The 51,919-nt window shown below is 45.9% G+C and overlaps 1 protein-coding gene across 1 annotated transcript; it reads left to right on the plus strand.

Annotated features, from left to right (window-relative positions):
- The first annotated feature begins 439 nt into the window (after positions 1-439).
- GPD1L (glycerol-3-phosphate dehydrogenase 1 like) lies at positions 440-31,074 on the plus strand. The gene is made up of 8 exons (XM_083468589.1): positions 440-627; positions 5,972-6,149; positions 7,904-8,044; positions 9,313-9,451; positions 10,034-10,146; positions 19,647-19,880; positions 22,941-23,047; positions 26,695-31,074. The coding sequence occupies exons 1-8, from the start codon at positions 578-580 to the stop codon at positions 26,789-26,791; spliced, it is 1,059 nt and encodes a 352-aa protein (XP_083324715.1). The 5' UTR covers positions 440-577; the 3' UTR covers positions 26,792-31,074.
- The last annotated feature ends 20,845 nt before the right edge of the window (positions 31,075-51,919 follow it).

The raw sequence follows: 51,919 nt of genomic DNA on the forward strand, positions 1-51,919 counted from the left end.
ATATGAATAACAGCGTCTGACCCACAAGAGGAGCAGGATCCACTCCCACGTGGAATTTCTCTCCTGTGAGTCAGTGCGCCTTAGGGAATATCCTGTGGCTCCTTGCAGCGCTTTCATTTTCTAGCAAGAGTAATCCTCTGCACAGACAGAAATAAGCGGATTGGATCTGCCAAGGTTGGAAGCCTCAGCGTGCCTACTCAGAAGTAAGCCCCATCGAGTTCAACGGGACTCCTTCCCAGGTAACTGCAAAACGCTTGCCTAAGCTCCTTGGGCTTGCAAAGAATGAGCCGCGCAAAGCAAATCCGGCGCAACGGCGCTGCGTCCTCAGCAAGATTTTTAAAAATGAAATAAAAGCAATACCCGGCGGCACGTGTCTGGCCCAGTCAGTCGGAAGAGGACTATAATTCCCAGCAAGCTCCGGGTGAAGGAGGAGGTCCCTGGCTCTTGCTGGGGGGCGGGATCGTCTCCTGCGCCGATTCTGCATGGGCGGCGGAGGACTGCTGCTGGCCGCGGCCATTGGAGGGTCTCCAGGCGCCGTTCCCTTTGCGCTGCTTCCCTTGCCGCTGCCGCCGCCCCCATGGCTACAGCGTCGCCCTTGAAAGTCAGCATCGTGGGCTCAGGAAACTGGTGAGCGCAGCTGGGGGGCGCGATCCGCCCAGAGGCCATCGGGGCACCGAGAGGAACCTGCGCTTCCTGGTCCTCAGCCCTTGTTGCTTAGGATGCGCGGGTTATAGGGGCGCAGGCAGGGGTGGAGAATCAGGCGTCTCCTACTCCTCTGGATCGCGGTCTGTTTTTCCTAACCAAGAATTCCCTGCAAAATAATATATGCAGCTGTCACGAACCGTCTTCCTTGTTCTACTTCCTTGTTGGGCGGGAATAGGCGACACCCCTGATCACCCTTTTGCAAATCTCCTTTTTTCTGAATGGCAACTATTCCCCCCCCCCCCGAATAGTTAATCGCACGTGCGTCAGGTTTGCGGTTCGTTTTAATACCTCGAGGGCTGGGCCTGATCACCCGCTGATTTCCCCCCTCTTTCTTGTCCTCGCCCTGGCTTAGGATAGTGGAAGAATGATGGCGTTATTCTAAAGGCACCGATGACGGTTCTCTAGTTTGGAAGGGTTTTCTCAAGGCAGGTGGGCAGGACGCACGCCACCAGAGAACAGCCCACAAAACTCCCATGCACTCAGCGAGAACTCGGGTCCATGCGACGCCAAAAGGGTGTCATCCGTAGGATAATAGATTTGTAGAGTTGGAAGGGACACTGAGGGTCACCCAGCCCAATGGCATGCAATGCAGGAATCCTTTGCCCAACGTGGAGCTCAGACCCACGACCCTAAGATTAAAGAGTCCATGCGCAAGAGAGAAATAGCTCTCCAAGGTTTGTGGAAGTACAAATGAATGGGGTTGTGAGGCGGGGAAGGTAGCTCAGAACAGCTTGATGAAGTCTAAGCATGCTGTGGTTGCAGAATGCTGACTGTTTAGGGAACCGACATGAGTCTTGAACCCATGGGTAAAAGGGACCCCTGACTATTAGGTCCAGTCGTGGCCGACTCGATTAATAATAATATCTTTATTGTCATTGCCCCCATCGGGGACAACGAAATTACTTGACTGCTCCATAAAAACACTAATTAAACAATACAGTATAATACAGCAAGGGAGATTAGATGACTTTCAAAGTCCGGGCTTCCCATTCAGGGCCGAGATCGCTCTGGAGAAGAAGCTGTTCTTAAGACGGCTCGTTCTTGTCTTCATCGACCTGTATCTCCGTCCCGACGGCAAGAGCTCGAAGAGACAGTGACCAGGATGCGATGGATCTTTTACTATGTCCAGTGCCTTCCTATGGCACCTTGTGGCATAAATCTGCTCTAAGGTGGAGAGTGGGCAGCCAACAATGCTCTCTGCTGCCTTAACAACCCTGCCCAACCCCATCCTGTCCTGGGTAGTACAGCTTCCATACCACACACATAAGCCATAAGTGAGCACGCTCTCAATGGCACAGTGATAGAAGGCAAGCAGCAGTTTCTGCGGAAGATGGTTTTTCCTTAGTATTCTCAAAAAGTACAGTCTCTGCTGCGCCTTCTTCACAAGCCCCCTTGTGTTGACACTCCAGGACAGATCCAAAGTAAGTACCCTGACTACTCGATTAAGTACCCTCGACCCCTGACTATTAGGTCCAATCGTGGCCGACTCGTTAAGTACGGACCTCCAGAACGAATTAAGTACTTAACCTGAGGTACCACTGTATATGGACAGCCATGGCTGAATCGTATCTTCGGCAAAGCGTTGTTAGCAGCACATCTGAATGCTTCATCACAAGACAGGTTTGGGTCAATAGTTCATTTCCTATATTTCACCAGGGTCAGTTGTACAATTCAATACCATCCCCATAGGGGTGCTTAGTACTACAGTGGTACCTCGGGTTAAGTACTTAATTCGTTCCGGAGGTCCGTACTTAACCTGAAACTGTTCTTAACCTGAAGCACCACTTTAGCTAATGGGGCCTCCTGCTGCCACCGTGCTGCATGAGCACAATTTCTGTTCTCATCCTGAAGCAAAGTTCTTAACCTGAGGTAATATTTCTGGGTTAGCGGAGTCCGTAACCTGAAATGTAAGTAACCTGAGGTACTTTATTTAAAAAGGGGGGGAGGGGTGTTTATGTCCAGGAGGAATAGTGGGATATTTTTAACCTGCTTTTTGTCTTGCACCCACTGAGATATCTTCTGCAATGTCAGCTGACAGAGCCTGTTCAAATTGCTCAATGTTGGCAGCAGATTAGTGCTGACTTTGTTTCCTGAAGGGCATAAGTTTTACAGGAGCCCCATTTCAAACTTGCAGAGACAAAACTTTATTTCGTGGTCACTTGTAGGAGCTGTCAGAAGCATTTTACAGAGAGTTGCAAAACTACACAGCACACACTCTTCAGAACTGGGAATGAGGAAATGGGAGAAGGTGGTTCGCTATTTTGCAATTTTGTGTTCCTATACTGGTTACTTGCTGTCATCCATTGCCATTGTGATACTGCAGTACAGTGGTACCTTGGTTTACGAACAGCCCTGTTTACGAACTATTTGGTTTACGAACTCCACAAAACCAGAAGTAGTGTTCCGGTTTGAGAACTTTACCTCAGTTTACGAACGGAAGCCGAACGGTGGAAGGGCACTGGCGGCGGGAGGCCTCATTAGGGAAAGTGCACCTTAGTTTAAGAACGGTTTTGGTTTAAGAATGGACTTCCGGAACGGATTAAGTTCGTAAACCGAGGTACCACTGTAAATATCTTCAGTTAACACGGCTGCATTTTAACATGGATGCCTTATCTGTTTGGTTTGTTTTGTTTCCTTTGCTGTAAAGGCTCTACATGAATACGTTGTTCCATTTTTTACAGGTAGCATATTGGTCAAAGTTTAGCAATGTTGACCTATTTTATATATTGGCCCGTTGGAACAAAATTTATCATATAGCATTTATGAGGGCAAACTCATGTTCACAATGCATGATGCAATATTCAAAGTTACACGGGGCTTTTCCTCTGTTGGATGTCCACAGTGGCGTAGCGTGGGTTGTCAGCACCCGGGGCAAGGCAAGTAATTTGCGCCCCCTAACCCGTGGATTTGCGCCCCCTAACCCTAACCCCCAGATGCTGCGCCTGGTGCGGCCGGGCCCCCCTGCACCCCCCACGCTACGCCACTGGATGTCCACAAGGAATTTGAAGAGGGAAAGTGTGTTTTTGAGTGAGACTGAGGTCTTAAGCCCTGTTTAATCGTTTGTTTCAATCTTAAATGTGCAAAATATCTGAGGTAGAGCAAATACACTTTGGGACAGACAAGCAAAAAGAGGTTCCCAATTATGGAAATACAAAAAAAAACCCCAAGGTGGTTACAAATGCAGATCCTTGGCATGTAACAGGTTAATGTATTTCCTAAGAGATCAACCATTTGGCGGGGGGGGGGGAGGCCTTGGAAACTCTTTCAGCACACCCTGAACATTAGTTCTTCCAGTTAAGGATTTGACAAGTACGTGCACATAACCCTAATTTTAGGAACTGCTGGTATTTGCCTTGCCTTGCATCTTTCAGTTTAATTTAAATATATTAAGCTACAAATATTAATAGCTGTTTCGGTAATTATTTTACACAGTGCATTCAATCTAAGTCATTGTTTGGCTTAGCATGACATGCCAACATGGTCAGTGGTTCATCCAGAGTCACTAAATGAGCTTTATGACTGAGTGATTTGAACCTAGCGGTAGTTTGAAAGTCTATGACAGGCATCCCCAACCTGCGACCCTCCAGATGTTTTGGGACTACAACTCCCATGATCCCTAGCTAACAGGACCAGTGGTCAGGGATTATGGGAATTGTAGTCCAAAACATCTGGAGGGCCGAAGGTTGGGGGTGCCTGGACTATGATCACTGCAAAACACTGGAAGAATATCTCCTGATGAGAAAGAATTGATTCATTGATTGCTTCCCTAGCAATGGATTTTGTCAGCTACCTACCACATCCAAGAGAGCGCATAATTTTCAAATTAAAATCTAGTGGCTTCGATAGTCTGCATTTAGAGCAGTATAAAGTGTCAATGTTTCATCTGTTTGCACAGGGGTTCCCCGCTCCTTTTAAGGCAGCTGATACTAAGAAGATGGAGGAGGAGGAGGAGCTGTATCCTCAGTGTGTTGTTTTAGTGATCTATAAAAGCCTTCATTATATCGGACCTCTTCTATTTCTAAATTTATTCTAGCTCCATGTGACACTTCCTAGGCAGAAGTCATGAAAGAGAGTTGTGTGTGAAAGAGACGGTTGCACATATAAGACAAAAGAAGTCTCTTAACAGATGCATTTTTTTAATTTATCCGTTGCCTCGTGGCTCAGTGGGGCCTTGCGTCAAAGAAAGCACATGCAGTTTAAATACCAGTCCTTATTATCCTTAACATATAAAAGACATGTGACAAGTACAGAATGACTGGAGCCAAGCTGAGAACATAAAACTGCTCTGCCTTATGATAGAAAGCTTCAGGCATGAGTGTCCGTGACTTTGAGGCAACTTGTCATTGTTCAAAGGGCATAAATTTAAACGCTGCACTGGGGCAGAGTTTTATGCTTCTCAAATTACCTTGCTTATCAGTTGAAGAAGTTTAACCTCCTCACCGAAGGTGCCAAACTAGTGCTTAATGCAAAATGCCTTGCTGTGCAATTTGCCTGTGTAATTGGGCTGCTGTAGGCACAGAGTTTTGCATACACTAACCAGGGGTCAAGAAGGTTTACCTCGGGCTGGATCGCGTGGGAGTGCCCACGATTTTCGGCGTCTGCGCAGATGCAATTTCTGGCTCCGCAGAAGCGAGTCCCTGCGCTGTGCTGCACTGGTTTAGCGCAGCGCATGGGGACTCGCCAAGCAGGCAGCTCGTTTCGGGGGTGGTTCGGGGGCCAGTTAAATGTTATCCCTCGCACAAGTTGCTTTTCAGCTCTCAGTGAAGTGAAATGAGGGGGAATAGAAGTACTGGTAAAAGCAGGGCTTTTTTCCATAGCCAGAACTCAGTTCTGGTACCATTCTTGCTGGGGCTGATAGGGATTGTAGTTTGGTAAAAGGTAAAGGACCCCTGGACGGTTAAGTCCAGGCAAAGGTGACTATGGGGTTGTGGTGCTCGTCTCGCTTTCAGGCCGAGGGAGCCAACGTTTGTCCACAGACAGCTTTCTAGGTCATGTGGCCAGCAGGACTAAACCACTTCTGGAACAACAGGACACCATGACGGAAACCAGAGCGCACAGAAACGCTATTTACCTTCCTGCTGCAGCGGTACCTATTTATCTACTTGCAGTGGCATGCTTTTGAACTGCTAGGTTGGCAGAAGCTGGGATTGAGCAATGGGAGCTCACTTCATCACGGGGATTCAAACCACCAACCTTCTGATCGGCAAGCCCTCTGTCTTAATGTGGCATATTTAATAAGGTGTCATATTTTCTCTATTTATTACAGGGGTTCTGCTGTGGCTAAAATAATAGGCAACAATGTAAAAACGCTGCAAAAGTTCGCTTCTACGGTGAAAATGTGGGTTTTTGAGGAAAACATTGATGGACGGAAATTAACTGATATCATAAATAATGATCACGAGAATGTAAAATATCTCCCTGGACACAAGCTTCCAGACAATGTGGTAAGACATATATATTACTTATCTATGTTTATTTTAAGCATTTTACTATTCTAAAAGTATTGTTTTAAAAGTTTTACTATTTCCCTCACACTGCTGCATTTCCCAGAGTTCTCTGGGAAGAGGGATTGACTGCTCAACCACTCTGGGAATTGTAGTTCTGTGAGGGGAAATAAGGGGTCTCCTAACAAATCGCAGCACCCTTAGCAAACTACAGTTCCCAGGATTCTTTGGGGGAAGCTATGCCTGTTGAAGTGAAATAAGAGAGCTTCAATTGCAGATGTGACTTTAGTGTGGGTCCAACCCCATTGGGCCCAACTAATAAATGTCTTCAGAACCTGGTTTTTGTGTGAGGAGAGGAACGGCGCAGAGTAAAAATAATAGGCTTAAAGTAAAAGAACAAAAGGTCTTATTCACATTTACGTTTTGTTAAATTCCAAAATAATAGCTGTCAGTCATTTGCAAAAATTGGAACCCAGTGTGCCCTCCCAGTGTACAGAAGGAGACCTGCCATTTGTGAAAGGGGCCTGGGTCTGGCAGGTCTTCCATTCATCGCACTGAGAGGAGATTGTTTCTCTGCTGTGCTGCGTCGCAAAACAAGTTATTTTTCTGGAAGTTGCACCAACAATCTGAAGTTGATTTTTATAGAAGCATGAGGGGGCTAACTAGGGGAGGAGAGGACAGAATTTGTTTCCATTCTGTGAGTAAATTCTGTTCACAAACCTCTGATTCCAACCCACAGAGAATAGTAACCATTTACTATCCGCAATAAGTATTAGATTTCCCCAAATCCAATGTAAATGGTATCTTATTTAATTCTGTTTCCAACTTTAGAAGCAATCAGAAACTTTATTTTTGTGTTTTTATATTGTAAACTGCCCTGTGATCTTTGGATGAAGGGCAGTATAGAAATTTGATGTAATTTGCCATTGGTTTGTTTAAAATTTGGAAAACTAATAAATATGATTTGGCAAAAAAAAAAATACAAATTGAATTACCATATTTTTTTGCTCTATAAGACTCACTTTTTCCCTCCTAAAAAGTAAGGGGAAATGTGTGTGCGTCTTATGGAACAAATGCAGGCTGCGCAGCTATCCCAGAAGCCAGAACAGCAAGAGGGATCGCTGTGCAGCGATCCCTCTTGCTGTTCTGGCTTCTGAGATTCAGAATTTTTTTTTTCTTGTTTTCCTCCTCCAAAAACTAGGTGCGTCTTATGGTCTGGTGCGTCTTATAGAGTGAAAAATACAATAATAATAATAATAATAATAATAATAATAATAATAATAATAATACTTTGCTAGTTTACATTGGGTGGGAATGAGTTCCAAATTTGCTTGTGCCTTTATACTTGAAATTTGCTGTTATTATCAATTGGCTCGCCAGGTATTAGCTTCTTACAACAAACAATACAAGCAAGACGAAGACCAGTATACTAGATAGCACTGCAAGGTATTAGCTTCTTGGCAGTATAAAATATTTGCTCTGCAAATAAGCTTTCCGCAATTCCAGCTGGATGCATTTGCCAATGGTCAAAGCCAGCCAACAAAAGAGTCGCTTTTGGAATAGTAGAACCAACCTGTGCTTAGTTTTAATCTGTGCTAGTTTAAAATCTTTAAATTTTACGGCCATAATAATAATAATAATAATAATAAGGCATTTCTACAAACAAAATAAAATTGGCACATTGAGACAAATGTCTTCTTTCTTCACTCTTTCTCATCTTTCCCTTTCTTCCTCCCTTGAATAAATGTCTATAGGTTGCTGTCCCAAATCTGAAGGATGCCGTGCAAGATGCAGACTTGCTGGTTTTTGTCATTCCCCACCAGTTCATTCATAAAATTTGCGATGAGATCACGGGGCGCGTAGCCAAGAAAGCTGTCGGTATAACTCTCATTAAGGTACAACAGATACAGACACAAGCCTTACTTTGGTGTCAATGAATCCTTTGGAATTGTTCAATGGGCTGTTGGACAAAAACAATGCTGAAGAGATGTATAATCCCTAGACTTACGACAATATAGATCCAGCTCATTTGGATCAGTAGTTTTGAGTTCTGAAAAGTGCTGTGCATCATGTAATTATGTAAAGATGGTAACATGGCGAGTCAGTGATGCTGTGGCGTAATGTCACACACCCCTGTGGCAAACATGCTGTGACTGGAGCTCATCATTGTAGGGCTGTGACACCCTCCCTCTTGAATTTTCTTCCATTAGACGTGAAGCAAGTCCTACATTGTTCTGTTTTTGATGTTTGTGGAAACATTTTATTTTCCCCCAAGCATTCTCAGATTACTCCTATTTTATTTCTGAATTTGTTCGTTGTTGATTTTTATGTTTTAACACTGCTCCTTGATTTGTGTTGTGTTGTGTTTTTCATTTCTGCACATTGCTTGGGTCTTCTCTGCAAAGCAGTTTATGAATTCTGATTTTTTAATTAAAAACACACACAACAAAAAACCCACAGCTTTTAAATGGTCATTGCAGTTCTACAGATTCGGCCTAATCTATGGACTTAGCTACACGTTAAAATGAAACGTTTTAAATGTGTTGCAAAGTGCACTATGGCTGCTAAACCACTGAGCCTCTTGGACTTGCCGATCAGAAGGTTGGTGGTTTGAATCCCTGCAACGGGGTGAGCTCCCGTTGCTCTGTCCCAGCTCCTGCCAACCTAGCTGTATGAAAGCACACCCAAAAAGTGCAAGTAGATAAATAGGTACCACTCCGGCAGGAAGGTAAATGGAGTTTCTGTGCGCTGCTCTGGTTTTGGTGTTCCGTTGCGCCAGAAGCGGCTTAGTCATGCTGGCCGCACGACCCGGAAAAACTGTCTGCTGACAAACGCTGGCTCCCTCGGCCAGTAAAACAAGATGAGCACTGCAACCCCAGAGTCGTCCGTGACTGGACTTAACTATCAGGGGTCCTTTACCTTTACCTTTTAGAGTGCAATATGGAAATGTGACACTAGATGGTGAAAGTGAGCTATGCAAAAATTCAGTGTATTTTTCAAACAGTTTTTCAATCAAACATTTTCACAGCGTTTTTTAATATGTGTGTAGATTCCACCCAGATGGCATATAGGCAAATTTTCACCCACTAGTGAGGATAATCATCAGTCTTCTGTCCAATGTTGATAACTAACGATAGTGGTTACCTTTTAATGTTTACTGCAGGGAATAGACGAAGGTCCAGAGGGTCTCAAACTCATATCTGACATCATCCGAGAGAAAATGGGAATAGACATCAGTGTGCTGATGGGAGCAAATATTGCCAATGAAGTAGCAGCGGAGAAGTTCTGTGAAACCACAATAGGTAATTTTTTAAGGATGCTTTATATAGGGTCTTCTCCATGTTGTCATATGGTACCAATCCTCTAAGGACTTTAGATTTTATTTACGACCTTTTTTTATCCCATCCTTCACCCAAGACGCAAACAGTAGAATTTGATTCCTCTATAGTACCCCACAGTCACTAAAATAGGAAATCGCTATTAAATTGCTACAATTCCGCAGGCACTCACACCCGTAAATGGCAAATGGACAGTCTCAAGCTTGCAAATCAGCAATAAAACATTTTGTGTGTGTGTGTGTTCCATTTTACCGCATTTCTGTTTCAACAGCGATATCGTAAAAGATAATTTTTGTAAGGTCGCGAATTTAAGCTGCACTTTAACTTTTTATGGTTGGAATTTGGGGGTGGGGGGGTGTGGCTTATATTTGGGCCAATACAGTATATGCCTGATCAAGGGCTTTAAAGGATATAAAAGTAGACATGAAGAGTTGCCTAGTACCTTGTTTTAAACAGTTCCGTCTTGTTTCTAAAAGCCAGCATACTAGCTAAAATAAAGCTGACCATTCTCCTTCTGCCCTTCACCTCCACACCCCAAAATAACAGGCTGCAAAATTTTGGAGAATGGCTTCCTCTTCAAAGAACTTCTCCAGACTCCGAACTTCCGAATAACTGTGGTGGACGATGCCGATACTGTTGAGCTTTGTGGTGCTCTTAAGGTAATATTTGTGTTTGGGCAGGGATGACATTAAAAGCTAAAAAACAACAACCCTAAAAATAGAGAGCAGAGAGCTATGGGAAGTTGGGTACTAGGCCAACACCTGCTTCTTGCTTCCGCTTGATGCTAGAGTTTGGCTAGAGGGTGATGACAAAACTCCACTCAACTTGCCTTCTCTCAGATGGCTTCCTCATATTTTGTGTCCGAGGGGGAAGTACTGTGATGCCATACTCAAGATCTTCCTTTCTTCCTATGCAACAAGAAACCCCAAACAAACCACAAGGGTAGGGATGGGGAAGCCTGCGGCCTTCCCGAAATTGTTGGACTCCAACTCACATCAACTCCAGCCAGCAGGGCCAGTGGACAGGGATTATGGGAGTTGTAGTCCCAAGAACTGTCTCCTTTGTGCCAGAGCAGAAGAATCTGGCCAAGCTTGGGACAGTGACCCAAACATAGACTTTACTTCTTTGTAAAAGGGTTTGGTGGTAGGGGCACTTCCTAATATGTGAAGATGTTACGTTTTTCATTTGCATTTGGCTCTCTTATCTGCAGGCTGGATTTCAAAAGGTGAGCACCAGAGAAATAGGCATGGGGCAATACTCCGAAGTCCTTAAGTATCAAATGAGTACCACCAACGTTGTCCCATTGGTTGTTGCCAGACTAAATTGTTGTTGTTGTTGTTTAGTCGTTTAGTCGTGTCCAACTCTTCGTGACCCCATGGACCAGAGCACACCAGGCACTCCTGTCTTCCACTGCCTCCCACAGCTTGGTCAAACTCATGCTGATAGCTTCGAGAACACTATCCAACCATCTCATCCTCTGTTGTCTCCTTCTCCTTGTGCCCTCAATCTTTCCCAACATTAGGGTCTTTTCCAGGGAGTCTTCTCTTCTCATGAGGTGACCAAAGTGTTGGAGCCTCAGCTTCAGGATCTGTCCTTCCAGTGAGCACTCAGGGCTGATTTCCTTAAGAATGGAGAGGTTTGTTCTTCTTGCAGTCCATGGGACTCTCAAGTCTCCTCCAGCACCATAACTCGAAAGCATCAATTCTTCGGCGATCAGCCTTCTTTATGGTCCAGCTCTCACTTCCATACATCACTACTGGGAAAACCATAGCTTTACCTATATGGACCTTTGTTGGCAAGGTGATGTCTCTGCTTTTTAAGATGCTGTCTAGGTTTGTCATTGCTTTCCTCCCAAGAAGCAGGCGTCTTTTAATTTCGTGGCTGCTGTCACCATCTGCAGTGATCATGGAACCCAAGAAATAATAATAATAATAATAAATTTTATTTATATCCCGCCCTCCCCAGCCGAAGCCGGGCTCAGGGCGGCTAACAACACTAAAATAGTGCACCATTATAAAACATCATAAGAATTAATTAAAATCAAAATTGATGGCAACCATAAACTAAAGTATTGTAAAGATTGCCAAAGGAGGGAGTCAGGCTGTGACCTAACCAAAGGCCTGGTGGAACAGCTCTGTCTTGCAGGCCCTGCGGAAAGATGTCAAGTCCTGCAGGGCCCTTGTCTCTTGTGACAGAGCGTTCCACCAGGTTGGAGCCGCAGCCGAAAAAGCCCTAGCTCTAGTTGAGGCCAGCCTAACCTCTCTGTGGCCTGGGACCTTCAAGATGTTTTTATTTGAGGACCGTAAGTTCCTCTGTGGGGCATACCAGGAGAGGCGGTCCCGTAGATACGAGGGTCCTAGGCCGTGTAGGGCTTTGAAGGTTAAAACCAGCACCTTAAACCTGATCCTGTACTCCACCGGGAGCCAGTGCAGCTGGTATAGCACCGGATGAATGTGATCCCGCAGCGAAGACCCCGTAAGGAGTCTCGCTGCGGCATTCTGCACCCGCTGGAGTTTCTGGGTCAGTCTCAAGGGCAGCCCCACGTAGAGCGAGTTACAATAATCCAGTCTGGAGGTGACCGTCGCGTGGATCACAGTGGCTAGGTCAGGGTGAGAGAGGTAAGGAGCCAACTGCTTAGCTTGGCGGAGATGAAAAAATGCCGCCTTTGTTATAGCTGCAATCTGCGCCTCCATGGAGAGGGAGGTATCGAAGATTACACCCAAACTCTTAACGGACGGTGCTGGCACTAATTGCACCCCCGCAAGAGATGGGAGTTGCCCCCTCAATCCCATATCGTCCCGTCCCAGCCAGAGGACCTCTGTCTTCGAAGGATTTAACTTCAACCGGCTCCCACATAACCATCCAGCCACAGCTTCCAAGCATCTGATCAGTGTGTCTGGGGCCGAGTCAGGATGGCCATCCATCAACAGATAGAGTTGGGTGTCATCAGCATACTGATGGCAGCCCAGCCCAAAACTCCGGACAAGCTGGGCGAGGGGGCGCATAAAGATGTTAAAAAGCATCGGGGAGAGAATCGCACCCTGAGGCACTCCACACACCAAGGAGTGGCGGGATGACAGTTCCCCCCCAAGCGCCACCCTCTGTCCCCGACCAGAGAGAAACGAGCGCAGCCATTGAAGGACTGTGCCCTGGATCCCCACGTCGGCGAGGCGGTGGTCCAGAAGTTCGTGATCAACCATGTCGAAAGCTGCTGACAGATCTAGAAGAATCAGCAGCCCCGACCCGCCTCGATCCAGCTGTCTACGAAGATCATCTGTTAGGGCGACCAGAGCCGTCTCGGTCCCATGACCAGCGCGGAAGCCGGACTGGAATGGATCCAGAGCAGATGTTTCATCCAGAAACCTACCAAGCTGTTCAGCAACCGCTCTCTCAATCACCTTACCCAGGAATGGAAGATTCGAAACTGGGTGGTAATTGGATAGATCTAAGGGATCTAATGATGTTTTCTTTAAGAGCGGACGCACCACTGCCTCCTTCAGTTCCACTGGGAATGTCCCGGTGCCAAGGGACAAATTGATGATATCCCCCAGGGGGGCCCGCACCTCGTCTGGACACGCTCTAATCAGCCAAGACGGGCACGGGTCGAGAGGACAAGTGGTGGGCTTTCCAGCTCGGAGGAGTCTGTCCACATCGGCTGGGGATATCCGGTCAAAGTGGTCCAATACTGGACCCGAGGACAGTCGAGGGGCCTCCAGTTCCTTTATTGTATCCAAATTGGCAGGGAGGTCATGGCGGAGCGACAGGACCTTCTCCGCAAAAAAGCTCGCAAATGCCTCACAGCTGTGTGTCGAATTGTTATTTAAATTTGGCTGTCCTTCGAGGGATGTTAAAGACCGAATTATACTAAATAATTGTGCCGGGCGAGAGCTAGCGGATGCAATGGAGGCCGAGAAGTAGGACTTCTTAGCGGCCTTCACTGCCATCTCGTAGGTTTTCATAAAAACCCTATAAGATGTTCTTGAGGCTCCGTCACGGGCACCCCGCCATACTCGCTCTAGCCGTCTGAGGTCCCACTTCATTTTCCGGAGCTCCTCAGTAAACCAGGGAGCCCGGTTTCTGCGGGGTCGCAGAGGGCGCTTAGGTGCGATCTCATTGATGGCTGCCAGGAGCTGGGTATTCCAGCCCTCAACAAGCTCAGTCAGTGAGTCGCCAGGGGGAGAAAGGTCCCGCAAGGCTTGACAGAATCTATCAGGGTCCATCAGCCTCCGCGGGCGAGCCGAAATCGGCTCACCACCTAAGCAGGGTGGGGGTGGAACGTCAATCCTGGCTTTCAGAGCGTAGTGATCAGACCATGGCACCTTCATCGAAGGAAACATGATCACATCTATACCGACGCCAAAGATCAGATCCAGCGTGTGGCCTGCTTGATGTGTGGCGCCTGAAACAAACTGGGAGAGCCCTAGTGTCGCCATGGAAGACACCAGGTCCAGAGCCTGTGAGGAGGGAGTGGCATCGGCATGGATGTTGAAGTCCCCCAATACCAATAGGTTAGGGAACTCCAAGGCCCAGCTGGCCACCGCCTCCAGCAGGCCTGACAGGGTGGCTGCTGGTGCGCTAGGTGGCCGGTACACCAGCCAGACAGCCAAGCTCACCTCGGAGCCCCACACTAGGCCAACACATTCAATGCCGGGGATCGATGGCGGTGGTAGAGCCCTGAAAGAACAATCTTCCCGGATTAATAGTGCCACCCCTCCCCCCCGGCCCACAGTCCGTGACTGGTGGAGGACGGAAAAACCCAGGGGCGCCATCTCTCGTAAGGTAACAGTATCCCCTTCGCGCACCCAGGTCTCCGTCACACAAGCCAGGTCGACCCCCTGCGAGATGATGAAATCTCGCAGGGTGGCGGTTTTGTTGCCTATAGACCTGGCATTGCACAACACCAGTGACGGAGGTGAGTAATCCTTGCTCACCCTACCCTCGTCTCTCGGGATGGGGCGCAGATTGGAAGGGGTACGAGCATATCCGTATCTCGATCCCCTTCGCCTATGACATCTGCCCCCACCGCCATACCTCCCTCGCCCCTCCACAGTAGGAATCCCAGGCCTCATACTCGCCTCCATTTACAAAATATAAAAGCAAACAAACAAACAAAGAAACAATTACCCCAAAACAAAACCAATCCCCACCCCACTCAACAACCATCCCAACCCAAAATAAAACAAAACAAAATAAAAATACATGGATAAAAAACCACCGTTTCTGGTGATACAACAAAGTAATAAGTAAATAAGTAAGTAAAATCTCTCACTGCCTCCATTTCTTCCCCTTCTATTTGCTGGACTAAATAAATCTGACTACAAAGATCCAGTAGCAGAAGGATTTCGGCTTGTGCAACAGACCTCCTCCTCCCTGCATATACCTCAGTGTTCTCCCAAAATCTGTTCTAGTGGGTTGGGGGAAAGTACGGAACAAATTTAGTTGGGTGCATCAAGATAGGAGAGGGAGGGGAAGTTATTTTGCACAGCCAAAACTCCTTGCACTCGCATATCTGTTTTGTGGGATGCGGCGCCCCACCCTTTTTAATTGGCTCTTCTTTTTCAATAGGGACGCGTGTGGCGCTGTGGGTTAGACCACAGAGCCTAGGACTTGCCGATCAGAAGGTCGGTGGTTTGAATCCCCGCGACGGGGTGAGTTCCCATTGCTCAGTCCCTGCTCCTGCCAACCTAGCAGTTCAAAAGTATGCCAGTGCAAGTAGATAAATAGATACCGCTCCGCGGGAAGGTAAACGACGTTTCCGTGTGCTGCTCTGGTTCACCAGAAACGGCTTAGTCAGGCTGGCCACATGACCCGGAAGCTGTACGCCGGCTCCTTCGGCCAGTAAAGCGAGATGAGCGCCGCAACCCCAGAGTCGGTCACGACTGGACCTAATGGTCAGGGGTCCCTTTACCTTCTTTTTCTAAAAACAGGGAAGGTTTCCCTAAGGATAGCCTGAGGACTGGATCTGCAGGTGGGATTCATGTGCCAATCATGATATTTTTTAGCTCACAACATTGCTTAAAAGCACATCTAAATGCAGTGACTATAATGATTGCAGCTGGAAGATGATGGAAGAACATCTGCTGCATATCCGCTTTCATTGGATGTATTTTTATCATGTCTGGCAACAAGCTGGTGGAGATACAGATGCAGCTAAAAGGCTCTGCAAATAGATTCCCCCATTTCACAAAATACCAGATGTGTTAGATTGTTATCATTCACACTGGTGCCATAGAGACAAGGCACTAGAAACGAGTGCCCGGCGACAAGAGCTTCCTGCCTGTTTTGTGCACTGGCCATTTTCATTGCTAGGGACCAATCTGGTGAAAAGCATGCATGAGTACTTTTGAAAGCGATACGTTTCCCTTCTTTTTAAGAGAGTGGAGAAGTGCCACACTTCAGATCCACTAGAGATAGATTTAAAACTTTCATAGTAAGATCTGAACATCTGTGCGCGATAGAGGCTTCTTCTTGTACTTGGCCCCAAGAGTAGTAGTTGTTGTTGTTGTTATTGTTGTTGTTGTTGTTTATTAATTACTTATACCCCACCCATCTGGCCAGGCCTCCCCAGCCACTCTGGGTGGCTTCCAACAGGATTTTTAAAAACACAATAAAAGATCAAACATTAAAACTTCCCTAAATAGGACTGCCTTCAGGTGCCTTCTAAAAATCAGATAGTTGTTTATTTACTTGACATCTGGTGGGAGGGCATTCCACAGGGTGGGTGCCACTACCGAGAAGGCCCTCTGCCTGGTTCCCTGTAACTTCGCTCCTCACAATGAGAGAACCACTAGAAGGCCCTCGGAAGCTGGACTTCAGTGTCCAGGCTGAATGATGGTGGTGGAGACGCTCCTTCAGGTATACTGGGCCAAGGCTGTTTAGGGCTTTAAAGTTCAGCACCAACACTTTGAATTGTGCTCGTACTGCGAGCCAATGTAGGTCTTTCAGTGATTTGAAACCCTTCCTTCCGCAATATGCGAGAGCAAATAGGGAATGGCAGTTAGAGGGAGAGAAGGAGAGTGAAGGTCCAAGTAAACTTTATTCTTTCATTCCTTCACAGTGAGTTCCTGTTGCCCCCTCCTGCACACTCTCTTTGGCAGTGATAGTGGGTCACCCCTCCTTTGCAGCCAATAGGATTATTTGGCCTCAGCCAGTGCAAGGGGCCGCAATACAGGAGACCCCAGGCACATTTCCACCTACTGTGCGAAAGGGCTTGGTCCTGCTAAAAGGATATACAGAGAAGAATTGGTGTCTTTGCGTCCCAATTCCCCTTTTGTTGTTGTTGTTGTTTAGTCGTTTAGTCATGTCCGATTCTTTATGACCCCATGGACCAGAGCACGCCAGGCACTTCTGTCTTCCACTGCCACCCACAGTTTGGTCAAACTCATGCTGGTAGCTTCGAGAACACTGTCCAACCATCTTGTCCTCTGTCGTCCCCTTCTCCTTGTGCCCTCCATCTTTCCCAACACCAGGATCTTTTCCAGGGAGTTTTCTCTTCTCATGAGGTGGCCAAAATATTGGAGCCTCAGCTTCACGATCTGTCCTTCCAGTGAGCACTCAGGGCTGATTTCCTTCAGAATGGATAGGTTTGATCTTCTTGCAGTCCATGGGACTCTCAAGAGTCTCCTCCAGCACCATAATTCAAAAGCACCAATTCTTCGGCGATCAGCCTTCTTTATGGTCCAGCTCTCACTTCCATACATCACTACTGGGAAAACCACAGCTTTAACTATGTGGACCTTTGTTGGCAAGGTGATGTCTCTGCTTTTTTTCCAGTAAAGTTCCCCTTTACTGCCAAAAAAATACCTGCTGGAGAGAGACAATTAGGATGCACAATCCCAGTTCCTCCACCCCTTTCAGTCCTTCCAGCAGGAGCATCACTCTTCTTCATTGCCTGCAGCATCAATTTCCAGTGAACTCCTTGACGCAACACTTTGCTCATTCTCTTGTGGCCCAAGGCTATTCTGGTGCTGCTGAGAGCTAGTTCTGGAAGAGATGTAGCTGTGCTGGACGACACACAAATTCTCTAGTGCTCTTCAGCCTCCTGAATACCTGCAAGTTGGTCATCAGGGGGAGCGATGGTACTGAATCTTTTCATATAAGCAACATTTTATTCCAGAGAGATGGAAAGTGCTTTCTTTAAGGTCAAACTCACCACTTGTACCTCCTTCTCCAGGCTATTCTCTCACTCATTCATTCCTACAGTGCGTAGGCTCCCTTTTGAGTTTGCAGATTTGCTGCTGTTCCATACTAACGTGAAATGCTGCCAGATTCTTTTAGGGTAATTGGGTAACAGCAGCAATTATGCGATGTACAGCACTGTAAATATATGTCTGCACTTCCCCTGCTGTTGAAGAGCTTTGTTTCTGGCTGTTCCATGCCCTAGAAACGAGGGAATGCAAGCGACAATCCATTATTCACACCGGCTCTCAGCTAAGCTTGCCAAGGCGCACGTTGGCCATCTATTCTGAATTTATTTCATTTCTGGCAAAGTTCTCTGCGGTTCATTGAATCTGAGCTCAACCTTGTGATCCACTGCCTGTCTCCCTGAGCTATGGGCAGTCTGAACGGGAAAGCCGGTCTCGGACAGCTATAGATATCTCCACGGTATTTACATCATGAGCATATGATGCTACTTTGTGAAGAATCGGACCATTGGTCTTGCAGCAGAATGCCAAGACCTCAGGCAAAGGTACTTGATTGAACTGGAGAGATCAGATTGAACGTGGGCCTTTTTGCATGCGTAGCTGTCATCTCAGTGTCTGCTGGGATAGTTCATTCGGTAGAGCATAAGACTCTCAATCTCTGGGTTGTGGGTTCGATTCCTATGCTGGGTGTCAGATGGCAATGGTGGTTGCTCGCGAGTAACCAGCCAGGACTCCGACCTGTCTTTTACAGGTTTTATTTTGGTGCAAAACTATTTACAGTGCAGAGCTACAAGTTCATGTCTGCCTCAATCGCTAGCAGAATCTGGGAGTGATCGTTTCTGGGTCCTTCCCCAACATAATAGCTTAGTCACCCCCAGCCTTTTCCTTCCTTCTTTGTGTTTTACACCTCTGCGCAGGGTGGGTGACGGAAGGGGCGTGCTTCCCTCCTGGCCGGCTTGGCCAGGAGCGGTGCTGAGGCTCCCAGCAGCATCCTCTGGTCCTTTCCCCTCTTCCCCACTGGAGGTGTGGCTTTCCTCACCACAGGAAGAGGAACTGCTTCGCAAGATTTTCGGAGGTTCCCTGTAACCCAGCTGCCCCTCTGCTTCCCTTCCCTGTTCCAATGGCAGTACCCTGACACTGGGGAACAGATTCTTGCATTGCAGGGGGTTGGACTAGATGACCCTCATGGTCGCTTCCAACTCTATGATCCTACGACGATAACAAGTTGATCTAAGTGGTGCAGTGAAATGCTGTAAGCTGCTACCAAATGGGGATGGAACATTACAGAGCTCTCTGTCTCAAAGAGGAAGCTTTGTAGCCTCTGTATCCTGGAGCCAGGGTGGGGATTTTAAGCACGCTACATCATTTTGGCGATGTGCCTGATCATTTACCATATTTTTTGCTCTATAAGACTCACTTTTTCCCTCCTAAAAAGTAAGGGGAAATGTGTGTGCGTCTTATGGAGCGAAAGCAGGCTGCGCAGCTATCACAGAAGCCAGAACAGCAAGAGGGATTGCTGCTTTCGCTGCGCAGCGATCCCTCTTGCTGTTCTGGCTTCTGAGATTCAGAATATTTTTTTTCTTGTTTTCCTCCTCCAAAAACTAGGTGCGTCTTGTGGTCTGGTGCGTCTTATAGAGCGAAAAATACGGTACATAGCATTTCTAGCATGAGGATTTATTTTCCTGGTCCAGAACTGCGAAGTCATTGAGTTCTCTTGGGCAAGTCAGTGTTTTGCTTGGCGTAAGAGTAGGAGTAGTAGGGATCAATAAGAATTGCACATCTTTTTTTGCATTTAAAATTGCTTTAAAATTTTCCTACTGCTTTCTTGGAGCTTAGGATGGCACACATGGTTCCCCCAGGCACATCCACTCACAACAACCCTGTGAGGTAGATTAGGCTGAGGTCACCCAGTGAGCTCTGTCACTAAGCAAGAGCCCTTCCACCTTCCTTGCCGCTTCAGAGTCTGTTTCTCAAACAGTTGTTTCCCCCTCCCTTTTTATCTTCTCCCCCGTTAGAACATTGTGGCTGTGGGAGCTGGCTTCTGCGATGGTCTCCGCTGCGGCGATAACACCAAAGCAGCTGTCATTAGGCTTGGGCTGATGGAAATGATTGCCTTCGCAAAGTTCTTCTGCAAGGGGCAGGTGTCCACTGCCACTTTCCTGGAGAGCTGTGGCGTGGCAGACCTGATCACCACGTGCTACGGGGGCCGCAATCGGAGAGTGGCCGAAGCGTTTGTTAAAACAGGAAAGGTACGGTCCCTGGGACGCGCTCTTCTTCTCACTTGCTTTCCTGTGACTGACTCTTGAATCTCTTCCGTTGTTTGGAACGATCTTGTGACAGGTGGACACACAGAGTAAAATAATTGTCTGTCATGTGGGTAAAGTACAACACGGGTCTCATGGTGATTTGCTGGGGTCTTGGGATGACAATAATGACAACCACAGCATTCTCTTAAGTAGTGTCCCATTGCAGGATGTATCAGATCGGACCTGACTCCATTACCTAGTGTGATGAGCTTCTTAGATAACTGGTTTTGGAAGGGAACAGGAGGGCCAATATTATTTATTTAAAATTGGGGTGGGGGGACGGAGTCAGGGTTTGAGGCAAGGGAATTTTCCGAAGGTGTCCTCTACGATTCCCTCTCCCCTCCCTTCAGTAAATCTAGCACTGTACTCTACAGCTTAGATAGCTCAATTGGTTAGATTAGAGTTTCCCAAACTTGGGTCTCCGGTTGTTTTGAGACTACAATTTAAAGCCCTTCACGGCCTAGGACCCTCATACCTACGGGACCGCCTCTCCCAGTATGCCCCACGGAGGACCTCAAGGTCCAGGGGGCCACTAGGGGGCGCATTGGAAGATGGCCGACAATACCATCTCTCTGACCCACACGGGGTAATTAAGAGGCTGTTATGGGAGTAGGCAACCTCCCTTGTTGCCCCAAGGAAATGGGGAACACTGCCCTTGCCTGCTGTGCCCATAAATCACCCCCTAATTCGAAAGAAGGGGGTGAGGGCCCTAGGCAGAATGCCCCTGTGTGGACCTCAGCTCTCCTGGACGCTGTCTCTGATCGCGCACTAGCTGCAGCAATTTGGAATAATTAATTACAAAAGAAGCAAATGCACATATTTCAAGTGAAGAAGGGGAGTGAAGTCTGCTAATTTAAGTGACCTCTGCGAAAGAAGACGATGGGTTGGAGAAACAGGAATATTTTACGATGAAGATACATCAAAGGCTGGGTATGTTGACAACGGGACTGAATGGGGGGGGAACCTTTTTTACTTTCCTTCTATGTGATTTACAAGAACCCCTCCTCATTAGAATCGTCGGTTGAACTGACCCAAGCAGGATGATTAAGGTCTGTGTGGAGATAAACTTTAACCAAAAGTATGCTTTATGGAGATCGAGAAGCAATAAGAGCTTTTGGAATGGCGCAGTAATTAATTCGGAGTCGCCATCTTGCCAAAGGATTTATAGCCGGGAGGAAGAACGGACTTGTTTTCAGACTGTATTCCTAGTGAATCTCCTCAGAGGTTTTGAGAAAGGAGGCAGATTGGTGAAGATTAATGACGCTAAGACTGTTTTGATGTATGGAAGTGATGTTATATGGAAAACGTCTGGATATGGCTACTGGATAAAAAAAAAAAATATCCACGCAGGATTACAAAATGTTCTAACCAGCTTGTGGAGACTATCAGAGGTTACAAAGAGAAAGGAAAAATATGTGAAAATAACAACAAGAGATGTGGAAAAACAATAAGAAAGGACTGGATAGTACTGTGAACATCATAAGGTTAGATTTGTGGACATTAAAACAGCAGTAAGAAGCAAGAAGTTGATTGGATCCCCTTTGGAACTTGAAATATGGGTACCCCCAACAAAAATTTTAAATTCGGCTGTGTAATTTGGAATTTATGTAATTTGGTTTGATTTGATGTGATTGGCCGGTTAATAAAAAATTATTCTAAAAAAAAAGAGGAGGACCTCAAGGTCCATAAATAGCAACACCCTAGTGGTCCCGAGCCCTAAGGAAGCTTCAACCAGAGCCAGGGCCTTTTCAACACTGGCTCCGGCCTGGTGAAACGCTCTGCCTCATGAGACCAGGGCCCTGCAGGATCTGATTTCTTTCCGCAGGGCCTGTAAGACAGGGTTGTTCTGCCTGGCCTTTGGCTTGGAGCCAATTTGATTCCCTCCCCCTCTTTCTTTTTCCTTTCTTCTCCTGTGATGAGGCTGCATTTTAACATTTTAATATTTTACTGTTTCAATATTTTAATGTTGTATTTTAATCTTGTTTTTAAGTTGTATTCATTCAACTTATTTTTATTATTGCTTGTTAGCTGCCCTGAGCCCGGCCTTGACTGGGGAGGGTGGGGTATAAATAAAAATTATTATTATTATTATTACAATTCCCATCATCCCTGACCACTGGGTCTTACTAGCTAGGGATGATGGGAGTTGTAGTCCAAAAAACAGCTGCAGACCCAAGGTTGGGAAACACTGGGTTAGATTGGGGTGCCGATAACGCCAAGGTTGCAGGTTTGATCCCCAGATGGGTTAGCTCAGGCTTCCTCAACCTCGGCCCTCCAGATGTTTTGGGACTACAACACCCATCAGCCCTGACCACTGGTCCTGCTAGCTAGGGATTATGGGAGTTGTAGGCCAAAAACATCTGGAGGGCCGAGGTTGAGGAAGCCTGGGGCAGCTGCATATTCCTGCATTGCAGGGGGTTGGACTAGATCAGTGACAGCCAAACTTGGCCCTCCAGCTGTTTTGGGACTACAATTCCTATCATCCCTGACCACTGCTCCTGTTAGCTAGGGATGGTGGGAGTTGTAGTCGCAAAACAGCTGGAGGGCCAAATTTGGCCATCACTGGACTAAATGATCCTGAGAGTCCCAATTCGACAGTTCTGTGATTCTGTAACCTGTGGATTGTTGCAATAGATAGAGCTTTGGATTTGGAGCATATCTCCACTCTTCTGATTTGGGGCATGGACTGATCTGTTTAGGTTCAGTCTACACTGGTTCTCCTATTGGTCCAAAGAGTTGTGAAGTTTTCCCTCTAAATCAGGAATGGGGAACATCCAGCCCTCCAGATTTTTCTGGATTACAGCAGCCACCGTCCATAGTTGAAGACAAAGTGGTGTGATATAACAAGGCAATTTCTGTCTTTTGTGGGTTAGCCTGGATACATGTAAATCTGGGGTAGCCAAGGTGGTACACCGCCCCCACCCCAACAAAAAAAAAGATATCGCTTATCTACATCTTATGAATCATTAAAAGATACACCTTTTTGTTTAAAAAATTGTTCAGTCTATTGAAGAATTGGAGCAAGAGATGTTGAATGGACAAAAGCTTCAAGGGCCGCAGACATCTGCAGAGGTGTATCGCATTCTTCAACAGAAAGGATTAGTGGAGAAGTAAGTGAGATCGTGTTTAAGCCATGTTTTGAAACGTTTTCCTTCTCAAATACGCTGGCACTAGCTTCTGGGAACTTTATTTTTGGTTGTTTTCCCCCTGGCCCCAAATTATTCTTTAACATAATCTCCAGAGCAAATTATACCCCAGTACCCTGATGCAGAAGGGACGCGGGTGGCGCTGTGGGTTAAACCACAGAACCTAGGATTTGCCGATCAGAAGGTCGGCGGTTTGAATCCCCGCGACGGGGTGAGCTCCCATTGCTCAGTCCCTGCTCCTGCCAACCTAACAGTTCGAAAGCACGTCAAAGTGCAAGTAGATAAATAGGTACCGCTTCAGCGGGAAGGTAAACGGTGTTTCCGTGTGATGCTCTGGTTTGCCAGAAGCGGCTTAGTCATGCTGGCCACATGACCCTGGCTCCCTCGGCTAATACGCTACTACGCTGGCTCCCTCGGCTAATAAAGTGAGATGAGCACCACAACCCCAGAGTCGACCACGACTGGACCTAATGGTCAGGGATTCCTTTACCTTTACCTTACCCTGATGCAGATGCAGTCTGGCCACCCCCACAAGCATGGGCTTGAACATTTGATGAGCAGGGTGGGGGGAAATAGTCTGCATGGATCCGCTGGGGGCTTATGTGCCTGTTTGTGTGTGTGCCTTGTCTGTGTCTGAAAGTGTGGGTGAGCACATTCACAGCTAGCATGCGGCCCTCAGATAGTTGGCTGAGGGTGAATGCGGCCCTCGCGCAAAAAGAAAAAAGATTAACCATCCCTATTATAAACGAACAGCTACCTCATGGTGCCTCTCACTAAATTATATTCATTGTTTATATCAGGCATAGGCAAACTCGGCCCTCCAGATGTTTTAGGACTACAACTCCCATCATCCCTAGCTAACAGGATCAGTGGTCAGGGATGGTGGGTGTTGTAGTCCCAAAACATCTGGAGGGCCGAGTTTGCCTATGCCTGGTTTATATGCAAATAAAAGAAGCATTTCTACAGAACCCACTGACATTAATGTATTGACGAAAGATTCATCGCAAAGGTAAAGTTAAAATGTAAGTTGCCTCTTCATGTCTGTCTCGGTGGAAAACATGAGCACTGATTTCATTGTATTCAAGTACTCGTGCATTTAATAGATGGCTGCTCCCAATGCTGGAATAGGCTTTTGAATAATCATGAGAAATTCTAAGGGACTTTTACCAAAAGGCCTTAGAAATCGAGTGGTTCCCCCACTTTTTCATTGCTCTTTTTGTACAATCTAGTCTCCCAAAGAATTGCTGCTTTTGACTGGCAGTTCCTTTTAGGAGTGCCGCTTTTATCCATCAGCTTTAAAAGCAATTCTCTTGGGTTGTCATCTTTTCTATATTACAGGTTTCTGTTGTAGTTTTACCAAGGAACAAGATGCGCATAGTAGCTTATTGGAGGAACTTGAAAGCTCCCACTGAATTTGGTTTTCTGCTCTTGTTCTTGGCTCCCCCCCCCCCAAAAAAAAGAGTTGAAAAATGTTTGGCCCTCCCTCTTATGCCAACTCAGTTATCAGTATTCTTGTTTTAGCTGTTCCCACCTTTTAACACCCAGCGGAAGGCAAGGAAGAGAACTGCGTCAGACATGTCCAAAGTCCGTTTTGGGAGCTTAATCCTAAAAAAAACAAAGATTTGTTTTGGTCCTAGAAGAAACAAGGAGATCCATGAGCAGAACTCTGCTTGTGGAACAGGGCACATTTGGCTACCATAAAGAAAAGGTGGGGAGACTATGTTAGGCAGTTCCCCCTGCACCTGAAAATCGGCCCTGGAGGATTGAGGGATGATGTTAGAGGTGGCTACAGGTATAAGGCGGAACTGAAGAAGATTGACTTCTCAGCTCTGTTTACAAAAGCCTCCGCCAAACTGAAGTTCCTTCCTCAAATGGAAAGACTACGTAAGTTTGCAGAAGGATTTGTGTTAGAACCAGCCCTGTCTGGTGTTAGTAACAGCAACACAGTACGCTTACCTTGCTCAATGAGTCCAAGGCAGCATTTTTATCGCCACAAACGAAAATGTTACCCAGTTCCCAGCAATGGCAGCAAACAAATGGGCACGTTCTTAATAGCAGCCTAAGCCTCATTGTGGGACGCGGGTGGCGCCGTGGGTTAAACCACAGAGCCTAGGACTTGCTGATCAGAAGGTCGGCGGTTCGAATCCCTGCGATGGGGTGAGCTCCCGTTGCTCGGTCCCTGCTCCTGCCAACCTAGCAGTTCGAAAGCATTAAGTGCAAGTAGATAAAGAGGTACCGCTCCAGCAGGAAGGTAAACGGTGTTTCCGTGTGCTGCTCTGGTTCGCCAGAAGTGGCTTAGTCATGCTGGCCACATGACCCGGAAGCTGTCTGTGGACAAATGCCTGCTCCCTCGGCCAATAAAGCGAGATGAGCTCCACAACCCCAGAGTCGGTCACGACTGGACCTAATGGTCAGGGGTCCCTTTACCTTTATCTAAGCCTCATTGCAAAGATTTCACACTTGCCTTTGAAGGAGGAGGAGGAGGGATTATTTAACATCCACCCGTGCTTATTGTGTCATATCGTTTGCACAAAATAACTTCTAGGGATCTACCTGATCTCAGACAAACCCACCACGGGAAAGATGCATCCTCTGCTTCCTAGGGGAAAGGGCAAACAACAGAGAAAAGAAGTGTGCTAAAGGGGATGGGACAATAGCAGCTCTTCAGGACCCTGGAGATTCCTATGGCCTGATGTCCAGAGAACTCACTTATCAATCACAGCTCCGACTTCACTCATTGTCTGAAAACACTGACAGGTGGAAACAGCCAGGTTGGCTATTTCACAGAAATAGCTTAGGATACATTCATATTTTGCTTCCTAACTTTCTAGAAGGGTTAGAAAATAGGGTGGGGGAAGAAAGCTCAGCCCTGAGTTGGCGACCCCAGCATCTACAACTAATTTTTCTGGGGAGATGAATTTTTTTGTTAGATGTTGTCTAAAATGTCCCATAAATGACTCTTGCATTAATTCATATACATTCCTCAAGCTCTGTTTCAGCAACAAACCTATTCTCTAGATAAATAGAGATAGATTAGATAGATAGATAGATAGATAGGTAGATAGATAGATAGATAGATAGATAGAGATAGATAGATAGATAGATAGATAGATAGATGGGTAGTTGTCTAAAATGTCCCGTAAGGAACTCTTGCATTAATTCATATACATTCCTCAAGCTCTGTTTCAGTAACAAACCTCTTTTCTAGATAAATAGATATAGATAGATGATAGATAGATAGATAGATGATAGATAGATAGATAGATAGATAGATAGATAGATAGATAGATAGATAGATACAGTGGTGTAGCGTGGGGGGTGCAGGGGGGGCCAGCCGCACCGGGCGCAACATCTGGGGGTTAGGGTTAGGGGGCGCAAATCCAGGGGTTAGGGGGTGCAAATTACTTGCCTTGCCCCGGGTGCTGACAACCCACGCTACGCCACTGGATAGATAGATAGATAGATAGATAGATAGATAGATAGATAGATAGATATAGATTTGTGTATCAAATTTTGTTCTGCCATCAATGCATCCTGAATGCTCGACATTCTTAGCTTTTCTCCTCTCCATCTAGTAAAACGTTTGCCTTCCTCTCGTGTCTGTTTTTTAGGTTTCCACTATTTGCTGCTGTCTACCAAATCTGCTACGAAGGGAAACCCGTCCAGGAGATGATTTCCTGTCTTCAGAGTCACCCCGAGCATATATAACGCATGCCTTGCCATTGTCGCAATTCCTGCCTTTTCATAGTAATACGTGGGTTCAAATGGGTATAATGAAGTTTTGCAAAGCGTTAACTCCGTTAAGCAATCATGGCAAAATGAATGTCAATTTGTAGGTAATGTTCAGGTTGATGTAATAGTGCGACGCCTAGAATGTCAGCGGTCTTTTTTTTACTGGCTAACATTTTGGGTAGATTTCAGAATAACGCCGAGCAGGGCTTTCACACTCCTCTAAGTATCCATGTATGTGTCTTAGCAGTATGGAAAATGCTTGATGTTTTTGTAGCCTTTATTCTGATGCTTTCTTTTTCTAAAGGGACCCATCTGGAGCACTCTAGTGATTACTGTTGGCAGGGGGGGCGGGGGGGGGGAGACAGGTACAGATCCTTTTTCTTTTTTATGGGCATCGGAGATGGCCTGAAATGTATTCTGCATTGCGACTCTTTGCTATATAAAAAAAATGAGCTTCTGTAATGTACGCCCAGCTTTTAATCAGGGTTACATGCCTTTTCTTGTGAATGTTTCTTTTCTTTAACAAATGTTTTGATGATAATCAATTTGATAGCATTTATTAGGCGAGGGAGGAACACTTTGACCTTTTAACTTACTTACATTTTAAAAGAGATTTTAAGAAATTGAGGAGGCGGGAATCAAATGTGTTTAAATAGTTGTAATATCTTCCATCTTTTAAAAAGGGGAAGTAATGTAGACAGGGCCTGTGTACCAAGCAAGGGGCTATATATATATATATATGGCTTTGGTGCTTAGCATCATCCCACGTTTATTACCAAAACGAAACTGTGGTTTTGGAACATGCGAATGCAAAACTGCCCTTATGCCGGCTGGATTCAGGCAAATGGGTGGGTGGGTGGGTGGGTGTAAGAGAGAGAATTCTCTGATCCAGTGCATGTATGAGGGAAATTGCAAATTCATCGCCACTTGGCTTGGAAAGCTATTCAAAGGAATTCCCAACAGATACTCAGATGCAATCTTGCTACTGATCTGCTGGCATGCTTTGATGTATTGGAAATGGCCAGTACGCAGAGAGGAAAAACCTCTTGTGGTTTCGTGGTTTGTCCACTCCTCAAGTTACATTAGAAATAGCAATTCCCCTGTATCCCACAGAAAGATTCATACACAGGGAACTTAGTGCTGTTATACTGTTATCTGACAGCAACGTGTGGTTGTGATTCACAGGCCCTGCGTTCTAGCACTCAGTATGTTGTGCTTAGTGTAGGTCGGAGGTGGATAACTTGTAGCCTTCCAGATGTTGTTGGACACCATTTCCCATCAGCCCCAGACAGAATGGCTGGTGGTAAGGGATGATGGGAGTTGTAGTCCACAACATCTGGAGGCGCGCAGGCTCCCCATCCCTGGTGTAGGTAATATACCAGGGGTTGCTCAGAATACCACACACCGAGGAATGGAATGGCAATTCCCATTAGCAAATGATTGTATAATAAGCGAACTGTGTTCAGTTATGACTGTGGTTTATTTCAGTGCCTGTTATGACTTCTCTGCCCAGCTGTTGAAATCTATTTAATAGTACCCGCTGACTTAAAATGAGAAATGTTTCTGGGCGTTCTTCCTCATCTAAACTGCCTTGACCTCCCTAAGCGTGTATAGGGCTGTGGTCTTAAAGACTGAAATAATTACTTTATCTTGTTTTAGAGCTGTTGAAGAATCTGATATATCCCTCAATTCCCTTGTTAGAATTGGACATTAAATACCGTATTTTTTGCACCATAACACTCACTTTTTCCCTCCTAAAAAGTAAGGGGAAATGTCTGTGCGTGTTATGGAGGGAATGCCTACGGGTGGCATGCCTACGGATTTTCCTCCTCTAAAAACTACGTGCGTGTTATGGTCGGGTGCGTGTTATAGAGCGAAAAATACGGTAGTTCGCCTATTTATGTTGGAAGAAAAGATACCAAAAACTGGGGGGGGGGGATGTTGTCAGGTGTATTAATATGATTTCATAACCTGCAGATGAATGCAAGTATGTCAAGTACTAGAAGACAATCCTGTGCTGATTATGGAACTTTCAGCATGGAAGTTATTATACATTTATATCCCACTTTTCCTAAAAGGGATTGAAAGTGGTGTGTGTGGTCCTCAAGTTTAACTAACAACCCTCTGAAGTAGGTTAGGCTGAGATGCAATTTGCCTAAGGTCACCCAGTGAAGCTTCATGGTAGGATTTGAACTTGGATTTGAACCAATTGTAGACCAGAATGCTCTCACCACTCCAGCACACTGGCTTTTTAGCTACCTTTACATACCCTCCTAGAGGGTCGCGGGTGGTGCTGTGGGTTAAACCACAGAGCCTAGGACTTGCCGATCAGGTCAGCGGTTTGAATCCCCGCGACGGAGTGAGCTCCCGTTGCTCAGTCCCTGCTCCTGCCAACCTAGCAGTTTGAAAGCACGTCAAAGTGCAAGTAGATAAATAGGTATCACTCCAGCGGGAAGGTAAACAGCATTTCCGTGCGCTGCTCTAGTTCGCCAGAAGCAGCTTAGTCATGCTGGCCACATGACCCGGAAGCTATACGCTGGCTCCCTTGGCCAATAAAGCAAGATGAGTGCCACAACCCCAGAGTCGGTCACGACTGGACCTAATGGTCAGGGGTCCCTTTACCTTTTTACATACCCTCCTAGCCCTCAGAGGGATTGGGTATGGTTATGAAGGTCTTTCTTGTTGGAAGTTCAACAAGATTCAGAAGACCCAGAATAGTCCTCCTTTAAAGACTATGGAAGTGCCCCAAGTAGTTTTATTGTGCAGCCTTTTGAGGTTATACGTGTTATAATGAAATGGATACCTGGGAATGAATGCCTCACGTACATTTATTTACACAGCTGAGATAGTGCTTAAAACCTGAGAATGGAGATACTTTCACACGCCCCTCCCGCCATGTAGGGAAAAGGATAGAAACTGAAAATGCAGAGCATGTTGTTCTTTGTATGTGCTAATTGCATTTGCATGTATTTGCTACATAGGGAGCTTCTTTACACTGTGTTAGACCATTGATCCATCCAGTGGCGTAGTGTGTGGGCGAGGCCACAGGGGTGCAAAATTGTTAGGGGCGCAAAATTTCACCACCCGGTGCTGCCTCAATACAGCTGTATGCTTCCATTACTGGGCTCCATTGAAAACGGCTTCTCCATGTGAACCAGGAAGTGACCTCTCCAGACAATGGAACGACCCTTCTTTTCTTATCTCTGCGGCTGCAATCTCCTGGGTGATACAGGGGCCATTAGGCAATTGAATGCACATGCATACTCCGTCCGTTTCCCTCCCACCCAGACCTGCCACGCGGCCCTGAGCACTGGCAACCCATGCTACACCACTGGATCCATCTAGGTCATAATTGCCTACAACAGGGGGTAGGGAACTTTTATTGCTCAGTGGGCCAGACCTTTATCTCTCCTTCCTCCAATCATGGTGAGCCGTGATTGACCTGTGGGTCAACTAACTGGCAGACGCTGTCCAGGATTTCTGGTAAGGGGGAGTCTTTCCCAGCCCTACCCTTTGAACCTCTGACCTTCTGCAAGCAAACCAAATTCTCTACTGCTGAGCTATAGCCCCTTCCCCATAGTCATGTAAGTGAATTGCACACCTTTCCCCCCGACACACATGTAATAAAAGCACATGTGAAACAGCCTTTGCTATAGCAATTTTTAAAAAAATCATTCTGTAAACATGTTTTGTTAACTCTCTACACCGCGAGTGTGCAGCTGCTAATTTTATGGGCTGCATTTTGCCTTCATTTTCTTGATTCCACTATTCTGTTGACTAGGAAAGATGGTCAGGACTTGAGTAGCTCGAATTTAATGTGGTACTGTGAGATTTGTTTAGAATCTCAGGAGAGCATGTTTGAAAGAATGGTTGTTGGTGGGCTATATTGGGCAGAAAGCACAAACTCCCCTTGATGGCATAAACTCTATTGGCTCTTATGGGAAATTATGACATTTCTTTTTAATTTTTAATTATCTAGCTTAATAATGGACCTGCCTTTATTATTTTTTTAACATACAATGTGTATGTCCATTTATGTTTTGTAAAGGGCTATGTAAACTGAATGTAGCAAATTACATGTACTGTTGAATCACTTTTAAAGCTATTAACTCTGTTTAATGAAATGAATATTTGTTTTGTTTCTGTTAAGCCAGTTGGTTCTGAAATGCAATGGAAGTAACACTGAATGATTTCTCCAAGCTCCACTCATTATTATTGTTGTTGTTGTTATTGTTTTTTCAGTAAAACATAATAATCTATGCTTTGTGTTTTGTTTATTCCTGTAGCCATTTATTTGCCCGGCTAAATACTCCTATGTTACAAAGACTTTTTTCTTTCATTGCTGTTTTCTGTTGCACTTTAACAATACAGAAGGAGGACAGAAGGTTAGAAAGGACTCGTTTCTTTCCCGTAGATTTCCTAAATTAGGCTGCAGTACTTACGCCTCTAACTCTGGAGTAAACCCCATTGAATTCAATGGGACTTAACTTCCAGGCAGACATAGTTCGGATTGCCCACAGGTGGCACATTGGGGCAGTGCATCTGGCTGTTAACCAAAAGGTTGGTGGTTCAAGCCCACTGAGGGACAGCTGTGAGCAGGATTCCTGCATTGCAGGGGGTTGGTCTAGATGACCCTTGGGGGGCCCTTCCAACTCCACAATTCTATACAGTGGTGCCCTGCAAGACGAATGCCTCGCAAGACGAAAAACTCACTAGACGAAAGGGTTTTTTGGTTTTGCGTTGCTTCGCTAGACGAATTTCCCTATGGGCTTGCTTCGCAAGATGAAAACGTCTTGCGCTTTTTTCTTAAAGCCGCTTGAAGAGGCGCAGTTGCGACGGACCGTGCTTCGCAAGACGAAAAGACTCGCGGAACGAATTATTTTCGTCTTGCGAGGCACCACTGTAATTCTAAAAGTTACACAACTAACGCACAAAATAATAGGGAGCTGCCTTGGTCGATTGAAGGGGAAGCGCAAAATCCAAAGTACAGCATGCCTTTATTAAGGTCAGACAAAATGACCCAAAATAAGCAGCAATCATTTGAGTTCTTGAAAAGTCTCCTTTATGCAGCATATTAAGCAAAACAGCGGGGAGGGGGGGAAGACAAAATTGGCATGATGTTAAAAGTCACCGAAGCCTGCAGTTTGAAGGAACACTACGCCTGCCACTAAGTATATTGGAATGTGCCTCTAAGGTTGCAATGCTAAGTACGCTTGCAAGAAAGTGTTTGCTCCTACGTGAACTTGTTTAGGATTGAACTGCATGCTAGCCTTTATCAAAAAATGATACACTACAGCAAAGGGATAAACATTAATTTTTTTTAAAGGGAAAAAAAAGCTGGTGAACAGAGCTCTTTACCTTCAACCATGTAGTGTTATGTGGGTAGATATTTTCATTAAGTCACAAATGAACAGCAATTTAGCCATTAAGAATTTTTATTTACCGTATGTTTTGCTCTATAAGACTCACTTTTTCCCTCCTAAAAAGTAAGGGTAAATGTGTGTGCGTCTTATGGAGCAAATGCAGGCTGCGCAGCTATCCCAGAAGCCAGAACAGCAAGAGGGATTACTGCTTTCACTGCACAGCGATCCCTTTTGCTGTTCTGGCTTCTGAGATTCAGAATATTTTTTTCTTGTTTTCCTCCTCCAAAAACTAGGTGCGTCTTGTGGTCTGCTGCATCTTATAGAGCGAGAAATACAGTATTTACTTATTTTACTGTGGAATGGCTTTGCTGTCTAAATTCAATGTTGTTGTTTTTTGTTTGTTTTAAATGTGGCTTACTCCACAATTAACAAAGCAGGATTCAGTATTGACTATGTGTATTTGGGGTGCAAAGGCTTTCAGTGAGCAGCCACTGCTGCCTTAATGCAGAGCTCCATGTGTGCTTCAGTGTGCGTATGAAGCTCCTGCACATAAGCCATTCTGTTTATTTCACATGTGTGAGCATCTGCCAAGATGAATGGGGCCCTGTGCAAGTGGTAGAGATCCCACGTTGGTAGCAAAAAAATCAGAGCAATAGAAAGGGACACTTACGATTATCTTTATGAATCGTCAGACTTCCACCTGTGGCATACCATCCAATTCCTATTCCTGTTTATTCAACCATTGCACAGATTACTGTACACCAACACATTTCATCGCAATAATGTGAAGCTCCACTAGAGGGCATTGCTGTGCAAATTGCTGGGGTGGTGCCCCTAGCATTTTCTCTGCAATAGTTGCTGGGGTTGTTTTAGAATTGTAGAATAGTAGTTGGAATGGACCACAGCGGGGTTGCCATGCGTCCAGACATAGCCAGAATACGGCAGTCGGAACCAGTGTCTGGGCGGAAATAGCTGGAATGTCCAGTTAAATCAGGACCCATGTCGGAAGTCTTGATTTTGGCAAAGTTCCTAAAAAATAACTCAAAACTTTTTTTCTTTTTTTAAATTTTGCTAGTACTTTAGGACAGGGGTAGGCAACCTAAGGCCCAGGGGCCAGATGCGGCCCAATCGCCTTCTCAATCCAGCTGGCGGACGGTCCGGGAATCAGCATGTTTTTATGTGACTAGAATGTGTCCTTCTATTTCAAAAGCATCTATGGGTTATTTGTGGGGCCTGCCTGGTGTTTTTACATGAGTAGAATGTGTGCTTTTATTTAAAATGCATCTCTGGGTTATTTGTGAGGCATAGGAATTTGTTCATTTCCCCCCCTCCAAAATACAGTCCGGCCCACCACATGGTCTGAGGGATGGTGGACTGGCCCATGGCTGAAAAAGGTTGCTGACCCCTGCTTTAGGACAACAACTTTGGCCAAAAAAGCTCAACAATTTTTTATGACCGGGTTTTCACTTTTTTAAATATGGCAACCCTACACGAGGGTCATCTAGTCTAACCACCGGCAATGCCGGAATCTTTTTGCCCAAAGTGGGGTTCAAACCCACAACCCTGAACTTAAGAGTCTCCATGCTTTACTGACTGAGCCATCCCTTCACCACTTATTCCAAGTTCTCATGCTCACTGCTGTTCTGTGACTGTGATGTGGCCCCTTTACTACTTTGTGCTCTTAAAGGCAAAGAGTCAAGTATTTGCTGGTGCTTCAGCCAATCCTTGTTCACATGGAGTGGATTACTCCCTACAAACAAAAGCACAACCAGGTGATGTGTCTTGACCAGGGATAGGCAACCTAAGGCCCGTGGGCTGGATGCGGCCCAATCGCCTTCTGAATCTGGCCCGTGGACAGTCCGGGAATAAGAGTGTTGTGGGTTAAACCACAGAGCCTAGGACTTGCTGATCAGAAGGTCAGCACTTCGGATCTCCGCGATGGGGTGAGCTCTCGTTGCTCGGTCCCTGCTCCTGCCAACTTAGCAGTTCAAAAGCACATCAAAGTGCAAGTAGATAAATAGGTACGGCTCCGGCGGGAAGGTAAACGGCGTTTCCGTGCGCTGCTCTGGTTCGCCAGAAGCGGCTTAGTCATGCTGGCCACATGACCCGGAAGCTGTCTGTGGACAAACACCGGCTCCCTCAGCCTATAGAGCGAGATGAGCGCCGCAACCCCAGAGTTGGCCACGACTGGACCTAATGGTCAGGGGTCCCTTTACCTTTATCTTTAACTTGAGTAGAATGTATCCTTTTATTTAAAATGCATCTCTGGGTTATTTGTGCGGCACAGGAATTCGTTTTTTTGCCAAAATAGTCCAGCCCACCACATGGTCTGAGGGATGGTGGACCAGCCCACAGCTGAAAAAGGTTGCTGACCCCATGTCTTGATTGATAGGGCATGTGTGACAGGACCCCTGGTCTACCTGGTGCACAGTGGCATGACTGCATGCAGCTCATTGCAATGGAAGTGCTGAGTGCATGCAGTGTTGTCCTGTTAATTGGGACAGATGGACAGGCCACACCCTGCTTCCTTGTAGTGTCATTCAGTAATCTTTTTTAAATAAAAAATAAAAATGGGCTAAGGTTGGTGTTCCTCCCATACACTTGCCCTAGAATCCAAATAACAGGCTTTCAGAAACTAAAAAAAGGTAAAGATAAAGGACCCCTGGCAGTTAAGTCCAGTTGCAAACAACTCTGGGGTTGCGGCGCTCATCTCGTTTTGCTGGTCGAGGGAGCCGACGTTTGTCCACAGACAGTTTTTCCAGGTCATGTGGCCAGCATAACTAAGCCGCTTCTGGCGAAACCAGAGCAGGGCACGGAAATGCCATTTACCTTCCTGCTAGAGTGGAACCCATTTATCTACTTGCACTGGCGTGCTTTCAAACTGCTAGGTTGGCAAGAGCTGGGACCCAGCAACGGGAGCTCACCCCATTGCAGGGATTCGAACCACCGACCTTCCAACCAGCAAGCCCAAGACTCAGTGGTTTACACCACAGCACCACCCACATCCCCAAATATATATATAGCTAGCATAGTGTAGTTTTAGCTTTTTCAGTAAAAGTCCAAAGGGCGCCCACTCTTTATAGGTGAGAAACAGCTGGAAAAGTCCTAGCCACAACTCTTGTTTTTTTAACGAGGCATGTTACATATATGCAATTAGGGAACTAATTGCATACATTGTAGCATTGCTATATGTATTATATATAATGATGCGTTGAACAGCTTTTCATGTTCAAAGGACTAAATCCCAGTTTCCATTTGTTCCTTGTTAATTATAATTTCTATTAAACTCTTTAGTTAGCCCAAGACAACATCTTTATTCTAAAAGGAGCTGCGAGCATTGATTTCCTGTAGGTGCTACAAAGCACAGTTGTTAAGTTTTTAATTCAGCTCTAAGCTCTGTATTTGTGTGTATGTGTACCCTGTACTTGCAATTTTGAGGCTGCTCTTTTGTAAGCAGTTCCTTAAAATCCAAGGTATTCAATCAACCCAGAAAGAAAGGCAGAAATTATCCAACAAGCATGTATAAAACCAGAAGTTTGCCAAGGGTTCCTTTTCTAAAACAAAGTTACTCAATAATTTAATGCTAATAGAGCAGTAGCAGAAAATGGCAGTGTTGGGGAATGCTGCCAGGACTTCTTAAAAAACAACCCCATAAGCTGCCACCTTCTGCTGCCCTGGAGAGAGAGATTGATACCGCATGGTGGAAAACAGGCTCTTCGAATACAACCTTCATCAATTTATCCTTCAGCAGTATCTCCCCATATCCTAGCGTACAAGGAGTTTATATTAGAGTGGTCCACACAACCTCCTTACGTGTGCATGGGATGAACAGAATTGCACCTGCAGTCAGCATGTTTGATGCGTGTGTGAAGGGGACAGGTCTGCATGATGACTGATCCTGAACTTTCCCAGGATTCCCACTCGTGTCAAGGATTCCTTCTGTGTGCAATTGTACACTTGCATGGCCCTTTCGCACAGGTGCCAAGCATGCAGGCCGTCATGTGCACGGCCGATGTGCATGTTGGTGCTCAGGGGAAGGGCCAGTAGTAATTTCATTCCCACTCCCACATCACATACATGAACAGGTGAGTTTGGGCGGTGTGGGGGTGTATGCGTGTGTGTGAACCTCTGTATAGTTTCTTAAAGTGGTAGGAACAAGCTACAAGTACAGTGGACGCTCGGGTTGTGAACGTGATCTGTGCGGGATGCACGTTTGCAACCCACAGCATTCGCAACCCGCGTCTGCGCATGCACGGGTTGCAATTCGGCGCTCCTGCGCATGCGCAAAGTGCGATTCAGCGCTTTTGCGCATGTGCGACCGCCAAAACCCAGAAGTAACCTGTTCCGGTACTTCCAGGTTTCGGCGGTCCACAACCCGAAGAATTGTGGCTGTAACCCGAGGTATGACTGTACCGTACCTTTCCATGTATAAGACCAGGGGTTTTTTTATTTTAAAATAAGGTTAAAAATCTGGGGGCATCTTATACATGGATAGTGCATATACCCATTTTCTAAATTTGGGGTCCCCAAATTTCCGTCTTATACACGGAAAAATACGGTAAGTTGAGAACCTTGGAATATAAACAATGCAATGCAAACACTGAAAGCCAGCAGTTTTTCAAGTACAGGGGGAAACACAAGTTCTCTTTCATGCTATAACTGGCTCTTATTCTTTTTGTTCTTTGATGTTCATGGGGCAGGGGCAGGAGAGAGAGAAAAGGTAACTGAAGTCATTCCTGCATGAAACTCAAGAGTTGCCATATACTTGGTTCTGAGGAGAGATCTCTTTGAGAATTTCTGTCCCCCTTTTCTCAGAAAGTAATCAAGCTAGAGCAGAAAGTGTATAATAAGCCATTCCATCTTGTTGATTCAGTTTCCTATATTCTCATTGCAGACAGAAGGGGCTGCCAGTTCTAGCAAATATTCCGCCAAAGGAGATTGCAGGTAGCCCAGAGCTACTTTAGGATAGACAAATTATTCAAGCAAGCGCATACAGTTCAGGGCTGCCACTGTGTTTTTGGCAGAGAGAAAAACCTTGTTCAAAAATATCTAATTAAAGCGGCCGAGTACTACCTGAACAATTTTATCTGAAGAAGTGTGCATGTACACGAAACCTTATACCAAGAACTAACTTAGTTGGTCTCTAAGGTGCTACTGGACAATATATTGCATTTTATCTTCGTTTTTGTTGTAGCCTGGTTCAGGCTAAAACAGGGGTCAGCAACCTTACCATGCCTCGGGCCAGTGTCTCCAGCGCTGATCACGCGGTGGGCTGGAGGGCAGGGGAGCGCGTGCCCATACGCGTGCACACACGCTATTTCTGGCACACTTCCAGGTTGGAGGAGCACTGGAAATAGCTTGTGCGCATGTGCATGGGCCTCCTCCGACCTGGATGTGCACCAGAAATAACGCTTGCGCATGTGCACAAGCTATTTCCAGTGCTCCTCTGACCCGGAAGTGGGCAGTTGTGCAGCAGAGTGCCGGTAAGAGCGGGCGGCGGGCAGCAGGGATTGCCGCGGGCCGGATAAACGAGTCCCTTGGGCCTAATCCAGCCCTTAGTTTGGAGACCCCTGGGCTAAAACATGACCACACTTCATTCACCTGAATTTCTCTCTTTAAAATATTTAATATGCTGCCTTTCAGCCTGACACAACGTCTAAAGCTGCTGAAAAATCAAATTAATGCTATTCCACTGTTTAAAACACATGATTGTGTTCTAAAGTCTGCTTTCTTAGACCCTCCAAGCGCCCCTATTTTCCAGGGACAGTCCCGGATTTACAGAAGCCATCCTGGTTTCTGATTTCATCCTGGAATGTCCCGCTTTTCCTTAGGACACCCTTACAGTATTTCCATCGGAGAAACGTTGGAGGGTAAAACTATCATTAGAAACATGATTAAAAATGCTTTTGGGCTTCCCATCCGGTTAGCCACTTGGAGAACAGGACAGTGGACTAGATGGGTCCACTGGCCTGATGTAAAGATAAAATCAATAAAAGTTTTAAAACAAACAAAAGTTTTCAACAGGCATCTAAAACAATACAGCCAAGGCATCTGCAATGTAAATAGGCAAGACATAATAGAGACTTCCTAGTCAAGGCTTAACAGAGATTTACTAGAAATAGCCAGATTATTTGTTTTTGCTTCTGACCGTTTGGATAATAAGTGGCTAGTCGACATCACACTAAAAGGGCATTTAACCTGCCGCCTCTTTGCTTGCACACCAGATGTTACACCTTTCTTGTATTGACCTAGAGGCATGGACTTGTGGGAAAACTGGTGTAAACGCTAATGAATCATTCCTCAAATTGTAGCTCTCCTGTTGCTATAGCTCAGGCCTCAAACATGCCATCAGACGTCACATGTGCACTTGACATGGTGATTTACTTGAGTTCCTGCATAGCACTTAGCCCTTCATATTAGTCCTGTTGCTAAGAGCTTTAATACAATGTTGGTTTGGTCAAAGTTTACATTACACAGTTGGAGCTATTCTTCTCGCTGATAATATTACAAGTGGATTAGTATTTGCTTCAGGCAAATTCCCGCCTTCATATACCCGTACCTGCCATCTGTATGTCGCCCCCGGAATTCAAACACGTGAAGCAATAACATGGATGTGCTAATCTATTGTAAATAAATGCCTGCACAGGGTGGAGGTAAGAAGTACCTGGTAAATTAGGAACTGAGGTGTAAAATAGTGTATTAATGGTGCAATCTTGTGCATATCTAATCAGAAGTAAGCCCCACCTAGAAGTTTCATGGAGAGACTGGAAAGGCTGAGATGGAATAATGCATTGCTCTTCAAATTCTCCCTTTATAATATGTAAGAACAATGACACAAAGGTAAGGGTGCATATCAGACCAATCAAACCAAATAGGACTGTTATATATTGCATTTTTAATATGTTGCCATCATATATGAAAAATATTAAGTTTTTTTCCTCAAAAGAGAAGTAAGCACCACTGGGTTGCTCCCAGGTTGGTGGGCACCGTATAGGGAAAGGTAAAGGGACCCCTGACCATTAGGTCCAGTCGCAGACGACTCTGGGGTTGCAGCGCTCATCTCGCTTTACTGGCCAAGGGAGCTGGCGTACAGCTTCAGGGTCATGTGGCCAGCATGACTAAGCCGCTTCTGGCGAACCAGAGCAGTGCATGGAAACGCCGTTTACCTGCCCACCGGAGCGGTACCTATTTATCTACTTGCTCTTTGACGTGCTTTCAAACTGCTAGGTTGGCAGGAGCAGGGACCGATCAACGGGAGCTCACCCCGTCGCAGGGATTCGAACCACCGACCTTCTGATGGGCAAGCCCTAGGCTCTGTGGTTTAACCCACAGCACCACCCGCATCCCTAGTGTTCTTATAGGCAAGTGTAAATTTGAGGAATCCCCCTCTGTGTTACCTGCAATTTGTTGCCTTTAAAACAGTTAGGTAACTAGAACAGCTGACATGCCAGTAGATATTTGATGCTATTGATGATAGCAACCCCAATGAATTCCAAGTAAATGCAAAGGGGCTTGATAACAATAGGAATAAAACCACGAGGTAAAACAATGGAATGACCTGTGTCAATAACAAGATATAGGGCACTAAAACTATGGGGTTTACAGCAAAGAATCGAGGTAAAGGTTATTTTAAAGCTCTGGTTTAGACAAGTTGTCTATCTAAGGAAGTTCCAGTTGTATTGGGGTTGCCCAGTAAAGGTCCATTTAGAGAAGGCTTCCTCAACCTTGGCCCTCCAGATGCCTCGAGACTACAATTCCCATCATCCCTGACCACTGGTCCTGCTAGCTAGGGATCATGGGAGTTGTAGGCCAAAAACATCTGGAGGGCCAAGGTTGAGGAAGCCTGATTTAGAGGCATTACCGGTAGTTGAAATAGCCTACAAACAGAAAGTAAAGCAGCTGTAGAATGGCATAGAAAGGAGAAAACTGATAACGCAGAATTTTTGCAAGGTGTGCTAAGTCTAAACTGAGCTGCCATGCCCAAAGGCTCTTTGTTTTAGCAGCAACAGAGTAACACAGTGCCCTCCCCCACAATGTTTCTGTGTTTGCCATTGGGATTTGTCTTGACTAGGCTGCACAGTTCTGAAGATAACTGGAAATGGCACTTGGTGCGATGAGATCAATGGGTTGAAGCCCCTCTGATCTTGGAGTATTTACCTACAAACAAATGTGCAATTTTCAGCAGCTGAAAATAGATTCTCCACCCCCACAACCACACAGCTGCTTGATAAGCACCCAACCAACCAACCAACCAACCAACCACTGTATGGTAAACATTAAAAATGACCTATTTATATATATAGCTATAGTGTGTGTGTGAGAGAGTCTGTGTAAGGAAATAAAGGAATAGGATGTTTCTATACCCAAACACTATACAGTGGTACCTCAGGTTAAGAACTTAATTTGTTCTGGAGGTCCGTTCTTAACCTGCAACTGTTTTAACCTGAGGTGCCATTTTAGCTAATGGAGCCTCCTGCTGCTGCTGCATGATTTCTGTTCTCATCCTGAAGCAAAGTTCTTAACCCGAGGTACTATTTCTGGGTTAGCTGTGTCTGTAACCTGAAGTGTCTGTAAGATGAAGAGTCTGTAACCCGAGGTACCACTGTAGAGGTAAAGGGACCCCTAACCGTTAGGTCCAGTTGCAGATGACTCTGGGGTTGCGGCACTCATCTCACTTTACTGGCCAAGGGAGCCAGCGTACAGCTTCCGGGTCATGTGGCCAGCATGACTAAGCTGCTTCTGGCGAACCAGAGCAACACACAGAAACGCCGTTTACCTTCCCGCCGGAGCGGTACCTATTTATCTACTTGCACTTTGTGCTTTCAAACTGCTAGGTTGGCAGAAGCAGGGACCGAGCAACGGGAGCTCACCCCATCGTGGGGATTCGAACCGCCAACCTTCTGATCGGCAAGCCCAAGGCTCAGTGGCTTAACCCACAGCGCCACCCACGTCTCCATACCCAAACACTATCAATTAATTAACCAGATTTCTTACTCAGTGGGGCTGAAAGCACTACTTCACCCTACCTAAATCCCACATATTAGAAAACAACTGTTGTTTATAGCTATTGACTTCATGGTAACTAGCAAATACAAATTACTGTTCCCAGGATTCTATTGGGGGAAGCCATGTGATATAAGCACATGACATGGATGTGGCTCCCGTTGATAAGGATCAGGGACAAGGATGAGATAAGTAAGACTATAGAGTCGTACCTGGTTGCCAAACGCCTTGGAACTCGTACGTTTCGGCTCCCGAATGATCGAAAACCAGAAGTGAGTGTTCCAGTTTCCAAACGATTTTTGGAAGCTGAACATCCAGCGTGGCTTCCTACAGCCAATCAGAAGCCATGTCTTGGTTTTCGAACAGTTCCAGAAGTCGAACGGACTCCCGGAACGCATTCTGTTTGAGAACCAAGGTACGACTGTATATGTGTGTGTACGACTGTACCTGGTAAATAAAGACATTTGGAGGTTTGGAGCCATCTTTTTGGCATGCTTTTTCGGCTGTTCTCCCCCATACCAAGAATGGGATTTCCTTATCACTGTTTTGGTTTTGTCAAAAGCTGTTGTCAGGCTTCTATTCCACAATTTATTTCTACCTCATTATTTCAAAACAGAACCCGCGTCAGAGTTTCTGGGGTTTTTTTGAGCCTTAGTAGATGCTTCTTTGCATAACCTTTGTTCCCGCCAGCTGAGGCTGGTTTTTTATCAAAAGACCACATCAGCTTGCTTGTTGTTAGAGAGTTATCAAAGCCCAGATCAGGCTCACATTAGCAAAGATAAGTCTCTGCATTGTCCTACTGCAGTCTGTTTTAAGGCTCTGCTAGAAATCAGTGTGTCATATTAAATTACTTGCTTTGTTTAAGGGCTGTATTTAATGCTTTCACATCAACAGGAGCATACAATTAATGTATACTTTGTGAGTGTTTGTGTGTATACACCAGTGTTTCCCAACCTTTTTTGGGCAAAGGCACACTTGTTTGATGAAAAAAATCTCGCGGCACACCACCATTACAGCCCCGTGACGTCAGCGCGCAGCGTCACGCCAGGAGGGACGCACGAAAGTGAAAGTTTTCAATTTTTTTCCCTCCCCCTTGCCGGGGAACCTCCAAGCTTTGGGGGTGGGGGGGGAGGAGGCAGCAGAGCGAGGGACTGAGGGACGGCGGCAGCTGAGGCGGCGGCGGCTGTTGTGGTGGTGGCGGCAATAGCGGGCGGAGGAGGGGGCGGCGGCGGGGCCGAGGTGGCCGGCGGCGGCGGGGGAGGCGGTGGCGGGTGGAGCAGGAGGGCGGCCGAGGCCGGTGAGGGAGTAGGGTTGCCCGGGGCTTGAGGAGCTTTCGCCAGGAGTTGCTGCTGCTGTTGTTGCTGCTGCTGCCCGGACATGCCGGCCTCCTCCTCGTCCGCTGTCTCGCGCTCCTCCCTTTTGCACGCGCTGCCCCGCCGCCGCCCCATTGGCTGGGTCCTGTCTGCTGATCCTGTGTTATTTCCTCTGTGTGTGTGTGAGGGGAGAATGGAGAGAGAAACCTCGGCACCACCACCGCGGAGCCGCCCCCGGCTCGACGCGGATCCTCGCCGCCGCCACCTCTCACCGCCCGACTCGCCCGCCTCCCTCCCACGGCACACCAGCCAACGTCTCACGGCACACTAGTGTGCCGCGGAACACCGGTTGGGAAACACTGGTATACACACACACACACAGACACACACACACACACACACACATAAAGTGGAGGTACACAGTGGGGTCCTAGGTGAAACTCAGCAGATTCCATAGCCTGCTAGCATTTTGGACCTTAGCATGGGATAAGCATTTTGCTGAGTAGATTGTAAAGCACTGGCTCATTGGAAATAGTGACTTGCACACGTTGTCTTCACAATGCAGGGACGTGGGCGGTGCTGTGGTCTAAACCAAAGCCTCTTGGGCTTGCCAAGTGGAAGGTTGATGGTTCAAATCCCCGCAACGGAGTGAGCTCCCGTTGCTCTGTCCCAGCTCCTGACAACCTAGCTGTTTGAAAGCACGCCACTGCAAGTAGATAAATAAGTACTGCTGTGGCGGGAAGGTAAACGGCGTTTCCGTGCGTGCTCTGGTTTCAGTCACAGTGTTCCTTTGTGCCAGAAGTGGTTTAGTTATGCTGGCCACATGACCCAGAAAGCTGTCTGTGGACAAACACCGGCTACCTCATCCTGAAAGCGAGATGAGTGCCACAACCCTATAGTTGCCTTTGACTTTCCAGGGGTCCTTTACCCCTTTTTTTACCTTCACTATGCTCTCCTTCTGTGCTTATTCTATCACAGAATGTGTGGACGGGAACAACTGTCAGAAGCTGCTAAGATTCTTATACTCTTCAGCAGCCTCTGTTACACCTAAAATATAGGCAGATATATGCTGGATTTTCTCTTCCATCCAGCCATTGCATAACGCACTGGAAGCAAACATTTCATCCAGGCTTTTGCTAAAATAGGGTAATTGGTGGGGGAAGGACCAGTCAAGCCTCTGTTTGAGATGAAGATGAAGCAACAGACATATAACCAGGTGATGTACAGGCAGCCATAGAACTCTTGATGAGATTTTTATTTTTATTTTTGGAAGCAGATATTATTATATACTTCAGGTGTACATAATGTATTGGTAATCATCTGGAAATAATGCTAAAGTGTACTGCTCATCAGAGTCAGTATGATAATTTTGCTGTTATTAAGATTACAACTGGGACAAATCCTTCCTTGGCATGGGATCCTTTGGCACAAAAATCCTTTGTGCACTTAGGCTCAGCTCAGTGCTGCAATTAGGTGATTTTAGACAGAGGACTGAAAAGTCTAGTGGGGACCTGCCTCTTTAGCAGTGGCATAGCGTGGGGGGTGCAGGGGGGCCGGCCGCACCGGGCGCAACATCTGGGGGTTAGGGGGCACAAATCCACGGGTTAGGGGCGCAAATTACTTGCCTTGCCCCGGGTGCTGACAACCCACGCTACGCCACTGCTCTTTAGATAGCAATAGGTATTCATTATTTCTTGCAAAAGGTGGCAATCTGTGCTGCACTTGCTCTGCTCTCTTGCTGAATAGGGCCCTAGAGTGCTGCCCCAAAGTCCTATCCTGATTGCACCACTTGCTCCCATTTGTACAAAGGAAAAATAGTATGGTGTCGGAAATGACTGCAAAGCACTTTGTGCACTAATAATACTAACATTGCATTGTTCAGGAATTGCCTCTCTTATCTCCTGTGCTCTGGTAACTTGTTCTCATGCGTTAATCTGTCTGTAAACATTTCTAGTCTACAGATAGCAAATTCTCTATAAGTGACTCCAGAGTACAGTGGTACCTTGGTTTGCAACCGCTTTGGATTACAACCATGTCAAACCCGGAAGTGCGTGTCCCTTTTTTTGGATTGCAACCCATTATTTTTTTTTTATTGGATTACAACCAATTTTTGGAGGGAGGCCCCATTGGCGAAAGCGCGCCTTGGGTTACAACCTGTTTTGGTTTACAACTGGACCTCCTTAATGGAAATGGATTATGGTTGTAAACCAAGGTACCACTGTACAGTGGTGCCTCGCAAGACGAAAAGAATCCGTTCTGTGATTCTCTTCGTCTAGCGGTTTTTTCGTCTTGCGAAGCAAGCCCATTGACGGATTAGCGGATTAGCACTATTAGCGGCTTTTAGCGGCCTATCTGCTGATTGGATCAGCTGATAAGCGGCTTAGCGGCTTAGAAAAAGGGGGGGGAACCCACAGGAACTTGCAAGACATTGTCGTCTTGCGAAGCAAGCCCATAGGAAATTCGTTTTGCGAAGCACCTCCAAAACGGAAAACCCTTTCGTCTAGCGAGTTTTCCGTCTTGCGAGGCATTCGTCTTGCGGGGCACCACTGTACTTAACCATGCATATGGATTGCATCGTTCAGGGTTCAGAGTTATTCACCTGCACTCCATATTATTTATTAAAACCACGTGATGCTCTCATCCAGCCCTGGGTTAGAGCTCATAACCACCTAAGTCTCTATCAGCTGCAGCTTTCAGTGCCTCCTGTTATGCTTTATTTCCCTAAATTAGGAGTTGTGGCTATTGTCCTCTGCACTACCCTGGCCTGCTGGCGTAGCACATTAGATGAATCTGTAATTAGGGTGCATGACGAAGCACAGTTGTCAAACTCAGGTTCCAAGCGTTGACTGAAGTATCATAGTGACCTGGCTTGCACTCTTACTTGAAAAGTTCATTATAAAAAACATAAGGTAAATGGGCCCTTTCTTTCATTCTGACTGCACAGCTATAGAAGGGTGATTGCATCTGCTGCATTCCCCACCCCCTTGCAATTTTTGCAAGAATTGGTCTGCTGGAGGAAAGAACAACCCTGCAATTTAAGAATGCCAGATGGCTACCTAGAGGTACAATTTAAAAAGAACTGCAAGAGAGCTATAGTTCTTGTGTTGAATTTCAGCAAACTGAAATGCAGCACAGCGAAACGCTTCCTGCTGGAATAATTGTCTTGATATGTTTAAAGAAAGCTACATTAAGCCTCGTCAACTTGAGAAAAGTGATGGCTATACAAATAGCGTCTGAAATGTCCTACTGGGAGAAAACACAGGATAGCTCCTCCCCACTACTAACCCTCCCCACACCCCAAAGCAATTTATTTGTTGTTGTCTAAAAGTAAAGAGCCCTCAGCACTCCAATCACAAAGCACAGACTGTGGGAAGCACATTACTTCTGCAATGAGATTCTTGAGAGGGGAGCGGAAAAAACCTCAAGGAGGTTGAGCTACACTTTGAAAATGGGATTAAACCCCACCAGCTACCTTGCATAACCCTCCATCTGCTGTTGGGCTGCCAGTTCCCATGATCCCTGAGCGCTGCCCATTATGACTGGGACTGATGGAAGCTGCTGTCCAGCAACTTTGGTTAGCCACCCCTTCGTTTCCAGACATGCGGGTCCTAGCTCCTTCATCTCAAATACAGTGGTACCTCAGGATAACTACTTAATTCGTTCCGGAGGTCCGTTCTTAACCTGAAACTGTTCTTAACCTGAAGCACCACTTTAGCTAATGGGGCCTCCTGCTGCTGCCGCGCCGCCGGAGCACGATCTCTGTTCTCATCCTGAAGCAAAGTTCTTAACCTGAAGCACTATTTCTGGGTTAGCGGAGTCTGTAACCCGAAGCGTATGTAACCCAAGGTACCACTGTACTGAGTGCGGCATTGCATGCCTAAACATTAAGGGGGGCAGATGCAGAACAGATGACAAGCAATAGATGGTCCAGAGCAGGGGTCGGCAAGGTTTACCTCACCTGGGCTGGTTCACTCCAGTAGAGATCCCTTCGCGGGCCGGATCGTGTGCACGCATGAGATTTCCGGCATCTGCGTCTGCGCAGACACGGTTTCCAGCAACTGCGCATGCGCAGATGTGATTTCCTGCACCACGGAAGCGAGTCCCTGCACTGCGCTGTGCCAGTTTAGGGCATGTGAGGACTTGCTGAGCGGGCAGTTCGGTTCGGGGGCGGCTCATGGGCCAGTTAAACAACCCTCGTGGACCGCTTGTGGCCTATGGGCCTTAGGTTGCTGACCCCTGGTTCAGAGGCTTTTAGAGAATCTTAACTACTCTGCTCACACATGCATGGAGAAGGACCACACCTTAGGCTCTTGGCATCGACAACATCCACATGCTATGTTGATGCACAAGCCTCTGAGCACAAGCCTATGAGTAGGTCCGCACTGCATCATCTATCATCTATGCCTTCCAGTGTTGCAATGATCCAACTTTAAGCATAGTTGGCCTATGCAATACAGATTCCTATGTAGATATAAAAGTCCAGAAAGGAAGTCTGGCACGGTGAAGATGTAAAAGCAGCAGCCACTAAGAAGTATAACCCCCTTCTTACAACAGTAAATAAGAAGTGTGCATGCACACGAAAGCTCATACCAAGAACTAACCTAGTTGGTCTTTAAGGAGCTACTGGAAGGATTTTTTTTATAATAATATAATTGTTATTGTTATTATAGCCCGCCTTTTCCCCAGACGGGGGACTCAAGGCGGCTTACTCAAAACAATGTAGATAAAATGCATAAAACTAAAAACATACAGAAACAAACTGTTAAAAAGGAATTAAACGGTAATAGGATCAAAACATAAAACAAATCCATTAAAACACAGTAAAAAACCACACACACTTTCCTTAAAAAACAAGCAAACCAGTCAGTTCCCAAAAGCCTATCGGAATAAAACAGTCTCCACCTGCCAATGGTTTCAAAACTGAGGCCAGGCTCTACACATTTAGAAAAAGCATGTGGCATAGCTCTCCCGGGGGCGCTGTACCACTTCAGAATGCCGGCAAGGACAAATCATGTTCAGCCTGCCCATCCACACATTAAAGACTCCATGCGCACAGACAATTAGTATGGGCAGGGAGAAAGCTAGGTGTGAACCCTCCCCCATCATATGCTAGCTCCCAATAAGCAAAGGGGACCTGATGAAGGTGACAGCCATGCAGACCTCTATCTGTATTCCAAAATTGTAAATCCCTGGAGGACTGCAACTGTGTGTGTGTGCTTGTTACTAAATGTAGATTAGCCCTGAGATGTAATTGTAGATCAACGCTTTTATGCAGACTCCATGCTGCCTTATGTTTCACATTTGCCTGACAGCATCCCTGTGTGAAAATTGCCACAATTATAAAATGCATTTGCCACATCAGTAAGAAGCCTTGGTTATTCATATGAACTTTGCCAGGGCAATCTTGCGACCAGAAATCCTCCTGGGTAGTCAGTCCTTGCCATTTATTCTCTCCCGCCATGTGTGTTGTGCACATACTGTTATTTTGATGGCTTTGGAAGTGTGTTTTTCATGCAAAACATGATGACGTCCGCAGTCGTCGTTTTGCATGTGGGTGCTCCTTACCATTCAAACTCGCATGTTAAAAAGCCAGTTACGTGCTCCAGTTTCTTATACAGTGGTACCTCAGGTTAAGTACTTAATTCGTTCCGGAGGTCCGTTCTTAACCTGAAACTGTTCTTAACCTGAAGCACCACTTTAGCTAATGGGGCCTCCTGCTGCCACCGTGCCGCCGGAGCACGATTTCTGTTCTCATCCTGAAGCAAAGTTCTTAACCTGAAGCACTATTTCTGGGTTAGCAGAGTGTGTAACCTGAAGCGTATGTAACCTGAAGCATATGTAACCCGAGGTACCACTGTACTGAAATGTGCAACCTACCTTTCAAAAGAAAGAAACTAAATAGGTTCGAAATGGTTCAGATTCTTTTAAACTAATACAATCTTATAAAAAAGGGCTGCAGTTTCCTAAAAATGAGAAGTGGTTAGTGTTTTCCAAGCAAGTGCTGCATTAATCCTTGGCAAATCCAGAAGTGGATTGGGTTGTTCTACAATCATGCGCACACTCTCACATGCGCACACCAGCTGTCATCAGCACACAGGAAGACCACGAGGAGGGGTGGGGGATAATTGCCACCTCTGAGCTAATCAAATGCTCAATCTTATGACCAGGAAGATCAAGAACTGCTCCCTGCCTTGCAGGCCTTTTCCCACCTGGCCTGGGAAGGTTGGGCTCTGACTGACTCCAGCTACAAAAGCTGAGGTTGCTGAACAGATTCTTGGGCTGGGGTCTTGTTTGGGGGAGCAGGGTTGCTGCCATTTTTGATACTGCCCAGATCTTTAGATTATAATTTATGTGAAAATTGTTTAATGTGGCTGTGTACTTTTGGCTGTTTTATTTATTGCTTATGTAAGTTTGTAATTATGCAAAAAAAATATTTATGTTGTAATCTGCTTTAAGAATGGTTTTAACTATGGAAAGGCGGCGTACAAATAAAATTATGTATGTATCTAGATCAGGATTATGTGCTCTGCCCACCCCCGAATTGTGTGCACTTTTTTAAAAAAGGTTGCCGCTGCCAGAATCACTAGAGTGGCATGGAGCACACCCATAGCCCAAATGAGGGGTTAGCTAGAAACAAATCCCATTGAAGTCAGGGGGGGCATACAGAATTGTACTATTAACCAAGTGAAACTTAAACACGGCACTGAGAAGCAGCTGTGTTATTCTTTTAAGCCTGTCACCAAAAATAGGCACTTTGCAAGTGCATCTAGACATTCTTGCTTTCCCTAGCGCATGCTAAACTGCGCAAACTCCTGCATGGCGTCTGCACATCTGAAACACGCACTCCGTTTACACTGCTTTTTAACCAGTGCTGTTTTTCTAGAAAAAGAGGTGTTGGAGCTCATTTCCCTTGTTCTCTTAGAATGGCAATGGGGCCGGCCTAAGGTAAGAGCTGAGCTCTGTCTGGGGAAAAAAGCCCCTTTAAAAATAATATTTATATTTGCTTGGTTTTGCTCATTACAGGGAGGTTCTGTAAGCTCAGTCAGTAGAGCATGAGGCTCCCAATTTCAGGGCTGTAGGTTCATTGGGGGTTGGACTTGGTGACCCCCCATGGTCCCTTCCAAATCTATACAATTTAATGTTTCTTCGTTTTACTTTGAAGTAGCTCCAACTGGCTTCGGTGGAACTTGACTCTTGGGTGGCGTGCGCATAGGACTGCAGCCTTCATGTCCCCTCAGCAGCAAGCCCCATTGAACTGAATGGCCCTCAGTCAATATCTGCAGCCTAAACCACTCTTGTTGCAGGGTAATAACCAACAGGCTCAGAGCAACATTTCCTGCCATGTCAGGCCAGGGGTGCCAACTTGAATAAAATATGGCGGGTGGGGGGGGTGGCAGGCAGTGCCCGGATTACTGAATACGCAGAGTAGGCATTGGCCTATGGGCCCCATGCTTTTTAGGGGCCCCTCGAAACGAATCAAAATAATATTGTGTAATAAAATTGGTGAGTTAAAATTCTTGGTTGGTAAAAATTGAAAACGTAATAGGAGATCATTTTTGGGTAGCATGCTGTGCATTTTAAATTACACGTTGAAAGAAAATTATATGAAAATGATGTACCGTTGGTATTTAACTCCTAGCAAATTAGCAAAAATGGATAAAACGGGGTCAAATGTATGCTGGATATGTAAGGAAAAAGAAGGCACCTTTTATCATATGTGGTGGGGATGTAAGGTAGTAAAAGAATTTTGGGAAATGATATATAATGAGCTGGGGAAAATGGTTAAAATGTCATTTTCTTAAAAAAACAAACCTGAAATCTTTCTTTTAGGAATTCTAGGTGCTGAAATCCCAAGGGAGCAGAAAGGACTATTTATGTATGCGACCACGGCTGCGCGGATGTTATTGGCCCAGAGATGGAAAGAAGATAAAGTCCCTACCAGAGAAGAAAGGCAGATCAATTGATGGGTTATGGCTGAAATGACCAGAAGAATCAGAAAGACCAAAATTTTAATAAGGAATTGGGGGGGGGGGAATATAACTTATCTTAAAAACCATTGTAAACAGTTAAGGTTGTTAGTAGGATTGGAATGTCACCTGTCGTTTAATGGCGAATTTTGGACACAATGGAGTGGTAAAATATTTTGGATTACTGTATCATAAAAGATGCAGGAGGAAACAATTAACAATATAACCCACAAAGAGGAAGAGGGAAGTCCATGCCATTCTTTGGAATCTTGTTTTTTAGGTGGCATGCTGGATATGTGACTGTAAAATTTTAATCTGAAAAAAAAATCAAATAAATAAATTTATTTTAAAAAGGGAGACAATTCGACTACCTAGGGGGGCCTCCACAGGGTTTACTCTGGTACTGTCCCCAGGTAAGCCCTGTCCCACAAGGTGTGACGCACACCACACAATTTGAATGGCAATGCTTATCAACTTTTTTTTGGCGGGAGTGGGTGGGTTCAAAATATTCCATAAGGGAGCTCACCCCTTATAGAGTCGGGGGCAAAAACTTGAGGCGAAGACTGGAATTGCCCCAAAAAGATGTTAGGCTGTTTTTGTATGCAGTGGCGTAGCATGGGGGGTGCAGGGGGGGCTGGCCGCACCGGGCGCAACATCTGGGGGTTAGGGTTAGGGGGAGCAAATCCATGGGTTAGGGGGGCAAATTACTTGCCTTGCCCCGGGTGCTGACAACCCACGCTACGCCACTGTTTGTATGCCACTACAGCGGCAAGACTCTTATTAGCTAAAAACTGGAAATCGCAAGAAATACCAACAGATGAAGATGTTGGACTTTTTGGAGCTGGCTGACCTGACTGGAAGAATCCTTGACCAGAAAGAGGAGGAGATAAAAGAGGATTGGAAGAAATTTAAATAATATTTAGCTAAATATTGTGATATAAAATAAATAAGAAAATTCTTGGAAATAATAAATAGGCTTAGGGGTAGAATAATATGGGATAGTAAATATTAAGGATTAAAACATTAACAAAGGAGAAGAGGTTAGTAAATGAAAGGAGTTAATATTTTATAAATATGAATTTGGAGAGCTCTTATATAGGTGATGTAATGAAATTCAGTGAGAGGGTATTCGAGGAAGTCAAGTTATCAATGTAATAAGAATCAGGAATTTGAAGAAACAATTTGTCTTTGTGTTTAGTGTAGTGTAATGTGTTTTACTTTGTGTGTTTTGTTATGTCATTTTTGTGATAAATGTCGAAAATCAATAAAAAAATGGGGGGGGGACACACCTGAGGCGAAGAGGGAGCAAAGGACGCCACTTCAGGGCTTGGCGCGCGCGCGCTACCGGGTGGCTCCTTCCCTTCTCCCCAGCCAGCCCGCGCCCCCCTCCAGGGACCCGGCTTTTAAAAAGGAGACCATTTGCAAGATTTCGACTACCTAGGGGGGGCCTCCACAGGG

Source organism: Podarcis liolepis (assembly GCF_965112155.1).
Source record: "Podarcis liolepis genome assembly, chromosome: 12".
NCBI classification, from domain to species: domain Eukaryota; kingdom Metazoa; phylum Chordata; class Lepidosauria; order Squamata; family Lacertidae; genus Podarcis; species Podarcis liolepis.

Coding starts and splice junctions, on each gene's coding strand:
- GPD1L (XM_083468589.1), top strand. CDS start 578: ATGGCTACAGCGTCGCCCTTGAAAGTCAGCATCGTGGGCTCAGGAAAC. Junction 6,150..7,903: donor ACAAGCTTCCAGACAATGTG/GTAAGACATATA, acceptor AAATGTCTATAG/GTTGCTGTCCCAAATCTGAA. Junction 8,045..9,312: donor TCGGTATAACTCTCATTAAG/GTACAACAGATA, acceptor TGTTTACTGCAG/GGAATAGACGAAGGTCCAGA.